This window comes from Apium graveolens, chromosome 1 (assembly GCF_009905375.1).
Source record: "Apium graveolens cultivar Ventura chromosome 1, ASM990537v1, whole genome shotgun sequence".
Taxonomy (NCBI): domain Eukaryota; kingdom Viridiplantae; phylum Streptophyta; class Magnoliopsida; order Apiales; family Apiaceae; genus Apium; species Apium graveolens.
In genome coordinates this window covers 199,182,447-199,254,535 of record NC_133647.1, presented here as the reverse complement: position 1 = coordinate 199,254,535, position 72,089 = coordinate 199,182,447, and the positions used below count along the sequence as shown (strand labels likewise).

Genomic DNA, 72,089 nt, shown 5'->3' with positions numbered 1-72,089 from the left:
ATCTGAGATCATTAATTTTTGCTTTTCTCACCTCCTGATCTAGTCTGATGACATAAGCTTTGTCAGACTCTAGATTGAATCCAAGTCCCTTAATACCAAGATATGTTCTGATCTTTGCAGTGTTAGGCCTCAGATCAACAATGTCACCGTTGTGATCTCTGTACTTGGGACAGTATGTGCTGTCAAACTTTACAGAATAGAGCTTCTCCAGTCTCTGAATTTGAGTCTTCAAATAATTTGCAGCACTTTCTGTTAATCTGTCCTTCACTTGAAGTAAGAATAAAACATGATTTAGTTCTTCAAAATACTTCAGTGGTATAGCATTTTCCCTTATATGGTAAACCCTTCCATCTGTCATAAAATATAACAAGTTGTGTTCTTTCAAGAAGGTATGGTAAACCATTTGTACAGATTCAAGTTGATTCAATCTTTCAGGAGTTGCTCCAACACCTGGTTCACTTAAGAAAGTTGGATCATTGGTTGTGTTTTGCACTCTTCTTTCATCAGCACAACCCAATCTAGATTTATCTCTTGCTTCCTTTCCAGTAACCACTCTTGCTTCAAAACCACTTGTTGCAGTCTTCAAAGGTTGAGTCTGTTTGGCTTTAGTGAATCCTGGTAGGAGTAATTTTGAGGATTTAACATGAGCAATGTCAGAGGTTTCCTTTAACTTATCTTCTGATATCAAGCCAACTTGAGCTATGTCAGAGGTTGCTTGCTTCATAGTTATATCAGAACTAACTATATCTTGACTATGAACAACTTGAGCCATGTCAGAGGTTGTCTTAGAAATCTTCCTTGAAGTCAGAGTAAGATTAGCATCTTCATCAGAAATTTCTTCATCCATAAGAGGCACATAAACCTTTACAGGTTCACCAACTTTTTCTTTGCCCTTGGACCTTGGATCTATCTGCAATTGTGGTTTAGCCTTAGTTGCCTCAGGATTTACCCTTTCTTTATCACAATGCCTTTGGTCTTAGAAAGTTTCTTTTTAACAACAGAAGCTTCAGATTTGGAGTTGACTTTTTCTAACTTAAGTCTAGCTTCCTCTTCCTTTAGACTCTCAAAGTCCATTCCTGGATTTTCTTTCAGATATAACTGTCTTGAAATTTCTTCATCAAGTTCCAAAAGTTTATCAGAACTTATCCTTTTACCAGTATCAGAAGTTATTCTTCTCCCAGTATCAGAACTTGTTCTATGACTTGTAGTTCCAGCTTTACTTGATGAATAATCTTTAACTTGACCATGACCTCCACCCATTCCAGAGTTTCCAGGGTCATTACCATCCTTTCCCTTTAGTGTCTTATCAGGTTTACATTTGGACTTAATTACTTTATCCCCCTTTTTGGCATCAACAGGTAAAAGAAGAGAGAGAAGCAATTCCACTGAGGATTGGATCTCATTGAGTTGAGATTGCTGAGAAGCTTGATTTTTCAAAATTTCTTCAATCTGAGACTGTTGCTTCTCTCAGGTTTTCTCAATGTTGGTAATTTTGTCAAAGGAAGGTTTGAAAAACTTTTCTTGTCCAACTTGACAACTGTATCTTGCTGATTTAAGGTTTATTGAACCTTGTCCACCTTGGCCTGAGTTACAGAGTGTTGACCTTGAAGGTGCCTTGTACTAAGTGACTCTTAGCTGAGTTTTGAAATCATCATTAACTAACATCTCATCAGCTTTTTCCAAGTGATCAGCAAGAATCTTTTCAGAAGGAACAAAGGTAACTGTGTTCCACTCCTTTGTCCACTCCTATTCTCTAGGAGTTTCACTCCAAGGTACTGGTGCTTCCCCTGTAACAAACTTTTTGACTATCTCAGCTTTTGAAGAAGCTTGTAGAGGTGCATGCCCAGAAGGACCAGCTGCATCAACATCTATATTTGTAGCAGCATTACCAGTATCATCAACATTTGCAGCATCAAAACTTACAGAGTCAACATCTTCAGCATCCTCTGATAAAAGAAAATTATGAGAGGCTATGAAGGCTTCATCATCATCCTCTAAGTGCTGATCTCCAACTATGTTCTGATCAACAGCCATATTCTGATCCTCACCTAAAATCTCATCTTCAGTATCTAGATGCAGAGAAGGTGTTGTAGGCAATTCTGGATTAAAATCAGCATCAAGAATTGGTGTTGTTGGTGGAGTGACTTGAGTTTGTGGAGCTTCTAGATACAAAACCTGAGGCACTTCGAAGTTATGGATGTCAATTTCATCACTTGGCCCCTGGTTATCAGCATGTACTAGAGACACTGGAGGTGTGGGAATGTGAGTAGTTTATGACTCATGTAGTGGAGAGTGATGAGTTGCATGAGGGTCTGGATCAGCACTAGGAGAATTGTGAGCTTCAACAGGGTCTTGTGAGATCAGAGATTCCTGACCCCCTTCCTTAGCTGCTGCTTCCATTCCTTTAACATAATCTTCAGGCATTTTTGCCAATGTTTTGAATCTTTTAGCTTTTAAGGATGCTGTAGGAGCTGTATCATCAGAATTACGCTTTCTAAGCCTTTTTAGGGGCCTAGAACTCCCAATATCAACATCCTTCTGAGAAGAGACCTTCTCAGCTTCTCTTGCAACAGATTCTGATACAGGAACCTGTTCCTCAGCATCTGATTCATCTCGCAGAAAGAATCTCCTTCTCTTCTGTTGTTTCTGAGCTACTTTCTTAGTCCTCTTAGGTTTGGAAGATGAAGGCTGCACTGTAGGATCTGAAGGTTGAGGTTGAGAAGTTTGAGGTGGTTGAGTAGAGGTGGTAGGTGCTGATGGATGAGATTCAGATGGTTGGACATCAGGATATAGTGCAGTGTACTTAACGGGATCATAGGTTATTAAGGCTTGTTTGACAGATAAAGGAATTAAGAGGGGTCTTAACCCATCCTTCTTATTATCAGTAGATAATAAGTCAGTAAAAGCTCTTTTAGCAATTCTGAATGATGAAATTAATTCACTAGCATTTCGGGGCTTATTATCACAACAGAAACAATAAATAAGCTGACATAATCTAGCAAAATAAATAGTAGATCTATCTTCATTCATTCTGACCCCAATAAAACCTAAGACAACACTTGCATAGTCAAAATCAGTTCGATTTATGAGAGCATACCCGATTTGTTGGCTGAATATGGGAATTGCATCAAAATTAGAACATTTGTTTGTAAAAGCCTTGGTTATGCAATCAAAGAAGAAACTCCATTCCCTCCTTATGAAAGATCTCTTCAACTGGCCCAGCTTTGCCAATGTTCTCTCATATCCCAGACTGGCCATCATGTTTTGAAGAACTGGATCTTCAACAGTATAATAAACACAGTTCCCAGGTAGCTGCAGTGCTTGTCGAACCGTAGACAAAGTCACAACATACTCATCCTCCCCTGATGAAAAAATAATACTTGGGGACCCTTGAGCACCACCATCATCATATACACCGCTTCTCCAGAACTCCAGTACTTGAGTACCAGAGACTGCTTCAGGTTCGGTCAGAACATACCCAATATCAGAACTAGCAAGAAAGTCCTAAATGAAGTGAAGTTCAGACGGGGCTTCTGACTTGCTAAGAATAGCAAAGAAGTTATTAAGAACAAACGTAGCTCCATAAAAAATTATGTCCTTGGGTGCCATGAGAAATTCGTGAGAAAGAAAATTGCCTGTTAAGTGTTTGATAAAACGGCTGTATGAAAAATCGTCAGTAGATGAGAGAGAATAAAAGTAAAAAGAGAGAGATAAAATATGAAAGTAAATAAAAGATTTTACAATCTTTTCTCTCTTTTACTTATTCACGGTAAGAAAATAACCGTTGAGACACCTGTCAGACATGCAGCAGTAAAAGATAATTAATGGGCACGTGAAATCAGTAATCATTACTTATCACATGCAGCTTCTCAAGGAAAAACCGTTCCACTTACCAAGTAATCCCATTAATCAAGGACGTTCAGTTTTATTTTAAATTTTAAAACTGTTCCCACTTAATAAATTTTTATTACTGCTCTACCAATATTCTGTAAAATTATGACCAATGAGAGAATGACCATTAATAAACCAAGTAAACAATTACTGCCACGTCAGAATCAGAACTTGATTTGTATAAGAGCTAAAAAGGTCATCAGAATATGGTTAGTATCAGGATTTAAAATGTTATCAGAATATCAAATGACTCAGAGACAAAATCTTGCATAAATATAAAATTTCATTAATATATTGAGCAAATACATTTCATGAAATTTAAATTACATGCTTAAAATTACAAGATTGTCCTTAGCTACAAATCCTAACATCAACAGCTTTAGTCCTAAGCTAAGAAGCCAGACAAAGCTGACGGTGAAGAGAAACAGATAGCTGTATTTATTTCTTCTTCCTACTTTCAACAAAGAGAACAGCAAGACGAATGATTCGCTCATGCTGTCGGAGAGCTTCTCTCCTATCTTCTTCCAGACGCTCAAGATGGCGATGATAGTCCATATAGAAGAACAAGAGGTCTGTGAGAACCTCTTGGGGAACTGAGTCCCAGATTTCATCAGGAATGGCAGTGACATGCCACTCCTGCTGCCACTCAGTACAACTCAACTCTATTTTAAAAGTGTCATAGTTCAGAACTAAGTTGAAACGAACCATATTTTTGATGAGAGAAAAAAAATGAGTTTGAGAGAAAATGAGAGATGTGTTGGCTGGAATGAGGTGTTGGTTTATATAACCAATAGAATACCAAGAGACACAAGGAAAATTGAATGGTTACAGGTAGATTAATTCTACCTCGTCTCCCTAGACTGACGAGAATAATAACAGCCATTGGAAGCTTAAAACAGGATTTAATGCGCACATGAAACAAGTAAAAATTACCGTGCATAGACGAGTACCACTAACCCAAATTATGTTGACTGTTAATATCTCACCAAAACATATTCTGATTTAAAATAAGGCTATTTCAGATTTTAACCACAAATAAGTCAAGTAAAGAATCAGAATTTAATATCAGAACTTAGACTTATATCAGAACTTAACAGTCATCAAAACATGATTCCTTAACTCGAAAAGTGAATGCCTATTTCTGTAATTCTTCACACAAATTCTGATTTCGTTTCTTCAGAACTTAATCATCAGAACTTCCATCATTACTTGTCCTCATAATTTATGCAATCTGACACATAAATTGTTCATCTAAAACAACATTTATGACCACAGTAATTTTCATCATTCATATGGAGTGTATGTGTGTGCAGTCAGCTAAATATCAGATAAAGATTAAAGTCTGATTCACTTCAGTATATCTTAGAAATAAGGCATAACTAAGAACTTTGCTCAAAATCTGTCATGATTCTGAAGTCTACTTTAGAATGAGTTCATGCATGAGTCCACCTCAACTATTTTGTGCTCATTTTATGCTTATCAGAATGTATGCTATTATCAGTGTATTTCTCCAGTAATCATAGAGTGTGAAAAGTCACCAAGAAAATATTTATTTGCTTTTCTGATGCATATAACTTAATACCAGCAATGGACTTGGGTCTTCCCTTCCACATTTTTTACTCTAGATCTCAAAAGAGTACCTGATTTTTTTTTTGATAAGTGAGGTTTATCAGCACTTAGTACATCCATCAGTTTTACTAACATCAGAACTTAACAGATAAGAAGCACTATTCCAGTTTGTGACTTAGTAATGAGATACACAAAGTAAACTTCAACTAAGCTCAGTATCAGAATTTGCTTGTGTTAAGAGATTTCCACATAAACAATTACTTCAAACATGGGACTTTAGTATATTAAAGACTACTAGGTCAGCATCTAGCACAGTTATCCTCATTGGATTGAATAGTCACAGAAACATTCATATCACTATCAGAGTTTAGAAATTCATATCAGACAACAATCAGTACTTAAGCAATTTTCAATTAAGCACAGGATACACAAAGATAGTAATATCTGTAAATACTGAACATAAAGTCTGATGAAACAGAATCATAAACTAAGCAGACTTAGAGAAAGAACCTGAAACCATTCCAAGTTCATTTACCAATCTTGTAAAAGTAGCTTTACACAGTGGTTTTGTGAAGATATTTGCTAGTTGTTGATCTGTTGGAACAAAGTGCAATTCCACTGTACCTTCATCCACATGTTCCATTATGAAGTGGTACCTAATGATGATGTGCTTTGTCATTGAATGTTGAACTGGATTACCTGTCATAGCAATAGCACTTTGATTATCACAGTAAATAGGGATTTTAAAGTATGTTAACCCATAATCCAGTAAGTGATTCTTCATCCAAAGAATCTGTGCACAACAGCTTCCTGCAGCAATGTACTCTGCTTCTGCAATTGATATGGAAATTGACTTTTGTTTCTTGCTAAACCAAGAAACCAATCTGCCTCCAAGAAATTGATAGCTTCCACTTGTGCTTTTCCTGTCAATTTTGCATCCTGCAAAATCTGCATCTGAGTAACCTATTAGTTTAAAGTCTGATTCTCTAGGATACCACAATCCCAAATCAGCTGTTCCCTTAAGATACTTGAAAATTCTTTTCACAGCTGTTAAGTGAGGTTCTCTTGGATCTGCTTGAAATCTTGCACAAAGACAGGTAGCATACATGATATCAGGTCTACTAGCAATTAGATAGAGTAGAGAGCCAATCATACCTCTGTAATCAGTAATATCTACTGATTTACCAGTATCCTTATCCAATTTTGTTGCAGTGGCCATGGGAGTGGATGTACTCGAACAATCTTGCATTCCAAATTTCTTCAGCATATTTCTGGTGTACTTGGATTGACAAATAAAAGTGCCTTCTTCATTCTGCTTGACTTGAAGGCCCAGAAAATAGCTAAGTTCCCCCATCATACTCATTTGATATCTTGACTGCATCAGTTTGGCAAACTTCTTGCAAAGTCTGTCATTTGTAGAACCAAAAATGATATCATCAACATATATCTACACCAAAAGTAAGTCCTTTCCATGGTTGAGGTAGAACAGTGTTTTGTCAATAGTTCCTCTGTTAAATCCACTTTCCAGAAGAAACTGAGCTAAAGTCTCATACCATGCTCTTGGAGCTTGCTTAAGGCCATAAAGTGCTTTATCTATCCTGTAGACATGATTTGGAAATTTGGAATCTACAAAGCCTGGAGGTTGTTCAACATATACTTCCTCTTCCAATTTTCCATTGAGAAAAGCACTTTTCATATCCATTTGAAAGACAGTAGACTTTTTGTGAGCAGCATAAGCCAAAAATATCCTTATGGCTTCCAATCTAGCAACTGGTGTAAATGTTTCATCATAATCGATTCCCTCCTGTTGAGAATATCCTTTTGCAACCAGCCTTCCTTTATTTCTTGTAATTATGCCATCACTATCAGTTTTGTTTCTGAACACCCACTTTGTACCAACAACAGATCTGTTCATTGGTCTTGGCACTAGGGTCCAGACTTTGTTTCTTTTAAATTCATTTAACTCTTCCTGCATTGCTTGCACCTGATCAGCATCTTGAAGAGTTTCTTCCACTTTCTTTGGTTTAGTCTGAGAAAGAAAAGAATTATAGAGACATTTATTTAAAGTAGTTGTTCTAGTTCTGACACCCGCATCAGGATTTCCAATAATTAAGTCAGGTGTATGTGATTTAGTCCATTTCCTTGCAGATGGAAGGTTTTCTCTAGAACTGGATGCTCCCCCATGATCCATGATATCTTCATCAACATTTTCTGATGCTCCCCCTGAAATTATGTTCTCTGAGTTGGCTCCTTCAGAATTTGAGTTTCCAGACTTATCAGAACTTAGCTCATCAGAACTTGATGAATCAGAACTTGAAGAGCCAGTTGTAGGTTCTGATGCTTCTTGAGATGTGGTTGTATCTTCAGTATGCTCCCCCTGCACAGGTGCATCCTCCTTTGGCATAGTCACCACAGTTTCAGTAACATCAGAGTTTAATCCATCAGAGTTTGCAGTATCAGGATTTAGACTGTCAGGATTTACAGTATCAGAATTTAAGTCTTCATTTTCAAATCTCAGCTGATCATGATCATTGAAATCTTCAAGTCCAGTAATCTTCTTATCATTAAAGGAGACATTGATAGATTCCATGACAACCCTTGTTCTTAAATTGTAGACTCTGAAGCCTTTTGTGGAAAGTGGATATCCAACAAAAATTTCTTCATCAGCTTTTAAATTAAATTTGGATAGTTGTTCAGGATGAGTCTTAAGAACAACACACTTGCATCTAAATACATGAAAATACTTCAGATTTGGCTTTTTTTTCTTCACCATTTCATATGGTGTCTTTCCATGCTTGTTAATGAGTGTTGTATTCTGAGTAAAACAAGCAGTCTGCACAGCTTCAGCCCAAAAATATGTTGGTAGCTTTGCTTCATCAAGCATTGTTCGTGCAGCTTCAATAAGAGTTCTATTCTTTCTTTCAACAACTCCATTTTGCTGTGGAGTTCCAGGAGCATAAAATTCCTGCTTGATTCGATGGTCTTTGCAAAACTCTTCCATGATCAAATTCTTGAATTCAGTGCCATTATCACTTCTTATGATCTTCACAGAATCTTTGACCAATTTATCCAGTTGCTTGACATGATCAATCAAGATAGATGCAGTTTCACTTTTTGTGTGCAAGAAATACACCCATGTGTATCTGGTGAACTCATCCACTATGACCATAACATATTTCTTCTTTACAATAGACATGACATTCACTGGACCAAATAGACCTACATGTAGTAGGTGATAAGGCTCAAGAATTGATGATTCAGTCTTGCTCTTGAATGAAGATTTTCTTTGTTTTTCCTTCTTACATGAATCACAAAGGCCATCAAGAGCAAATATTGATTTTGGCAGTCCTCTCATAAGATCTTTCTTGACTAGTTCATTTATATTGTTGAAATTTAAATGAGAGAGTTTCTTGTGCCAATCCCAGCTTTCTTCAATTGATTCTCTACTCAATAGACAGATTGCAGAACCATCAATACTTGTTGAAAGCTTGGCTTCATACTGTTACCATGCCTGTATCCTTTCAGAACAACTTTGCCTGTAGATTTGCTTACAACTTCACAGTGTTCTTTAAAGAAATTCACATGATAACCTCTGTCACAGATTTGACTAACACTCAGCAGATTGTGTTTAAGTCCTGAGACCAGAGCTACTTCTTTAATGATGACATTCCCAAGATTGATATTTCCATATCCCAGTATTTTTCCAATGTTGCCATCTCCATAAGAAACACTTGGGCCAGCTTTCTCCACAAAGTCTGATAGCAAGGCTTTATTTCCAGTCATATATCCTGAGCATCCACTGTCCAGAACTAGGATGTTTTTCCTGTTGCCCTGCAATCACAAAGACCACTAATGATTAGTTTTAAGGACCCAGACTTGCTTGGATCCTTTGGCCTTATTAAGTTTGTTAACATTTGTAGGAGATTTAGCATCATAGTTTATGTTAACATTTTTCTTATCAGCATTTACACTATCAGACTTTGTATCAGAACTTACACTAGAAGGAACAATGCTAACTTTCTTTAAAGAAGGTTTTATTTGATAATAATCATAGTACAAACTATGATATTCCTTACAAGTATAAATGGAATGCCATAAACTGTCACAATGAAAACAAGGATTTTGTGGCCTATATCTAACAGACTGACTCTTAACTCCTGACTTTGAAGGTAAGGAGTTTATGTTCTTATTCTTCCTGCAAAAAGAAGCCAGATGGTTAGAACTTCCACAGTTATGACATGTTTTCCTAGGAGCATTAAGAACAGGCTTATAATCATTGCTTTTATTCACACCTTCCTTTCCATTCCTATTTTTTCTAGGTGACTTTGCCTTGTTTACATTTTTAACATCTTTCAGCTTATGCTTAAGCTGCTTCTTTGTCATTAAGCCTACATTAACTTCAGTTGGCTTTTCCTGTTTTAGTTTGTGAGAAGTTAATTCCTCTTTAACTTCTGATTTCTCACTATTAGACTTTACAGCTACAAACTTAACAGGTTTTACCTTTGGCTTTTGTTTAACAACTATAGGCTTAATTTCTACAGTTCCTTTATCATTCTTATCATCTCCATACCCTAAGCCCTCTTTCCAGTTTCCACTACTTAACAAATTCTGAGTTGTTCCGACAGAGTTAGTCCAAGTCCTGATAATCTCTCTTTCCTTTTCTAACTCAGTTTTTAGAGATTCATTCATTTTAAGTACTTCATCCCTAACATAGAAAGCATCATCTCTATCTTTCTGAGTTTGATGGAACATGACTAACTCTTTTTCTAAATAATCATTCCTCTTTTTACAAGCATGATTTTCAGAAGTTAATCTTTCATATGTTAAAGTTTGATCTCTATAACTAATGAACATGGTTTTAAGATATCTTCTCAACTCATTAATATCATCAGTATGAAAAGCATAAGTAGTTTGAGGTACCTTTAACTCAGCAGCTTCAGAACTACTATCAACATTTGCCATATCAGCATTTTCCATCAAGGCATAGTTCTCCTCACTTTCAAAATCTGAAGTGTCTGTCCAGCTTTTCTTCTTTGTGACAAGAGCCTTGCCTTTGTCACTCTTCACTTTCTTGCAATCAGGAGATATGTGGCCTTTCTCACCACAGTTGTAGCATTTGACATTTGTGTAATCTCCTCTGTCAGACTTCCCTCCTTTGCCTTCAGATTTTCTGAAACTCTTCTTATCAGAACTTGCACCTCTCCTAGAAAACTTCTTTCCCTTCCTGAATTTTCTGTATGCAATCCTTGTGATTCCTTTCACCATAAGAGCACAGAGCTTCATCATCTCTTCATCAGCATCCATCTCAGGCAAGCTTTCAGTTTCTGAGTCATCATCACTATCAGAACTTGATGACTCAGTATCAGACTTTGTGATGAGCGCTTTTCCCTTGCCTTTCCTTGAGGTAGCTGCTTTGGGGGATTCTTCCTCAACCTTAAGAGCAACTGTCCTTGACTTTCCTCCTTTCCTCTTGCTTCTTTTTCCATCTCAAGTTCACGAGTCTTGAGCATCCCATAAATTTCATCAAGAGTTGTTTCTTCAAGATTATAGTTGTCTCTTATAATTGTGGCCTTCAAATCCTAACTTTCAGGAAGAGCTAACAGGAATTTAAGGTTTGAATCTTCAAGATCATACTCCTTATCAACTAGTGACAAATCATTCAAGAGTTTGACAAATCTGTCATATAAATCAGTCAATGACTCATTAGGCTTTGAGTCAAAGTGTTCATACTCTTGAGTGAGTATAGTCTTCCTGTTCTTCTTAATCGAATACGTTCCCTGGCATCTTGTCTCCATGGCATCCCATATCTCCTTTGCAGTCTTGCAGTTAATTACCCTGTTTGACATTACATTATCAATGACACTATACAGCAAGTGTCGTACCTTAGCATCCTTAGCAATTGATGCGATATCTTCAGCAGTGTAATCACTCTTCTCCTTTGGTACAGACTTTGCTGCTTCACCTGCAACTACAACAGCGAGTTTGGTTGGCTTGTGAGGTCCTTCATTGATTCTGTCAAGATATTCTGGATCTGTAGCTTCCAGAAACATAGTCATCATCACCTTTTATATGGGGTATTCAGATAGTTTCAGTATGGGAACTATGATAGCCTCATATCGACTATGGATTTGAGTCTTTGGAGGTTCTTCGGTTTTGGTGGGCTTGGTTGGAGTTTCTGCTTCAGACATGATTGTTTTTGGATCTTAAGTTGTTTATGTGTTAACAGAAGAAGGGGGGTTGAATACAGTGTATAGCACAATCAAATCGAATTCAAAGAACACAAGTAACAGAAAACAAACTTTATTAAACTCTGTTACAATGTAGAACTGTCCTCTCTCAGTGATGAACAAAATATCACGAGAGCTGCTAGGGTTACAATGAATATTATTCTCAATAATGATAACACTTATAGTATAAACCCTATGTCTGTGTTTATATACTACACAGTTACAAGATAATCACTAATTGATATGGAATATAATTCTGCTTCCTAAAATATATCAATCAGTTATCTTTTCTTCCAAGTATTCTATTCTTCATAGAATTCCTTCTTCATGCATATCTCTTTTTGCGTTTGTCTTGATCTTCTTTCCTTTCAATCAGCCGCCTTCCTTATCTGAAAGTTTCCTTAAGTCCTGATATTATCTCCTGATAAATATCTCCTGAACCTTAAGTACTGATAACTTAAGTTCTGTCTTCAGTATAAGTACTGATTTCCAGTTAAGTACTGATTTATCCTGTTTAAGTAAGATCTGAAAACTAAACACAAATCATATTAGACATGACATTATCAAATATATCTAACAATTACTGTGGTGCAGACTACGCGTGTCATAGTAGACGAGTTGGAACGAGTAACCTATGGGGTCATTTGAAAAAATGCAAGAAGAATCCTTATAGAGTAGCTAATAAAAGACAGAAGGTGTTGAGCTTTCATAAAACAGCTGATGGTGGGTCGAACTTGTTGGAAATGACATTTAATAAAATTCGATGTCGCAACGCCTTGGAAAAGTTTGTGGTGAAAGATGAACAGGCGTTCAGAGTTGTCGAGGGTGAAGGTTTCAAGGAACTCATTAATGAGTTACAACCTAAGTTTGTTGTCCCAAGTCGAATTACTGTTGCGCGGGATGTTTGCCACTTATTTTCTAAGGAGAGAGCTAAACTAAAGGCGTAGTTGACATCTCCTGGTCAGAAAATCTGCTTAACAACTGATTGTTGGACAACCCGAACTCAGATTTCTTATACGTGTATTACCGCACATTACATTGATGCCAACTGGAGTTTACAGAAAAGGATTATCAACTTATGTCAAGTTGCAAATCATAAAGGTGATACGATTGGTAAATTGATCGAGTCTTGTTTGCTTGAGTGGGGGATAAAAAAGGTATTTACAGTTACCATGGACAATGCATCAGCCAATGATGTTGCTGCTGGTTTTGTAAGAAGGAGGGTAAATGTGTGGCAAGGGTCCGTCCTTGGTGGCGATATTGCTTTGAATCTGTGTATGATTCTGAAATGGTTGCAAGGATTGTTGCCAAGGTTGAGTCAATTCTGCAACGCTTGTACACCTGCTACAACGTCGGATCTGATGATCTTAACAGTAAGGTTAGTAATCTACCGCACTTCTTTTTTACTCTGTTAGTAATGTGTTAAAAACTGATATTTTGTGCTTGCTTATAACATGTGTTGTTCTGCCTTATTTCTGTAATTTTCTAATTATTGAGATTTAATCAGATCAGTTGTTACATTCTGGTATAAATAAGAATTATCGGACAGAACTGGTACAAATTCATAATTCTGTAGGATTAAGGTATGTTGTTTATTTATTTTTCATTTGTGATGAAGTATTTGTCTCTGTGTGTTGCTGTATATGTCTATATTTTTGGGTGTTTTTTTTATTTTCTTGAAGGGTATTTAGGGTTTAATGTGCAAAATTCTCTGTTTGCTTTACATGATGCAAGTAGTATTGCTGAATTAGACATGATTTCACATTTTAATATCCAGCAGGATGCTGGAACTGATTCTCTGCCAAAGTCTGGTGCACCGAAAGAAACTCGTATGAGGCGATTGTTGGAAAATTATATGCAGCAACAGCAGCTGGATACGGCTGAGAGTAAAACTGATGTAGATAAATATTTAAATGAAGAACCTATCAATCCAATGACGTCCTCGTTTGATATATTACTTTGGTGGAAAGATAATGCGATCAGGTATAAAATTTTATCTTTGATTGCTAGGGACGTTCTTGCTGTTCCGGTATCAACTGTGGCATCTGAATCTGCCTTTAGTACAAGTGGTCGAATATTGGACCCTTTTCGAAGTTCTTTGAGTCCAAAGATGTTGGAAGTGCTAGTGTGCACGCAGAGTTGGTTGAAGGGGCATCATGATGGGATAAAATCTAAAGATTTTTTAGATGATATTCATTCTTACGCATTTCTGGAAGAAGGTAAACACATTTAATAAATCTGATTTAACATGATCTTTTTTCCTTTGCTTATGTATTTTATTTTTTCAATTTAAAGGTAACATGGACAAGGGAAAATACCCTGCTACATCAAATGACACAATCAAGGCAGCCATTAACATTATTGATGAATGAAACTATGTTATAATGTTGCTTAGAACTATGAAACTGTTGTTGCCTGTTAATGCTATTAGAAATTTGAACTAATTTTTGTTGTAAGAACTTATTGATGTAATATTCTGCCATGGCATAGAACATGGATGATGGATTTGTGGATTGGCACTGTTTTATTTAATATTATGTTGAACTTATGTTATATTGACTTTGATAAAATTTATTCTACTTCTGTTTTGAATTTAAATTTTGATAGGATAATAAACCCAACCAACCCGACTCTACCCGACCCAATCCGACATATAAATAATAGGGTTGGGTTTGACAAATATTTTCGAGATAATGGGTTGATTTTTTTACAAACCGACTATATTGGGTTGGGTCATTTTTTATCTAAAACCCGACCGACCCAACCCGTGTTCACCCCTAATTATGACAAAAGGATATTAGAAGTATTATGAAAAATTAAGATATATGTAAGTTTTTTTTATAGTTTTAATCGAGCTGAATAATTTCAAATTAATTTTGAGCCAAATTTGAGGCGTAAATGTTAAAACTCGACTCAAATTCTCATAACACACATATATTTATGATCAAATTTAAACTCGAATTTTTAATAACAAAATCGACTTCGAGTCGAGTGAAAGTTTGTTCACGAAATCATTTTATATATTTATTCGGGCTGTCGGCAGAGGCGGATCCTCTAAGGGGCAAGGGGGGTCAGCCGACCCCCTTAAATTTCTAGTTTAGTTAAATTTGTATATTCAAATTATATAAAAATTAAAAATGACCTCCCTTAATTTTTACAAGAAAAATTTTGCCCCCTACTTAAAATCTTTTAATGTCAAAAGTCATTTGATTGGGGCAACATTTATATGCGAAAATTATACATTTTTTAAGGAATAGACGACAAAAAAATGATAGGAATAGATATTGGACGAGCATTTATAGTTAAACCTCTTTAACATTATTAATTTTGATTTTGATAGAACTATAATGAAGTTAATATGAAGTTGATTTCTTGCCTATCATGCCTTAATATATAAGCCTAAACCTCTGTCTGAACCCGACTCGTTAATTTTCACGAGTCGAGCCGAGACGACTCGTTTAGCTAAACGATCGTATTTTTGATTTTCTGGATTTTCAGCTGAAAATATTCTCAATAATCTAATATATAAGATCGTTTTTTTGATTTTTATAGACGAGCTCGAGTTTATTTCGAGTACTCGAGCAGAACATGCCAAATGCTCGGCTTGAGCTCGCCAAATTTTTTTTCCAACCCCCTTGTATTCGAAGCTGGATCCGCCACCGGCTGTCGGGCACCAATACTTATGACTTAAAAGTTTTGATGAACTTACGGGAGGTATTTGCAACTCAACTTACGAGCTTAAGTCATACTTATATGTTTAAACGTAGAAAATTAGGGAAAACATACTTTTACTCTAATTATTCATTTGTTATTTTATATTATACTTATTTATTGTAAGATACATGTTACATTTTTAATATTTCTCAAATACCCGGTATATTATTTTATATGCGATTACATCTTATAATATGTGTTTAATTTTGTAAAAAAGATAATTGTCACTATTCGACGAGGTGATCTTATAATGACTTAAACGGTATTAGTAATTAAATATACTAAGATTATTAAATACTATTATTTTTAATAACCATTCTACATTAGTTTTATGAGAATTTTCTAATAATTAATCGGATTTTACAAATTGAACGGTAAAGCACCTCATAACGATTAATTAATGGGGAAATTAATCAATTAAGCCGGAATTTTTAGAACCCTCCTTATAGATTAGTGATATTTGATTTATATTGACAGAATTTTTTAACATATTTCTGTCCCCATGCAGACTGCTGCATGTTTACTCCTGTCCACATTGTTCCGCTATACATAGAAGACGAAGTCTATACATAATTAACCAACTTGCAATACCTAAAAATGTAGAAAAACTGCAATAGAGTTTCCCTCACGTAAAGCCTGGTTGACTACTTGACACAATTAAAGTCGTCTTGGGCAAAAAATTATTAAAAATACAACTAGTCTTGTGTCTACTGTCTAGTGTCTGCTGAGGGATGAACCGAAAGGCTCAGTGCATAGAACTCTTGCATTCAATGATTTCAAAAAATTTTAACTCCTCTAAATAAAAAAAATATATAAGTAATTTATACATAAATTAGGTTCAATAAACTAATTTTGACTAGAATCTTCGAAATTTGAAAGCCAGTGTCTAATGTCTACTCTGTCTTGTTCAAAAAATCCGAAACCCGAAATCCGATCCGATCCGGAAAAAAGCCCGAAAACCCTGATTCGGAGCCCGGCCCGGCCCGCGGGTCTTAAATGGGCCTCCTTTTTTCTCGAAAATTCGGCCCGACCCGAAACCCGAAAAGCCCAGATAAAAATCCGGATTAAAAAAAGCCCGGATCGGAAAAAGTCCGGATAAAAACCCGATTAAAAAACCAATTTTTTATATAAAATTTGAAAATATACAATATTTTTTATGATTCTTAAAATAATATATCATAATATTAGAAACAATTAAAGTATATATGATTATTTATATATTATATTAAAAATAATTATTTATTTCGGTGTCTAAACCACTCTATCTGATATATCAAAATATTATTTTCTCTGGTATTTAAAATACTCATAATTTGAGTTATAAAATATTAAAATATTTTTTTAATATATAAATAAAAAGCTCGGATAAAACCCGGTTTAACCCGATCCGGCCCGGCCCGCGAGCCTAAAACGAGCCTTATATTTTTTGGGAAGCCCGGTCCGACCCGATTTTTAAAAAAACCCAGTCCGATCCGTTTTAAAAAATTTTGGGTTTTTAAAGTCCGGATAAAGCCCTGTCCGATAGGCTTTTTGTGCATCTCTAGCTCTGTCCATGAAATTTGTTTGTCCAAAATATTCATTGTGGACTATCAAAAGTTCAAAACAAAGCGATGGGCTTTATTTGGATTTTCCAAAAAGTCCAATTATCTATAGACTATAAATCTATAATATCATATTATCGTCATCTATATCCATTCACCTCAACTAGTTGAATTCCCGTGAAGGTACATCGGGTCTCTATAACATTGTTGGTATTCCTTATAAGAACACGAATTCTAGCCCACTTTCTGACTCACACTCGGATTGATGAGGAATAAGGGCAAACCTAGGCCGAAGTCTTGATTAATTATAAAGTTTTTTGTTAGAATATTTTTCAAACTCTTTCTTTTAGAAATTTATGATCAAGTCCTGCCTACTATTAAAATATTAATCATATTTTATTTTAGTATTGATTATTGCGAAATTTTGGTTCCGCCAAGGATCGTTAGAAATTAAACTAGAAATTTTGAAATATTATCTTGTAATCAATTTTTAAACATGATCTTGTAATCGGGACGACAACAAATTTTCATAATATATAGATCCTTAGTTCGACCAATATATTGCATTCTATTTTAACTTGACGAGGTTAATAATGGTTCGAATCTTGTATGTGCTTGCATGCACGAGAGTCGGGAATGATCTAGTAAGAGACATCAGAAGAGAATTGAATTTAGTAAACGGTAACGGAGGACACATATTCCTCATAGATTAAATTTTACTCCTTTCTATCCCATTTTAATAGTTCATTTTCTAAAATAAAAATTTCCCGAAATATTTGTCATATTTTTTAATCCACACAAATTTTATAGTTTCAATATTAACTAAAAGACCCAGTCATAAATGTCCTTGTATAGAAATTTAAAATACACATTATTTTATAATTTTTGTGTGTGTATATATGCACTTGTACATTTTTTTGGGTAGGAGTATGTGTAATTAGTGTAATGTGTAAAAACTAAGTTGTATTATTGTGTATAAATGAGAAAATGAACATTGCATTTTTTATTTTTTAATATGCGTAAAATTTATAAAGTGGACTATTAAAATGGGGTGGAGATAGTACGTTTTTTTACTATTATTTTTTTTAAAAAAATATATGAAATCAGCCACTCAAAATTCAAAAATATAAAAACGTCAGCTAAACAAAAATTACTGAATCCGTCCGAGGGTAATAATACAGCTAGTTATCATCAAAATCATGTATACATTGTCTCCAAAAAAGACCATAGGGGCATATACTGAATGTCATGCAATGCAATTATCCGTGACAAAAATACTCAAAAATAAAGATAGATCAAACATATGGTAATTCCTTAATTCTCCCGTGATAATTCTCGTAAACCTTGTGTTCCGTTGCATTTCTCTCGTGACATTTTTTTATATCTCCATCAATTTACACGGACGTCAGTAAAAACTGTCACGGGGACTTTGTTCTAGGACCAGTTGCTTTTAAATATTAAGACGAGAGAGTGGGGAAATTAAATACGGTAGATGAAAGAGTTGGAAATCATGTGCCCAAGAATCATTCTTGTTCTCTTGCAAATAATACTAATACACTTTAAGGCCTCTATTTATACGCCTCCTTTATTTGTGTTGGTGCACTTGCCCAGTTGGAGTACATATCTTGATTGAACCCCCCAGTCAAGTTTGAGTCCTCTTTTGTATACCTCAAAACATAAAGTTCTGCATATACTAGTACTCTAGTAGTACTTAAATCTATATCTTAGCATGTCAAACAATCCAGTGTTCCCGGTGACGGATACCCAACATTTCAGTGATTACGGCTTCCACCCACATTTCGACTATTTTCAGGTTATTTCTTTCTGTAACTATCAGACTGGTCGACATATGTGTAAGAGTACTGGTATATATGTATACCAGGGATATAAAAGGTTTTATACTTGCGCATGTTTTACTCACTTCCGAGTCCGTGAGAAGTTTTTTTCGTAGTTAAACACACTTATGCACCCACCTTATTTTTGACAAAATTCAAACTCTCTACGTTCCATAAAATTAGCGAAACAGATACCACTGTACCTAGAGACTAAAGAGCATTATTCTCTTGTGACGAATATAGATATAAAATTTGGTTAAAATGACCATTTTTCTTATTTTGCGAGTAATATAGATAGTTTTTTTTATGTCCAAATTAAACATACTTATCATCTGTGCTGTTTTCTACGAGCCTCGTGATACGACCAAATTTTTGTCATAGTTGGTTTGTGAAATGAAGACTAACATTGCGCTGTTTTGTTGATGATAAACCTAAATAGGTACTAGAAGCAGCAAGAAAGCACAAGAGAGAAAATAAAGGGGTAGGAAAAACCATAGACGGACTACATTTCAAGCTTCAAAAGCCCACCATTTCCCATGAGCTCGACCACTCCAAAACCATCAAGAAAAACAAGCACAATCACAAGAACCTCATCAGGAAACGCTGGTGGAAAAATGCTCTCAACTTTCTTAAACGAAAATGGACTCGAAGAAACTCACAAGATCATCGTCAACAAGGCGGGGTCCACGTCCACCCTATCGGCTCCTATCAGCAACCGGTTTACATAACTGAGAGCAGAAGTGGGTCCTCTACCCCTTATCGAACAACTAGCCGGCCAGTCTCTGGTTCACTTTCACCGGCCATGAGCTGTGAAATGGAGAACTTACCATACATCAGTCTTAGGGATGTTAGCAATGAGTTGCAACACAGGACCACTGCAGCCAGCCCTACCATGCCCATTTATTTGGTCACGTAACTACACATTTATATCAACCTAGCTACATCAATTAAAACAATGTGCAACGATTTATCTTAGCTGATACTCCTATTCTCATGGTAAGAAAGAGTTTTCAAATTTAGATCAATACGTGTGAGTTAGTTAAACAGACACCGGACAAAGTTCGAACTCTCTACATCCAAACCCAGAGTACTGTTATATCAAGAGGTGTTGAATGTGTTCAAGTTTCTGTGTATTGTTAAATTTATCGGGTGTCACTTGTTAATTAATTTAAGTTAGTTCGATAAAATGTCATTAATCTTTCATTAGCAAAGCCTAGCTTCTGGATAATAGGGAATGTTCTGTACCATGTAATGGAATTGCGCGGGGTGCCTGTTATAAAAGTAAAATAGTTTGAAAGTTTTAATCTTTTGAATGTTGAATGTCTTGTTGTTATACCATGAATTCTTCACTTTTTTCTCTTTCTGCAAAGTTCAATACATTGATTGGTTAACTAGGAGTCTAGTACTTTAACAGTTTGACTAACATGCTTTTTTTCTTATGATTGATTTTTAATCTTATCGTCCATACTCCCGCGCTCAAGAAAGTTGTGCTTTGTGAATGGTGATAATTTGTACTTGCTGAAAAAACATGTCTCATGCAATGCCAAAAAAAAAAATACTATTTTTATAATATGTCATCAATTATAAAACACATTTTTCCAATATAATTTTAGACTTGATTTTTAAAAAATATTGTTATACTTGATTTTAATTATAGAACTGATTATAAATATGACTACATTCTGTTCGTACACAAAGTGACCGATAAAATGAAAAGAAGTGGATAAATAAAACTACATGGTTGAAATATATTAATTTTAAATTGTTTTGTATCATCTTAAAATTATCTGTCATATTACAAAAACAATTAAGATAAAAATTATTTTTATTGATAATATAATAATTATTATAATATTCACATTAACACGAGTATTGTTCTTGGGCATTAAAATGGGGGGAGGATGTAGGACCCATCCCAAAACAAAGGGGCACCTTATGGGTAGGAGAATAGTGAGCGGAGGGATAAAATATAACGAGGCTCGACTAATTAACTCATTCAAGTTTCTGGGGAAATATTTTATTCGTAATTACTATTTTACCCTCTATATTTTATTAAATGTTAAAAATTGTTGTGTTGGATGGGAATCGAAACCAAGTCAACAATTTGTAAATTTAGCATATCAACCATTTGAGCTAGAGACACATTTGTGAAACTCTTGATAACATTAAGTGTTGAGGTAAAAGTTATTTATTTACACTGTGTCTTACTCAATATTTATTTTGATATATCTATAAAATATAACGATTTGAGCCTTGATTAATTAACTCATTTACGAAATGAATAGTTACCACCAGTACGTATTTCATAATAGTACTGCATGACATTTTTATAATCTACTATTGACCATATACACTATGACATTGATTAAAACAAAAAATTGGCCAATGATACAAGAAGCTGCAGGCAATCAAATGAATACTACTATTCAAGATACTTATATACTTTTGCTCTCTAGGATAATGTATCAGAGTCCAATACATTATGACATCTAATATTTTTTTGATTTACTAATGTCATTGTGTCTGCACAAATAAATAAGTAATTTTTTCATAAAAATTAAAAAATATATATTCAATACAATTGAAATCATGAAAAAGAGCCAATGTCACTTCCATCTTGGAAAAACGGATCAAAGTTATCACCTCCAACTGATGCAGACCACATCCACCGCATCAAAAATAGCCGCCTCAAATGCAACCAATATATCCGCATCAAACCACTTATCTTCGCCCTTATAGAGCCATCAGACCTTGTAAGCCACCACCCGTGCTTTGGGAGAGCCGCCTCGATGGACATCTATTGTAACAAATACAGATTAATATGGCCAAGAAAAAAGAATATGAAAAAACTATTACCTTTAAATTAAACTGTTTGTAAAAAGTGTTATAATTCTTGTTGGTATCTATAAAAATACCTCGCCTCGTAACACCGATCTCTTCAAGCTCTGGAACGATGACATAAACACTTTTCTGGACATCTCTTAGTGTGATTTTTACCTTAATTTTGGTAAATTTGGCAAACCTCTGTCTGCATATAAATCACACAGAATAACAACATAAGTTAATATTGGACATATTTTAGATTTGAAAGAATTTAAAAACCTATTATTACACAATAGAAACAAGAAATAGGTGTCCAAGTATGCTGGTGTCAGATGCCAGTGAGACGTTAAAACTAATATTTTTTTTGCTTCCTGTGAGATTTTGGATATTTTAAGTTTTGCTATATAGTGTATAAACTAACCGTAACTTAAGGAGTTCATACCCTATATATAGGTTATGTGTAAATAGTGTATAATAAACGTTAATACATTGAGAGTGAGTTAATTTTTTCTAAACCAGATGCCAGAGCGTCATCAATCACTACCTTAGGCTAAATAGTTTCTTCAAGCATAACATACTTATTAAATTTTTAAATTTTATTTCATGTAAATAGGGTCAATAAAGTTAGTTAGAGTGTTAGTTTAAGTATTCTGTTCCTACAATCATGTGGGCATGTGCCTTTACTTTTCTCTGGATGTGCAATGGGTCTTGCTAGAGCCTAGATATATAGGATTAGGGCATATATACTTAGTCACAATGAATCCTTGTAGCACAGTTCCCACTCGATCATCCTGGTGTACGAAGTTTGCATCTTCTGATTAATCTTTATTTGGTTCATCTCGTTACAGAAAAAGTATAATTTAAAGGTTACAACTTGAACCATCGTTCAAAACTTGCAACTTGGAGATGCTTTTTTAAATGTAATTTATTTTGAAAGTTTGTTATGAGTAAGAGAGGATATAAAAATATCCTATTAGACACCTTCCTTTGTGTGCTCTCTGCCCCTGTAGATATTTATCATATTTGTAAACTGGATGTTCCACTTTAGGATGTGCTTAATCCTCTAAGCGCAAATAACACAAATTTAATACAATTCATGCTACAGAGAAAGAAAAAAATTGAAAAAAGTACAATATAAAGAATGTTCAAACAAAACATCTACCTGCTGCGAGTTTTCAGGAATGGATATTTTAGGAACATTCTAGGCTGGTAATAGTAGGTACTAACCGTTTCATATTCACTCTAAGGAGGTTTCCTATTGATCATTTCAGGAATCATACAATCAAGACTCCAGATATCAACAAATGGAGTCTGGAGCAAGGTTAGGGCAACATCATTTCCCAATTCAGGTTGTAAGAACTACATATAACAATACATCATCAGTATAAAGAGGATGTATAGAGACCGCCGAAAAGATGGGTTCCCATAGGCATAAGCTACATACCTCAGAAGCTATCGAGTATGGACTTGCCTTAGTATCAATTATCTACTTGTCTATTAAGCTATATACCAATTTATCTGGACAATAATTGCTAATTTGCTTATATGTGTAAGTTTGTGCGGGCCATATAACAATTGAGATTATAAGGGTAAATGCTTCATAGAGTATAGTATAGAAAACCTGTATAATCTAATCAAAAACTGATGAAAATAACTTGTAGTTGTACGTTAGGTTTTTGGTTAGGAAAGTCACCATAGTCAACAGGCTTCTGTTGTTGCATCTGCCACATGATTTTGTGGAACTCTTCATATGAAAGTAAATCACATGTTGGTGTCAAGAAACAAATAGTTATATAATTAAGCGACAACTTGTGACAACTTAGGCCTTATCTAGTAACTACTTTTTCAATTCACATACCAGGCCTACCGGAAACAATGTTAATAAAATATATTGAGAAATGTGGTTTGATATAATTACCTTTGGTCTATGAAATGCAAAAACACAGTCCAGAAGGTTTGACGCAAGTCTCGCATGATAAGTTGCAGCTTTTTCCTTTCTCAAATACAAATATCAAATTATAAATTGCAAGTACTTGTATTTTCATCTTTTGCAAATTTGAAGGATCAAATTAAAAAGTCGAGTGGCACTCCTCTCCTCTGGTTTTTGAGAAACTAAAATTTTAAACACCTGTTTTTATTAAAATTTTAAGCATCTATTTTTCCTTACAATTTAAACAATACATTTTCATATCTGCAATCAGGTAATGGATGGCCATAAAAAGCTGAAGTCCTCACCGAAGAACATCAGGATCTTGCTCATCTGTTGGTGTTCCTGATAACTGTAAAATCCATATTTATTCCTGTCCTGATAGTTGAAGTCCTCACCGAAGAACATCAGGATCTTGCTCATCTGTTGTTATTTTCAGTTGCCTTGCCACCAATCTTTACAACTGTGAAATCCATTATTTTTTTCAAAACAAACATGTTCTTTTGATGCTGATAAATCAAAGCAGAAGCAACTGCCGAGAAATTAAAGCAGAAGCAACTGACCGATCATTGTTAAAATATTGACATCAGAATTGATTATCAAGCAACCAATTGATACAATGAAGCCTAATTAGAGCTCATAACATGTTTCAATAAGAAAATGTGACTGTATTTTTCCTCATATAAAATATAAGAAATAATACTGGAAAATTTTGACATGTACGAAAACAAAATATATGTTAATGTAAAACTCCTGAAATTTGATAATATTTTCCGAAGAACCGGGTTCCAATGAAGATAAATAGTTGTTTGTAAGATACACAAAAAATAATCACAAATAAAAATGGATAGAATTATAAGGAACATATTAAAGATCGAGAATGAAATAATTAGTTTCAGTAACCTTCAAGGTGTTGGTACAACAGTTGATCGAGATATATGACCAAGTGACTTCACGGACTGGCCCAAAATTTTAATTATTAACAATGAAAACTAGAATTCTTCAATTATTGCAATTCAAAGTGTAATTATTGTATCCAGGGCACTCATCAAACCTTATCAGATTAATATCCATCAAGTTAGAAATCAATATCAAAATTAATAGTTGATGATCGAGAAAGAAAAACTACAACATGTTCCATCCATGGAGCAGATATTAAACATTATAGAAAAATAAAATTCAAATTATTACATTATAGAACTTCGGATGCGCTCGAGCCATCGATAAAATAAAAGAGAAAATAATGAATTAAGAAGTTACACTACGCCATAAATGCACATAGTCAACCCCCACTATGCAGTTGCGTATGACCTAAATAGTGTTGCATAAGGTAATAGGCAACACCAGGAAGGGGTTGCCAATGTGGGCGTGGCCGTAGAGCCCTAAGGCAACGTATTATACAACACCAGAAAGCGTTGCATTGTGCTTCTTTTGCAACAGTAAATGCATGCGGTGGAAGCAATACTTAGTGTTGCATAAAAATGAAGCCACATCACCACAGTGTCCTACGTAGCAAGTGACACATCATTTTGTCACGTCAGTAGTGGTCTCTACTTTGGCAAGTCAGCAGGGGGTCCCACATTTGCCACATCAGCAGTGGGCTCCACTTTTTCCACGTCAGAAGTGGGTCCCATAATATGTAATTCAACAATGATTTTAGTCATTTGCAACACCATTTTTATTCATATATAACATCATGTTTAGTCTTATGCAACACCATATAGAGTCAAATGCAACACTTCAAAAATAAAAAAAAAATTGACATAATTGTTCTGCTTTTACATTATTCCTGCCAAACAAGGCATCCAACAATCAATACAACAAGCATCCAACTAAATTTAAAACTTATTAAACCGGTTCTAAAGTTTTATCAACAAGTATAGATTAAATCAGATACATACTTTGGTTCTAACTATCAAAGTACCAAATTCTAACTTCAAAAGAACAAATGAGCAATTTCTTTTCTTTTCTAAAATAATGTCACCTACTCATTTCAACTCTTGCCTCTGCAGAAAACTCATCTTTATTTATCCTCAATGCTGTTGTTCACATCCTATGCTCAATATTTCCATTTTTTAAAGTAGCTCCACAGATTCCAAGATACTGGCATGATATAAAATGTTGTCACATACTTGTAAACAGGCAGCAACCATCCAGGGATCTTTTGTAAAATATCATTTTATATTCAATGGCTCGAAGCATTTCTCTCTAATATACCTGTCCAACAAATAAGCAAGTCACCCACAGAAAATCATAAAAATAGGAAGCTGTGTTGCAAATAACAAAATTGTCAAGATTTGTATGAAAACATACTCAAACTCCTTTTTGTCACTACCAAGTAAATCATTTCAAATTGCATGTGTTGCGACTTCCTTCACTTCAACCTCATCATCTTTAATAAATCGAACAAAATATAATATAAACCGGAAGTTAATCGCCTTCTGATAAAACCAATTACAGATATTGTTGCAGTTAATAAAGCATATGAAATGCATTATGTATGTAGTGTGTGTACCTGAGGATTCAAATCTGTGTCAAAAATGATGGCAGTATCAGCAACTTGAAGCTTAACCCCAACACCTATAGCACGATTAAGAAAATATGTGTAAAAATAGAAAAATTATGCAAAGTCTCGAAAAGAAGCACAAGTAAATGACAAAATTGCAGATATTAATAAGAAGTAATTACATCCTAAAAGGACAAATAAATCAAAAAAAAAATAAGTATAACTCAGATTTTTTACCTCAACTTTTATTGTCTTTTTTTATTTGTCCAACAAAAATATTAGGAATTGAACAGTTCTAAAGCAATTCACTTAATGTGAATTTCTACAAGAATTTGTTTATGAATCTCAAAACACTGCCCAGAGGCAGACTGATAAACAGAGTCCGCTACAGTTCCTCATAGTAGCGACTAACAAAAGCTGAAATTAAGCACTTTATCTAATACATGCAATACAAGCAGCCTATTGCTTGTGAATTTTGTTTAGGTAAATAAAATGCATTTGTAACAATTAACTCTAAATATTAATATTCATTATAGCAGAGGAATGATATTCATGACCAGAGAAGAAGCTTTTTGTGAGATGATAAAGAATTTTTGGTATTACTGTAAGTACTTATGTATAAATACTCTTGGTGTGGTAATTCATAACCAAAATCATTTTAAAAATGTAAAACAAAAGTTTCAAGAACCTCTGCCACTAGTGTTTTTTTGAGGAACTGGGAAAACTTGAGTACTGTTGATGATTAGCATGTTTCTGATCAGGGTAAACACCAAAACAAACTACACATACAGTAATACACAATATATACTTCCTGAAACTATGATATGTACGCAAACTTTATGTTATTCCCAGATAATACAACAAGAATTACAGAAGGAGGGGGGGGGGTTGAATGTAATTCTGGCTCCTTTTTGAAATTTTAAATATGTTTTAACTTAATATATATAACAATGTTTGGTTTGCAGTAATGCAGAATGAAAGAATAATATAAATCAAAACACTAAGTAATAAAATTCTAAGCTTTAAAACTTTCTGGTGGATTTGAATGTATCCACTATATATATATATATATCAGATTGAGAACTCAGTGATGCTTTGAATAGCACACAGCTGCTTACAAGTGAACTAATAAACTTACAGAGAAATTCTTAACAGATACAGCCTTATCTATTTCTCTGGAAAAATAACCTTCTTAGTTACCAAGTTCTACTTGCTACTCTTGGTTTATATATCATCAAGTCACACGATAATAAGACAAGACAATAAAACAAAATAAATTAAGTCTAATATCATGCTTCTACATTACTCTATCCAGCATCTTTGAATATCTCCACATTTGCATGGAAATGGTAATGCTTCTTTGTTCTCAAAATCCTGCTTAACAGACTGCCACATTCCTTTTGCAAACACCTGACGCATGTGACTGCGTTGTCACTATCAACAACCATTTTAAGTATGATCATCTATCGGGACTATGTTGGTTATCCGTCGGGGGCCTTGTTGATTATCCGTTGGGAGCTTTGGTGATCATCCCTCGGGAGTCTTTATAGATTATCCGTTGGAAGTCTTTCTGCCACTTGACTCTATTTCACTTGTACAAAATTACAAGAGATCTTATATTTGCAATTAGCCAACCTATTATGTACATCAATCTAGTAGTCATCATGACTTATAGAATCCTACAACATCTACTCAACTAAAACATGTTGTTTGCAGAAATGTGCTACAATACTTATTATTACATAAGCTGCACTCTCGATGGATGTTCAGATGTCATCCGTCGGGACTATGTTAGAACATCCGTCGAGAGCTACAAATTCACTAAATTAAATCTACTAAGGTGTTTTGTTTAACTTATCATCAAGTTCACAACATATTCCTAACAATCTCCCGCAAATTATGTCTACTGGAATTGTAGCCATAAATTAAGAGAAACTTGATGATAACAAAACACCCTAAATGTACAGTTTGAATTATAGTAGATAAAACTGATTAGTGCTACAAATTTATTGAAATTGAACAAAGTAAAGTGTACAAAAAGTTCTCACAATCATTATCAAGGTGCTCCTCTAGTCTGAGCAAATGATTTCTATTTTCTTGATTGTCTGCATTTCTTCCCAAGCTTCCTATTATTTTCTTCTATTTGATTTTGGAGTTGTTTGTGGAATTCAAGTTCATCAGCTTCTGATAGATCCAACTTCTCTTGCATTTCCAATAAAGTCTCATTGCTAGAGATACTCAATTGGTCATCCAGTCTGAAGAATCTTCTAACACCCTTGTCATCCATGAATTCCATCAACCAATAAGGCGTCAAATGCCTCTATTTCCTGTGAAGGGAATTGTTAGAGTTCTTGGAAGTGCATTCTTGGCTTTATTACTCCTTAGATCTTCTATCTTCTTTAGGACCAATTTTCTTGCAGTTACATTGAAACCAAAGTTTTTCTTGAAGTATGAGAAGATCTTTATCAGTACAGAGCAGCTTTCCTGAAGAATCTTGTGAAGTGGCCATATGATTTCTTTCCCTCCCTTGTACTTGAACACCAGTCTTTCAGGGAGATTTCTGTAAGCTTCAATTGCTTTCACTTCTTCTAGTTCATCCATGTAGAGATTAATCTCAGAAAATTCTTTAATGTCACAGATGTATAGAAGATCTCCCTTGTTGACTGTTGGTTGAGCTTTGGTTAGGGTCTTGGTTTTGAGAGTCATAGGCTTGACCTTCTTGATTGCTATAATCTTTTTTTTGCTTTGTTAAAAATTGGTAAATCAAGATCAGGAATTGGCAAACTCTCCCACTCTACTGGCTCATCCTTGGGAACTATAGGCTCATCATGAAAGTTCTTTGTAGGATATATCTTGAATTCTTCCTGCACCACTGAGGGCTTGGATGATTGAGTTGTAGTTATAGACTGGTTGGGAATGTAATCCTCCATCTTATCATCATTAAAATCCAATTTTATTTTGGCCTTGACTTTGTATCTAGGCTTCTTTGTCTGTTGAGGTTCATCTTGCACTTTCTTCTCCTGAGTTTCAGTTATCACAGGTGGTTTATTAGAGATCTCAGTTGTAGTTTTCACATCTTGAAGTTTGGCCAAGATAGCAGCTTGTTCTTCTTTTATTTAAGCTTTTTAGCATCTAAAGCAGCCTGCTTCTTTTCTTGCTTGATCCTTTCTTTTTCCTCCTTTTTAGCTACTGCAAACTGAGGGTGTCCAGCCACCACATAAATCTCTTTTCCATTCCTGTAAATTTTGGCAATTCTCTTCTTTTGTACTGAATCAGATGGATCTTTAAAAAATGCTATGGACCTTGCCAACAGCTTCTTTTCATCTGGTTTTGGAGTCTCAAACATGAGATCCAAGGGATTTTTGTCAAATGACTTTGGATAGTTCTTTTTAGGCTTTAAAATCAGATTGGCTTTTGGAGACTTGATGCATGAAGTTTGGCCTTTTTCCAGGCTACCTAGACTCATTTCATTCACTGAGATTTGCTTGACTTGAGAGTAGTGATGAAAGATCTTGTCTGGTTTCTTTATCTGACCAAATTTCTTCTGAATGTCTTCATCAATCTTCTTCCATTTATCATCTAATTCCTTCTGAATTGCTACAACATCAAGCTTCTTGTAATTGGACTTTGAATCCAGCTTAGCATCTGCTCTTTGGATCAGATCAATGTTGTCCAATACTGGTGGCTTTGGTAAAGTAAATTTTGGAACTATTACTTGACTGATTTGAACATTGAGCACACTCTCCCCTCACTTGTTGGCTCTCCTTGACTAACCGGGACTATTGAATCTTTCTCCCCCTTTTTGTTATCATCAAGTAGAGTGGAGGTAGAAGTCTGTACAGCCACCAGCTTTTAAAGCAACCGAGTTTGCTGAGCTTGATGTAGATGAATAGCAGTGATTGAGGTTTCTAAAGATTTGAGTCTTTTGTCCATGGAGTACACCTTGCTGGCTAGATCAGAATTCTTCCTGAGTTGTCTATTAATGTCAAGCAAGGTTGTGTTTGGAAATTTAGCATCCATCCTTTCAGAAACATCCTTCTTGACTTGGTCAATATCTGTCTTTAGCTCAATGACATCCATAGACTATTTGAGAGATTGGATTTTATGTAGTTGGAGAGAGTTGAGATGTGCTTGAAGAAGTTGCTTGGTGCTGGCATTTATTGTGGCTTGAAGAGCTGTCTGAGTTTGTTAAATCAAATGAGATAGAGTAGACTTGAAGTGATGCTCATCACATGCCTTGGAGAAAAACCAAGATGGCATGCCTGATCTTGAACTAGGGCCTACTTCTCCCCCTATGTCCATTGGCTCTTCTTCATCATCATTTCATCTCCAAAGAACTCTTCAGAATCACCAGTTCCATCATCAACATCATCACCAACTGTGAGAGACATGGTTGAGATGATATCTTTGGTTCTTTGCATGGATGTTGTTGTATGCACCAGATGTAGCATTCTTTCTGCAGCCACATTGTCCTGCTCAGCTATAATTTGATAAGATGAGACAGGGTGAGTAAATGCCTCAGTTTCAAAAGAAACATAGTCTAAAACAACTTGATATTCTTGCTAAATTAGCTGTTTCTTGTCAGCCTCATTGACATCCATTAACTTACTTACAATGGGCTCTTTCCATTCATCTTTACCCGCTTTTCACTCATTTTCTCTCTTTTGTTGCATCAAGATCTCCTCTTAGCTCACCACCCTCACACCCTCACCTTCACCTACTAAGGTGAAACTTCTCTCACTCTCTTTTTCCAGGCTGGAAGAAATAGCTTGCATGATTTCACTCCTTTCCTCTCCTTTTGCCTGAGAGCAACTCAGCCTCTCAATCAATACACTCCCTTCCCTCAGTCCTAAGAGTGATTGTAAAACTACTAACTCATCTACACTTGTAACAATTGTTGAAATTTCAGTGTGTGCAGTGAGTACCGACGGATGAGGAACATCCATCGGGTAGTAGTTGGGATAGCCGACATATGACTGCTGTTAGGCACATCCGTCGGGATACAATTACTAACCGACGAATGAACAATATCCACCGGGATAGAAGAAGTGATAGAGTTTGGAGTGGAAACTATTGTAGACTCTGTGCAGATTGATGATAATTTGGGCACAGATGTCTCAACATTTCCTGAAAGAATTGGCAAGTGAGCCAACAAATCATCTAAAAGATGATGCTCACTTGCACTAGATTTTGGCTTCTCCAACAGAGTTAAAGAAGGAGAATCAGGGATTGATATGTTGATCATATTTATCCAGAGAATTTGTGGGAGAGTTTGGTGTTTGTGGTGCTTCTATTATTAAATATTTTGGCTGTGACTCCACATTTATTGGAGCCACATCAAACTGAATTTGAGATGGTGTAGTGATTGAGTCTTTAGCTGCAGTTTGCACTGTGTGTGCTGTGCATCCTCAATGGTTTTATATCTCTTATTTCTAGCATAAGTTTGGGGTGAGCTTGTGTCCCTTACCCTCTTGGCCCGTGCTCCTGGTTGGGAGCTTGATTCAATAGTAGCATCCTTTTGGGAGGATGAAACTAGAGTTGTGCTTATTTCCTTATTAATCACCACAGTTTGTTGGGAAACTGTGGTGTGGTTAGGCTTGGGTACACTCACTTCTCCATCCTTATTCTTGCGGTTTCTTTGATGTTCACCCTGTCCCTCACCTACCTTACCACCCTTCACACTCCCCTCTTTAGTTTTGGTAGGTTTTGTAACTGGTTTCTTTTGAGAGAAACCAGAGGGGGTTTTCTTTGTTTTGGATTTGGAAATTTTTGTTTTGGTGGCTTGGGTAGGCATCTGTTGGGTCATTGACACAGATGCAATAGCCACACTCAAAGGGAAAGAAATTTGGGAGGTAGAAATAGCAGAGACAGTAGTGCTTACCTCACTTACCTGAGGGCCTTCCATGATTGGAAAATAGAAAAGGGGAACCTCTTTTTGATGATTTGTTCTGTTAAGATCTGCAATCACTCTCCTTTCTTGAACCCAACACTCCAGTTTGTTGGTTGGGTTCTCAATAACAATATCCTCAACAAGATGGTTAGCAAGAATCATAAAGAATCTAATATAATAGACATTTTTAGTTCTCTTTTTAATTTCCCCTAACTTATAACCTAACTCAAACATAATCATGTCACTGAAATTATTATAATTATCAGTAACCAACATATAAAGCATGTTAAGCATGGAAGTGTTGACAGAATCAAAATTACTTACCATACTAGAAAACACCTTGGTAACTACATCACAAAAATAACTCCACTCTTTTCTAAGACCTAGCCTTCTAATCTCACTTAACTTAGTGGTAGGAAGAACATAGCCAATAGAATTAAGCATGGTAACTAAATTAGCATCTGTGTGTGGTACAGTAGTAGTGTTCTTAGGAATCTTAAAGCATGCTTGAATTGTGTCACTGTTAGTGCAGAATTGCTTACCTTTAAGAGTAAAAGTTATGGTTTTGTCAGTAGACTAGTACGCAGCAGTAATCCACATTTCTTCCACAACTTCACAGTAGATTGTGGGTGATTCCAGCATAGCATAACTGAGTTTGCATCCCTTCACAAAGTCCATCATTTTGTGAAAATCTTCATATGCCGGAATTTCCTTGTTTACAAGAGCTACGAAATTGTTCTTCTCATAGATGAATCCTAACTGGGACATGATTTTGACTACTGGTGCCATTGTTAAAGTGAGGAAGTTTGTAGAGAGAGAGAGTATTTGCTTTGGAGAAGAAGAGAGTTAGAGAAATTGCTTTGAGAATGATAAAAGAAAAGGATGAAAATGAATTTTGCTTTTATACCATCTCAGAAATAAACTGTCAAAAGTAATAAAGTAAAATAAATTAACCAATCAAAATAGCCCAAAATAGCTGTTTAAAATTAAAATAAACTATCAAAATTCTATCAATTATCCGTCGTGATATACTTACAGACTGTAAGTATATCCGATGGATAATATTCAGAACTCCAACGGCTAAGATGTAGACAATTCGGCGGGTAAGAATAAAGCAATTATCCGTCGGGTATAAAATAATCCAGAAAAGTAATTGATTTTTACCAGGCTAATCTATTTCGACGGATGATCAAACTCGATGGATAATGAACATCCGTCGAGATGTAAATTTTGACTTAGCTAAAATTTCATCTAAAACAGAAAAATCAATTAAATTTCTGGCTGCATTACAACTTGCAAAATTATCAGAAATAATTTAAGATTAATTAAGCATACCTAACTCACTTACCAACCTAGTAAAGGTGGATTCATCAAGTGACTTGGTAAAGATATCTGCAAGCTGCTTTTCACTTGAAACAAAATGAAGTTCCACATTACCATTCATCACATGTTCCCTAATGAAGTGGTACTGATGTCTATGTGATTTGTTCTTGAATGCTGTACTGGATTCTCAGTGATGGCAATTGCACTTGTGTTATCATAGAAAATAGGAATTATGTCCACTTGTAGACCATAGTCTAACAGTTGGTTTTTCATCCATAAAATCTGTGCACAGCAACTACCAGCAGCAATATATTCAGCTTCAGCTGTAGAAGTAGAAACTGAATTTTGCTTTTTACTGAACCAGGATACAAACTTGTTTCCTAGAAATTGACAGGTTCCTGTTATACTTTTTCTATCTATTTTACAACCTGCATAATCTGCATAAGAATAGCCAGTTAGATCAAAACCAGAATCTTTAGGGTACCAAATGCCAAGTTTTGGTATTCCCTTGAGATATCTGAAAATTCTCTTTATAGCTACTAAGTGAGATTCTCTAGGATCAGTCTGAAATCTAGCACAAAGACAAGTAGCAAAAATTATATCTGGCTGAACTAGCTGTTAAGTACAAAAGTGAGCCAACCATGCCTCTATAGCTTGAAATATCTACAGACTTTTCAATAGTGTTTAATTCAAGTTTAGTTGCAGTGGTCATGAGAGTTTTTGCAGATGTGCAATGCAATCTATTAGATCAAACTTCTTTAAAAGATCATGAATATATATTTGGTTTGACTAATGAATATTCCATCACTAACTTGCTTAACTTGTAAACCAAGAAAGTAAGTTAGTTCTCCCATCATGCTCATTTCATACTTACTTTGCATCAATTTGGCAAACTTTTTGCAAAAATTTTCATCTGTAGATCCAAATAAAATATCATCTACATAAATTTGAACAAGTATACTGGAGCCATTAACATTTCTAAAAAATAAGGTTTTGTCAACAGTACCTCTTGTGAAGTGATTTTCTAAGAGAAACTTTGACAAAGTATCATAACAAGCTCTAGGTGCTTGCTTCAATCCATAAAGTGCTTTCAAAAGATAGTAGACATATTCTGGAAAATTTGGATCTTCAAAACCAGGAGGCTGACTGACATAGACTTCTTCCTCCAAATCTCCATTCAGAAAGGCACTTTTGACATCCATTTAATAGAATTTGAAATTGGCATGGGCTGCATAGGCTAAGAAAATTTTGATGGCTTCAAGTCTTGTAACAGAAGCAAAAGTTTCATCAAAATCTATTACTTCTTGTTGACAATAGCCATTAGCAACCAATCTATCTTTGTTCCTGACAACTATGCCATTTTCATCCATCTTGTTTCTGAATACCCACTTGGTGTCAATTGGATTCTTTCCTTTGGGCTTGGGTACCAGCTTCCATACCTTGTTCCTTTCAAATTAGTTTAGCTCTTCCTGCATAGTTAAAACCCAATCAGGATCCAACAGATCTTCTTCTACCTTCTTTGGTTCTTCCTTTGAAAGAAAGCTACTATACAGACATTCTTATTGAGTTGCTTTCCTTGTTTGAACTCTAGAAGTTGCATCACTAATAATAAGCTCAAATGGGTGATCTCTAGTCCATTTTCTCTGTTGTGGTAGATTAGCTCTTGATGAAGAGGCCTCATTGTAGTCTTGATGTGTGAATGGGTTTTGATTATAAGAAACTCCCCCTGAGTTTATGGATCTTTGACTTAAAGATGGGGTTCTTTCTTTAAGTGATCTGTTTTGACTCTCAGCTTCTCTCATTGTTCCGACGGATGATACACTTTGTATTTCGATGGATGAAGCTGATTGTCTACCGATGGATGAAGCATATTATCTACCGACGGATTAAGCATTATGTAACTCAATGGATGTTGAATTATGTGTTTCATTAGTTGTAGATCTTTCTGCATTATCCTTAGTCACTATTTCTTGATCACTTTCATCATCACTGTCATCACTAACCATCTCAACATTATCAAATTTGAGGCTTTCATGGAAATCTCCATCCTGCAGTCCTTCAATCTTTTTATCATCAAATACAACATGTATTGATTCCATAACAATGTTGGTTCTTAGATTGTAGACTCTATATTCTTTCCCAATAGCATATCCAACAAAAATTCCTTCATCTGCTTTGACATCAAACTTCCCATGTTGTTCAGTTTGATTCCTTAGAATGTAACATTTGCATCCAAAGACATGAAGAAAATTTAGAGTTGGATTCCTATTCTTGAACAATTGGTAGGGTGTCATGCACTTTGCTTGATTGATCAAAGAAATATTCTGAGTATAGCATGCAGTCTTCACAGCTTCAGCCCAAAAATTTATTGGTAACTTTGATTCTTCTAGCTTTGTTCTTGCAGCTTCAATAAGAGATCTATTTTTCCTTTCCACTATTCCATTTTTTTGTGGAGTTCTAGCTGTAAAAAACTCATGCATAATCCCATTATCTTCACAAAATAGTTTCATCAGAGAATTCTTGAACTCGGTTTCATTGTCACTCCTGATTCTTCTTATTTTGAAGTCAGGATGATTGTTGACTTGCCTTATGTAAGATGATGATTTCACTAGCTTCGTCTCTGGATTTCAGAAAATATGTCCAAGAGAACTTTGAGAAATCATCTACAATTACTAGGCAATATCTTTTCCTTGAGATGGACAACACATTGATTGGTACAAACAAATCCATGTGCAATAGTTGCAAGGGTTCTTTAATTGTTGACTCAAGCTTCTTTCTGAATGATGCTTTAATCTGCTTTCCTTTCTGGAAGGCGTCACATAATTCATCCTTAGTAAACTCCACTTGAGGAATACCTCTAACCAATTCTTTCTTGACTAGCTCATTCATGGTCTTGAAGTTTAGATGGGACAGCTTCTTGTGCCGTAGCCAACTTTCATCTTGACTTGCTTTATTGAGAAGATAAGTTACCGATTCTGCATTTGATGAGTTGAAATCAGCTAGGTACACATTTCCTTTTCTCACTCCAGTGAGAACCACTTTGTTGCTCTTCTTGTTGGTCACAACACAGGCTTCAGAATTGAAAGTGACTGAGTTGCTCTTATCACAAAGTCGGCTGATACTCAATAAATTATGCTTGAGTCCATCTAATAGGGCAACCTCCTTAATGATGACATTATCTTTTGAAATCAAGCCATATCCCACAGTATAACCCTTGTTGTCATCTCCAAAAGTAATACTTAGGCCAACTCTTTCCTTGAACTCAGTGAGCAGGATAGAATCTCCAGTCATGTGCCTTGCCACTGTCTAGATACCAAAGATTCTTTCTGTTTCCCTGCACACATCAAAATCAAATCAAGTTGATTTTGGTACCCAAGTTTCCTTGGGTCCTGCCTTGTTAGCCTTTTTCTTTGGTTTCTTAGGTTTGACCTCATTTGACTTGGGTATTTCAGATTCATCCTTAGTCATTTGAGTTGGACCTTTGAAACCAGTCATCAAAACAAAATTATCATGCATATTTTGGTTTACATGAAAAGGCATGCTGTTTGCAAACATGTTATTCCAGTAAGGCATGCTAAATGGCATTTGTGGCATACTAAATGCATCATTATAAGGATTAGGTGCAAATGGCATATTAGCAAATTGTGCATTCATATTCTGAGCAGGCATAGCATTCATAGGCATGGCAGGCATGACAGTCATGTTGGGAAAAGAGGGAGGTGCAGACATAGGAGTAAGCATGACAAATTTGCAATTAACAGACAAATGATTAACACTACCACACTTTACATAAATTTTTCTTGGTGCATATTTATCAGGTGTGTAATTGTTATGTTTGTCAATCCCTATATTCTCATTTCTATTGTTTTTCTTTTTAGCTTCTGTTTTAACCTCAATCTTTTCCAATATGTCATTCAATTGCTTGATAGACATATGACCAACATTAGATCTCTTTTCTTTTCTCACTTGACTTGATTCTCCTGGAACAAAGTTTTTAGAAACTGATCCATATTTCTCATTCAACTTAGCTAGCTTGACTTTGCTAACTGGCTTTTTCTCAGTCGACAAATGTGGTTCCTTCTCTTTCGACGATAGTCCAATTGGTCTTTCGACGGATAACATTCACCATCCGTCGACTCCACATCCTTTGACAGTCCTTCAATCAAATTGGACTCAAGCTTCTCTTTACTCTTCTTCCAGGCTGCATCACAAAATGACTCTATCCCTTGAACTTTAGTGATTTGTGCATGGACATCTCGAGAAGATTTCCATACTTTAATCACTTCTTGCTCTCGTTCAAGCTGCTTCTTTAAAATTCCTTCTTTCTTTAAAGATTCAGGTAATTCATCCTTAGTAGTTTTACACTCAATTCTCAATTTTTCAAATTCAATGAATTGAGACTCTAGCACATTATTCCTCTTACTTAAAAACAAATTGCTATATTTAATTTTAACATTTTTCTTAATGAGGGTCTTAAGAGTTACACACAAATGATATAGCTCAGTTGACATATCATTGATAACATCATTGCACTCAGATTTAGTTAAATGTGCTAGGTTAGTGGTGATTACCTGATTACTGGATGAACTAACTTCTGCTTCATCTGACTTGGCCATCAGGACTAGGTTGACATAGCTTGTTTCTTCATCTTCATCCAATCCATCTGCTGCCCAGTCATTCTCTTATGTGATGAAAGCCATTTTCTTTTGTTTGAGCAGCTCAAAATATTTTTTCTTGTAATCAACATGCTCAAACTTCTTCTTACTGGAATCATACTTTCTACACTCACTAGCAAAATGACCTGCAAAGCCACATTTGAAACACTTGAATTTAGACTTATCAACCATGTTTCTGTTTGCTTAGTTGCCCCAAAATTCTTTTTGAATTTGAGATTGGGAAATCTCCTGGATAAGGATGCTAGATGCTCATCTATATCATCCATGTCATCTTGGCTCAAATGTTCTTCATTTTAAGCTACCATCCCTTTACCCTTGCTTTCACAGACCTTTGATGTAGATTCAACAGGTTCCACCTTCATCTCTTTTTCCTTCTTTAACTCAACAACTAGTACAATGGATCCTCCATTATTTCTTCCCTTCTCCATCATTTCATCTTGCTCTATTTCAAGCTCATAGGTTTTCAGGATGCCATACAGTCTTTCCAAGGTAAACTCCTTGTAATCTTGTGAATTTCTCAATGAGACTGTCTTTGGCTTCCACTCCTTTGGATGAGATCTAAAGAACTTGAGGTTAAAGTCTTTTGTTTGATAGACCCTTCCATATAGTTTTAAAGCATTCAGTAGTTTTTGAAACCTACTGAAAATATCAGTGAGTGACTCACTTTCTTCTTAGTGAAAATGCTTATATTGTTGAATCAAGAGTTGCATCTTATTCTCCCTTACTTGCTCAGTACCATCACAAATAATCTGTATTGTGTCCAAAACCTCTGTGGCTGTTTTACAGTTAATGATTTTGTCAAACATATCACCATCAACACCATTAAAAGTATGTTCACGACCTTCATATCTTTTCTGACTTGTTCAATGTCTGGATCAGACCATTCATGCCTAGGTTTTGGAACTGATGGTTCATTCCCTGTGGCAGCTCTCATAGGGACATGAGGACCTCTTTCTATGCAATCCACATAGGCTTCATCTTGAGAAAGAAGATGTAGGTGCATCTTCACCTTCCAGTGGTGATAGTTCTCTTTGTCCATAAATGGAATTTTCACTCCAACATCCTTTTTGTTCATCTTGTTGATTGTTGATCTTTACACTCTTTGTACCTCAAGAGCTTTCTCTGATACCAATTGTTATTCCCAAATAATACAACAAGAATTACAGAAGGGGGGTTGAATGTAATTCTGGCTCCTTTTTGAAATTTTAAATATGTTCTAACTTAATATATATAACAGTGTTTGATTTGCAGTAATGCAGAATGAAAGAATAATATAAATCAAAACACTAAGTAATAAAACTCTAAGCTTTAAAACTTTCTGGTGGATTTGAATGTATACACCATATATATATATATATCAGATTGAGAACTCTGTGATGCTTTGAATAGCACACAGCTGCTTACAAGTGAACTAATAAACTTACAGAGAAATTCTTAACAGATACAGCCTTATCTATTTCTATGGAAAAATAACCTTTTTAGTTACTAAGTTCTAATTGCTACTCTTAGTTTATATATCACCAAGTCACATGATAATAAGACAAGATAATAAAACAAAATGAATTAAGTCTAATATCATGCTTCTACATTACTCTATCCAGCATATTTGAATATCTCCACATTTGCATGGAAATGGTAATGCTTCTTTGTTCTCAAAATCCTGCTTAACAGGCTGCCACATTCCTTTTCCAAACACCCGACGCATGTGACTGTGTTGTCACTATCAACAGCTATTTTGAGTATGATCATCTGTCGGGACTATGTTGGTTATCCGTTGGGAGCCTTATTGATTATCCGATGGGAGCTTTGGTGATCATCCGTCGGGAGTCTTTATAGATTATCCGTTGGAAGTCTTTTTTCAACTTGACTCTATTTCACTTGTACAGAATTACAAGACATCTTATATTTATAATTAGACAACCTATTATGTACATCAATCTAGTAGTCATCATGACTTACAGAATCCTACAGCATCTACTCAAGTAAAACATGTTGTTTGCAGAAATGTGCTACAATACTTATTGTTACATAAGCTACATTCTCGATGGATGTTCAGATGTCATCCGTCGAGACTATAAAGTTCATCCGTCGGGACTGTGTTAGAACATCCGTCGAGAGCTACAAAATTCACTAAGTTAAATCTACTAAGGTGTTTTGTTTAACTTATCATCAAGTTCACAACATATTCCTAACAATCTCCCCCAATATATGTCTACTGGAATTGTAGCCATAAATTAAGAGAAACTTGATGATAACAAAACACCTTAAATGTACATTTTGAATTATAGTTGATAAAACTGATAAGTGCTACAAATTTATTGAAATTGAACAAAGTAAGTGTACAAAAAGTTCTCACAATCATTATCAAGGTGCTCCTCTAGTCTGAGCAGATGATTTCTATTTTCTTGATTGTCTGGATTTCTTCCCAAGCTTCCTGTTATTTTCTTCTATTTAATTTTGGAATTGTCTGTGGAATTCAAGTTCATCAGCTTCTGATAGACCTAGATTCTCTTGCATTTCCAATAAAGTCTCATTGCTAGAGATACTCAATTGGTCATCCAGTCTGAAGAATCTTCTAACACCCTTGTCATCCATGAATTTCATCAGCCAATAAGGCCTCAAATGCACTCTATTTCCTCTGAAGGGAATTGTTAGAGTTCTTGGAAGTGCATTCTTGGCTTTATTACTACTTAGAACTTCTATCTTCTTTAGGACCAATTTCCTTGCAGTTACATTGAAACCAAAGTTTTTCTTGAAGGATGAAAAGATCTTTATCAGTACAGAGCAGCTTTCCTGAAGAATCTTGTGAAGTGGCCATATAATTTCTTTCCCTCCCTTGTACTTGAGCACCAGTCTTTCAGGGAGATTTCTGTAAGCATCAATTGCTCTCCCTTCTTCTAGTTCATCCATCTAGAGATTAATCTCAGAAAATTCTTTGATGTCACAGATGTATAGAAGATCTCCCTTGTTGACTGTTGGTTGAGCTTTGGTTAGGGTCTTGGTTCTGAGAGTCACAGGCTTGACCTTCTTGATTGCTCTAATCTTTGTCTTTTTTGCTTTGTTGAGTAGTCATCATGACCTAAAGAATCCTACAGCATCTACTTTACTAAAACATGTTGTTTGCAGAAATGTGCTACAATATTTATTGTTACATAAGCTACACTCTCGATGAATGTTCAGATGTCTTCCGTCGGGACTATAAAGTTCATCCGTCGGGACTATGTTAGAACATCCGTCAAGAGCTACAAAATTCACTAAGTTAAATCTACTAAGGTGTTTTGTTTAACTTATCATCAAGTTCATAACATATTCCTAACACTTTACATCTATTCTAGTTGGTCATTCCGTGACCAATTACATATTTTTTTAAGGTGTACGAGGCACCTACATGTTATATCATAGCATCATACCTTCATACATACTTGAATATGTAACAGTATGTCATTTGATGCACAATTTAGTAAGTCACCTATAATGTCAAATGTAATATTTTAGAGAATTAATATATACTTAAAAATTAACAGTAAATAACTTCTAAATATATTATATTATAGCAATGTTTTACAATTATACTACATATGTGGAACTTGGAGCTTGCTTATAGCTGCATTTAACTGTGAGGACATTGACAACCACTTAATAAAGCAGGAAAGGAAGATTTAGACAACCAACACATTTTGATTATAAAGATCAAATGAACATGACAGATCACTTAACAAAAAAAACATGACAGATTCATTTGATCAGGTAAAAAGACAGATTAAGTGATCTATAACTATGCAAACAATGAATGCTTTTGACCCTGCACGCAAAAACCAAACTAAGCATAACACACACTTTATCCGATATGTACGTAGATCTTACCCCTTAAAGACTCTCACATCCCCTTTAAATCGGCTAAAATTACTTATATCATAGTCTATGGTGGCCATATTATATATAAGATCACAGAAAAATATAGATATTTAATTCTGAAAGCAACTTCTGTTCCAATTGCAATTTAAATACATTTAAAACCAATTCCATTTAGTATATTGATATCGTGAAGAAATCACTGAATGGAAATCAACAAGCCACACCATCTGCTCCTCACCTGGTTCCACACTCTTTATAGGTTTCTATATACAGTAAACCAAGTACTTAATTTTTCCTTCATTTGACGTGGGATTTTTTCATTTTTTTTATTAAAAAATAGGTAAAGAAGAAAAGCAAGCAGGAAAAACTTGATACATTACATATGAAAATTATATATAGTATAATTGACAGTTTTATCTACCTCATAACCTGGTCTCATGACAACGTACCTCCCATGCTTGTCAAAGTAGTCAGCTCTGTAAATTTTTCCCGTCTCAGCTTCATGAGCAATGTCTTCCTGCATAGTAGTAAAAGATATTAAAAAGCATACTAAACTATCTACCAAGCATACAACTAACAAAACAAAACTTCCAATTTGATCTTGAGTTCACAAACAACTCAAGAGAATATTACTATCAAACTGATATAAACAAATTTACTTCCCTAAACACAAAATTAAGAATTTACTGCTTCAAGAGAATAATACTAATAGTAAAGTGAAGACTCCCAAAGTAATCAGAAGAAGGTAAGTGTCAACAACTATTGAAATTAAAAATATTCAGATCACAGAATTGCCTGTTCAGCTTAAAAACATAAAATTGTATACATACCCATCGAAACTTCTCTTTCCAAAACTCGGTCCATCACTTAACCCGGCCGCTTCTTTCTCCTTCAACTTCAAAGACTCCAACGTTTCATCAACCTCCTTCCAATCCTGACCCTTTTCCTTCAAAACCTCCTCCCTAGGCCTCGCATTGCCAAATAGATTCGACCCCTTAGGTTTAACAGCACCCACAACACCCCCATTGCACCTCCTCAACAATCGGCACCTTTCTCGTCCCTCTTCTTCCCCCAAATTAAGCTTAGGCCTCATAACATCCTCCCTCTTCTTCCCCCAACTCTCGTCCCTCTCGAACCCTCCCCCTCTCCTCCTATCGAAACTATCGAAAGCCCCAAACTTTCTCCACTCCTCTACTCGCTGGGTATTAGCCATGATTGGATTTCACGAAGGATTAAAAGAAATGATTTTTTTTCAGAATTGTTTTGTTAGCGGAACAGTTGGAAGATTCATAGGAAAAGGGGAAGAACTGATGAGTGTAGGAAAAAGAACTATAAAAGAGAGTTGCACACTGCTATAGGTTTTGGGGTTTATATGAGCCAACGATCAGGATTTATCCAAATTGTGTTTGTTTAAATTGATGAGACAGTCTTGATTAAAACTGAAGCTGCTGATCCACGTGATGCATTCACCATCCAATACTCTTCTGCCACGTAGCGATCAAGTGGCTGATTTTCTATTTTCTATTTACTGAATTAAAGTCTAATTAAAAATCAATATTAAATAGCTAGAAAATTTTAAAAATTCTAAAAAAATTACTATACACTCAAACAATTGTCTAGATAATTATAAAAATAAAACATCATATTTTTATTATATTTCCCCATTTTTTTAATATCTATAAAAAATAATAAAAAATTAAAATATTTAGAGAATAATATATATTAATTATAAATAATTAGAGATAAATCATGGACTTATTACGAAATAGAGATAGGGCTTAACAATTTTATGGGGGGGGGGATATGGCGCCTATATTTTCATTTGGGGGAAATATGCCACCTATATTTTTAGACAAAATTTTCTTCTTTTAATATATTTATTACATCATTTTTTGTAACGATACGACACAAACCGGGCATTATATATTTTGATTATTTACACATCTCTAAAATTAGTAGGTAACATCATCCTTACGGTTGGATCAGTGAACAAGAATTTTAAAAAAATAGAATCACCACTCAGGACTAGACTAGATAACAGAAACTCGTGTTGACCGTAATTTGATTAGTATAGAAACACACGATATAAATCTATTTTTTTTTAAAAAAAATTACACATCTCTAAAATTAGTAGGTAACATCATCCCTACGGTTGGATCAGTGAACAAGAATTGTTTTAAAAAAAGAATCACCACTCAGGACAAGACTAGGTAACAGGAACTCATGTTGATCGTAATTTGACTATTATAAAAACACACGATATAAAATCTAATTTTTTTTTTTAAAAATTTATACATCTCTAAAATTAGTAGGTAACATCATACGTACGGTTGGATCATTGAACAAGAATTAAAAAAAATAGAATCATCACCCGGTACAAGACTTGGTAATAGGAACCCGTGTTGACCGTAATTTGACTATTATAAAAACACACGATATAAAATCTAATTTTTTTAAAAAAATTTGTACATCTCTAAAATTAATAGGTAACATCATCCGTACGGTTGGATCATCGAACAAGAATTTAAAAAAAAAGAATCACCACCCGGTATAAGACTTTGTAAAAGGAACCCGTGTTGGCCGTAATTTGACTATTATAAAAACACACGATATAAAATCTAAATTTTTTTTAAAAAATTTATACACCTCTGAAATTAGTAGGTAACATCATCCGTACGGTTGGATCATTTGAAAATAATTTTTAAAAAAATAGAACCTGAATATAACTAATAAATTTTAAAAATAGTACAATAGTTAAGGCAACACTAAATAACCTATTGCAACACAAGAAAACAAATGCAACGCTTTAAAGTGCCATGTCAGCTGTCACGTCAGCATGTGGGTCCCACTTGTGCCACGGCGCCACGTCAGCATGTGGGCCCCACTTGGGCCACATCAGCATATGGGCCCCACATTTGGGTCCCATTAATGCCACGTCAGCATGCTGACGTCAGCATGCCATGTCAGCATTTATTAAATAAAAAATGTCTAATACAACGATAAGACTTCTACTGTTGCATGCTGCGCAACATTAACACATATTAGCAATGGTAGCTTCAATGTAATGTAACGCTTTCTCCACTGTGTTGCAATAAACTGAAAATTTTGTAGATAATGCAACGCTTTTCGTGGAGCGCTAGCTAAAAACCGTTTCCTATGTGCACTTATGGGGCAGTGTTATATACATCAGATAAGTAATTAAGTACTTACTTGAGGCATAAGATTGATATATGTGTCAAAATCATCCAGCATTGAGCCTATGTATAATTAGTTACCTGAGGCATAAGACTTCATAGTGGAGAAAATTTACTACAATGTAGCCTCAATACACTATTTATTTATCAGATCCAACATATACTTGATTATATTGTATATGTCTCACCTGACGCGGGGACACAGAAAATGATCCCGATCTAGGCCCGTAATGATTAAAATACAGACAATATTGGTAGTAAGAATTGGCACCGAAATGAATATGATGAAAGGCTTAATAATTTCTACGTACACTCTCTCCACAAAAAATTTAATGGACATATTACCTCATCAAATAGAGCCGAAATATCTTATCCACTTGCTCATCTTTAATATTAATCCCATCCTGCAAGAAAATAACACCAAAATCAAAATAAAATTATTAGTTTTAATATCAAACATCTAGAGTACAAAATCGTAAGTTCTAACAAAATCAAAAAAATAATTGAATCATGATAAGACTAAAAAAATTACCTGATTATGTATCAAAATATTTTAAAATATTTATAAAATCGAGGTGCATCAGAATACAGTAAAATAGTATATCCAAAAAAGAATAGTTAAATACATGCATAATTTTGAATCATTTAAAATAATAAAGTAATTACCGGTTGAACAAAAGCAAACATTGATAGTTATCCACAAACGAAAGCGACCATTGATAATCATCTGCAAAAATGTGATTCAAAATTGTGAGTATTCATATAAAAAACAAATAAAGTAACCAAGAAACTCATGCATCATGCATAACAATCCCCTACTACTTGCTTCCAGAAGTAATAATCCTCCTTACCTAGGCCTATTTATTTCAGGTATTATCGGCATCGCACCATTTCAAGTAAGCCAATTTGTTTCAGGTATTCATCGACACTAAAACATTTCAAATGACTTGGAATATGATGCTTTTTTATTATATATAGTATTATATGCAATATACAGTAACTATGTTAACTTAAGATTTATGTAAGTCTTAAGTATAAATTCAAGTAAAGCACATCAACAAACTTGTCAAGAATTAAGCAAGTACGAATATAAGCAAAGGAAAAATTATCACACCTCTAGAACTTGGTGGTGAAAAATCACTTAATAGAGCAGTCCATCCACCATAAATGTTAACAAAGCATGAAGAAGGTATAATATGTAGGAGTAAGAATGAATGATACCTCTTTTTCATTATAGATTAGTATGTGAACTAAAATCATGTGATAAACTGAACTTCACATCTCAATATCATTCTAAAAAGAATGATTAAATACCTGTATATTTTGAGTCATTTAAAAGAATAAAGTGGTTACCGGTTATACGGAAGCAAAAATTGATAGTCATCTACAGACAGAAGCAACCATCGACAATAATCTGCAAAAATACAATTCTAAATTGAGAGTATTCATATAAAAAATAAATCAAATACGTGAATAAGCAACCAAATCGCACACAAATATAAACATAAACATGTATGTACAGATTTACCGAGATAATAAAGAAGATATTATTGATTTACAGAGGTAAATCGTTCATGGACAGAGAAAGGAGATAATAAAGAAGAAAAAATTTCTACAAATATGAATTTTTTAGTTCAATATTTTATGAAGAATGAAGAAGAAGAAGAATGATTCAAGATGATGATGAAGAAGAATGATTCAAGATGACTACCCGTATAAAAATGAAGAAGATATAATCTCAAATTTTTGAATTTTTCTTTTACATGAAAAGTGGATCTATGATTGTTTTGATATTGATTTGTTATAATGATGAAAATATTTTAATTGTAGTATTCATGATGTATATAGATGGATATGACCTCTAACAAATAAAGAAGAAGAAGATAATGAGTATCAAGGAAAGTAACAATGATTTTTAAATTTTAATTACTATAATCATGAATTGTGGATCTATAATTGATTTGGTATTATAACAAATCTATTTTAATAATATGTTTGATCTTTTTAATATTAATAATTGATATTTTAATAATTTTAAATAACATTTAAGATGTAGATAGTCCATAAATATATGCAAATTTGAATAGAAATTAGTATGTTTAGGAATATGGGTCGACCACGGGTCAAATTTCAAAAATATGGGTCAAAATATTTACAAAAATGTCATTCTTGGTACACATTTTTGGGTCTATTCACTAGTGCTTATTAAGATATAATAGATCTTAAAACTTTATCTAGATCAGTTCACAAATCATAACAGCTCTAATGATTCGATATTTGTCTTACTCTAATTCGATCGACGTTGTTTGTATGGTAAAATTAGCCGAAAATTTTACATATTTGTTAATAAAAGTATTTCTAATTTATTCTAAAATGTAAGTTTCAATTTTTTCAAATAATTAAAATTTTCGTTGTGATGAAGAATTGATCGATCAATTTTAATAGGAATCACTCACTCTCAACGATACTCACGTGAAACATGTGTGTGTGCTGTATGAAAGTCTAAATTTTACTATTGCACGTTAGTCTGCATGATTTAATTTAACACCCATGACGGTCCCTAGATATTATAAAGTTTATAATTTGTAAAATGATCATTTTAACGTAAACACAAAAAGCAAACGATTAACTAGTGAACTGTACACACACAAGGGAATTGTTAAATTCAACAAGAGTGTACGTAGAAAGCATAGTTGGCTCCGCAAGACCGCAACATAGTGCAGTCGAACATTATCCTGCGAATCTGTGATTTAAAATATTAAATTAGTATCTACGGAGATTTGAACTCAAATTTAACTTGAAATTAATCCTTATTTGATAACCCCTGCGAATATGAGATTAAGAATATTAAATTAGGGAACAATCCGTGTTTGCAGGGAATCGAACCCTAGTCTATATTGAAATTAAAAAAAATGGATACCAAAATTTGATAATTTGATACTTCCCCTAAAAGATATTTAAATACATTATATATTATTCTATACTAGTATAAAATATAACCATGCACGGTCACTAGGGGAGAGCATGGGTCGGTTCGACTCGGTTTTCGGCTAAAACCGGAACCGCTAAAACCGGAACCGCAACTTATTCGGTTTCTAAAATTCAAAACCGCAACCGCCGGTTCGGATTCGGTTTAAAAAATATCGGTTCGATTATAATCGGTTCGATTCCGGTTACAAAACCGATTAAATATGAAATTAAATAATATTACATTGTTATGAAATTTTGCAGAGTAATATATGTAAAAAGTGTAGCCCAGGCATGCAGAATTAGAAATTTGGTAATGTTCTGCTGTTTCAGTTTAAATAGTAAAGCTTGTAAACATTGATGCTAGCAGAACATGGAAACACAGTAGGAATTTAAATATCACCAGTGCTAATAATTTGAGCAGAACTGCGAGCAGAGTGATCATCAAGATCAGTGAATTAAGATGGAAGGTATAGAGCACAGGATGATAAGTGCAAATGGCCTAAACATCCACATAGCTGAGAAAGGCCAAGGGCCACTAGTCCTTTTTCTTCACGGCTTCCCTAAGTTATGGTACTCATGGCGCCACCAGATCCATTTCATGGCTTCTAAGGGCTACCATGCTGTAGCCCCTGATCTTCGCGGCTACGGCGACACTACTGGTGCACCTCTAGATGATCCAAGCAAGTTCTCGGTTCTCCATATTGTTGGAGATATCGTAGCACTGCTGGATGTGATTGCACCGAACGAGAAGGTGTTCGTGGTGGCGCATGACTGGGGTGCGTATGTAACTTGGCATTTGAATTTGTTTAGGCCTGATAAGGTCAAAGCTTTTGTCGCTTTGAGCGTCCAGTATTTGCCCAGAAATCCTGCAGGTAGTGTCGTTGATTTAATGACGGCTTTTTACGGTGAGGACCTTTACATGGCCAGATTTCAGGTCAGTTTATTTAGTCACTTTTGTTATTTGTCAACTCTTTAGAGCAGCTTGTTTCTTATATATTTTTGTTCATAACTTTTATTTCGAATCCCAAGGGGCCGTTGATGTTGTAAATTTGCATTTCATGTAATGTTGCAGAAACCAGGAGACATGGAAGCCGAAATTGCAAACAATATTGGTACTAAAACATTTCTCAAGAAGTTTTTATCGCACCGTGAAACTACTCCGTTCTTCTTCCCTAAAGGTACGGGGTTTAATGGAGACTCGTCAGATTCTCCGTTGCCTTCGTGGTTGACAGAAGAAGATCTCGACTATTATGCTGCTAAATATAAGAAAACTGGCTTTACTGGTCCAATTAACTACTATCGAGCTTGGGGTTTGTAAGTTGACTCGATCTATTTCATGCCTATTTCTTTAACTTCATAACTTACTGCAATTGATTGTTGGAACCAACTATTTGCTGAAATTTTCCGCACGAGAGCAAAAAGCCCTAGAAGTGGTGTAGTAAGCGCGGACATATGACGTTGCCCTCCTGCATTCACAATTTTTTTAGTGTTAAATCTCTGTGCGGAAAATTATAACAGATAGATGGTTGCAACAATCGATTGTAAGGACCAGGACTCTTGTTTTTTTTTATGGTCAATTGATTCATTTATTTAAATGCATCAGGACATGGGAACTTACGGCACCTTGGGCAGGAGCTCAGGTAATGGTACCAACAAAATTTATTATTGGAGATCTTGACTTGGTTTATCACATGCCAGGCTCCCAGGAATTTATACACAGCGGAGAGTTCCAGAGACGCGTGCCATTGTTGCAGGAAGTTGTTGTGATGAAAGGTGTAGCTCACTTCATCAACGAAGAAAAACCCGATGACATTAACACCCACATTTTCGATTTCCTTCAGCAGTTCTAAGATTTTCAAGTTGCATTTGGTAGAGATGTTGGACATTTTTGTTAACCTGTTTGTCGAAAATAAGATTTACTGCCCAGTATTGTTGTTTTGTTGATTTCTTGAAGTTTTGAGATGGAATCTTTACAGGGCACAACAGTCACCTTATCCTACCATTACATTTACAGGATAAAATTTAAGTGAATTGTGCCACTGAGCTTATCCACTCTCTGACTTCACTGCCAACTGCTGCATTAGCTTTATTTAGCAGCTATTGTGTTGATTTTGACCTTATCCTTTCCTTCCAGGATCATTAGTGAGATCCGTTAATAAATAACGGTTTGTGTGTACTCATGGGCATATGGTAAGAAAGTGTGATTGATAAGTTGTAAAAATTTTATTGGTGGAGATTTTTGTGCATGCATGCTGCATGATTTCATCTTTATTAATGAGTTTTTCACCAATATTTTGTGGGCATCTCATCAAACACTAACTCTTTTTATTACGTGTTCATGGACATACTCTTCTTGTCTACGTATTTAAACACAAAAAGCAAACGAAATGTGAATGCAAGACTAGCTAAAAAATGCAAGTGGAGCAAATAGCACACAAGGAAATTGTTGATACATATCTAAGCAATGAGTTGGCTCCACGCCAATAATTTCAAAAGACGCCATAAATTTTAAATTATGTGGACGAGATGGTCCGTACATATCCAATAAAAATGTATGTATTTCGGACTTCCAAGTTACTTACGAGTAACATACCGACCTTAAATATCCTTCTATAGAATTGAATCTTGAGTAGAAGTGCGAGCAGAAGTGATCATCAAATTTAAGATGGAAGGTATAGAGCACAGGATGATAAGTGCAAATGGCCTAAACATCCACATAGCTGAGAAAGGCCAAGGGCCACTAGTCCTTTTTCTTCACGGCTTCCCTAAGCTATGGTACTCGTGGCGCCACCAGATCCATTTCATGGCTTCTAAGGGCTACCATGCTGTAGCTCCTGATCTTCGCGGCTACGGTGACACTACAGGTGCACCTCTAGATGATCCAAGCAAGTTCTCGGTTCTCCATATTGTTGGAGATATCATAGCACTCCTGGATGTGATTGCACCGAACGAGAAGGTGTTCGTGGTGGCGCATGACTGGGGTGCGTATGTAGCTTGGCATTTGAATTTGTTTAGGCCTGATAAAGTTAAAGCGTTTGTCGCTTTGAGCGTCCATTATTTAGCGAGGAATCCTTTGGCTAATATAGTTGATTCTATGAAGGCTTTTTATGGTGAGGACTATTACATGGTCAGATTTCAGGTCAGTCTGTTTCATCACTTTTGTAACTTCCAACAACTTAGAGCTGCAGCTTATTTCCTAAATACAATTTGTTTTCGGATAAATGTTCATATATCATTTGCAAACATTCTCACCCACCCAGCTTCAACTTATTTTGACAAGGTTCGAACTCTCGACAATCCGTAAAGGGAGCGAGAGAGATAACATTATTTGACATCTCAATTGTCTTCCTCTATTTAAATCCAATAAATTTAAACAAGAGCTTCCACGCATCTATCTGTTTCATCTCTTCCTAATTTTATGCTCGAATCTTATAAAAAAATTCATAAAACATTTTGTTTTGCGTCCAATTTATACTTGATACCTGAACCCTGGTAACATGTTGTTGGGCTTGCTAGACTTGTTAAGGAGGCCTAACTCTACATTAATACGATATTGTCGGCTCTGTGGGACGAACTCGTACCGATTTGTTTTTTTTTCACTCCCAAAAGAGCTCGTGCTAGTGGAGTTTACTTGCTACTTATATATTACCATTCTGCCCCTGCCACAGAAGTTGTGAGACAAGTCCTAACACATGTATGGAATCTACCAGTTGGTTTAGGAAGCTGAGATACGAGTAATAGCAGCTAACATTCTCGGACACTTCTGTGTACTTAATATCATTTCTAGTCACTTTCGGTTGTGAAATCAGAATCTTAACACTTCATGTAATGTTGCAGGAACCAGGAGACATGGAAGCCGAAATTGCTAATAACATTGGTACTAAAACATTTCTCAAGAAGTTTCTCTCGCATCGCGAACCTGGTCCGTTTTTCTTCCCTAAAGGTACAGGGTTTAATGGAGACTCAACAGAATCTCCCTTGCCTTCTTGGTTGTCTGAAGAAGATCTCGAGTATTACACCACTCAATATGAGAAAACTGGCTTTACTGGTCCCATTAATTACTATCGAGCTCTTGGTTTGTAAGTTAACTCGATCTCTCCCTTAGCTTTTTGATTTTTTTAACTTCATAAATTTGTTCAAGCAACTTCATGTAGTACTAAATTTGTCTGTGATATGTTAGTTGATTGTTTTAAAGGTCAATTGATTTATTTTTTATAATGTATGCAGAACATGGGAACTTACGGCACCTTGGACAGGAGCTCGGGTAATGGTACCAACAAAATTTATCGTCGGAGATCTTGACTTGGTTTATCACATGCCAGGCTCTCAGGAATTTATACACAGCGGAGAGTTCCAGAAACTCGTGCCATTGTTGCAGGAAGTTGTTGTGATGAAAGGTGTAGCTCACTTCATCAATGAAGAAAAACCCGATGATGTTAACAAGCACATATTCGACTTCCTTCAGCAGTTCTAAGATTTTCAAGTTTCATTGTTGCTTAATGTTGTTACTACTAACTCATGAATTTGTGTTTTCTATATGAACCTTTATCTGCCTTTCTCTTCAGCTCAAAGGAAGACATTTGGCAATGCTATCACTGAGTTTAAAATAACGGATTAGATTTTATCAGGACTTATTGTTAAATGTGTTACATTACGGACAAAGTATCTAATCGGTGAATTATTCAACTAAAATACTTTTGAATTGATGCATATGTCTTCTTTCAAAAGCACAAGTACATGTCTTATTTTAAACATTTGAAAGAACTTGGACGGCTTTTTTAGGCTAAGCATTTGCAAAAGGCTAACAAATGGTTTGTAATCTGAATTTTATATATAACCCTCCTTACTATTAAGAAGACGTTCATCACCACTTAAAAAGATGGAAGGAGTAGAGCACAAGATGATCAGTGCAAATGGCCTAAACATTCACATAGCAGAGAAAGGCAAAGGGCCACTAGTACTTTTCCTTCACGGCTTCCCAAAGCTATGGTACTCATGGCGCCACCAGATTCATTTCATGGCTTCTCACGGCTACCATGCAGTGGCTCCTGATCTTCGTGGCTACGGAGACACTACAGGTGCACCTGTTGATGATCCCAGCAAGTTTTCTGTTGTCCATATTGTCGGAGATATTGTGGCACTGCTTGATGTGATTGCACCTAAGGAGAAGGTGTTTGTGGTGGCGCATGATTGGGGTGCGTTTGTAGCATGGCATCTGAGTTTGTTTAGGCCCGATAAGGTCAAAGCTCTGGTCTCTTTGAGCATCCATTATATAGCCAGGAATCCAACGGAAGATGTTGCTAAGTTAATGGAGGCTGCTTATGGAGAGGATCACTACATGGTCAGGTTTCAGGTTAGTCAAGTTTCATTACTTTCATTATAAGTTGCAAATTTTACTGGCAATCTGGATTAAACAATTGAGATACGGTCAAAACTGTTAAGAATTGAAGGGGACGGAGGGAGTACTTGGTCAATCATTTCATGTAACATTCACTGAAGGAACCAAGATTTTAACACTTGATGTAATGTTGTAGAAACCAGGAGACATGGAAGCTGAAATTGCTAATAACATTGGTACTAAAACATTTCTCAAGAAGATTCTGTCGCATCGTGAACCCAGTCCGTTCTACTTTCCAAAAGGTACAGGGTTTAATGGAGACTCAACAGATTCTCCCCTGCCTTCCTGGTTATCGGAGGAAGATCTCAACTATTACTCCAACAAATATGAGAAAACCGGCTTTACTGGTCCCATCAATTACTATCGAGCTCTTCATTCGTAAGTTAACTCTAAAATGCGCGAACTGTTAGAATACTAATATAAGATCCTGGAAAGGACCTTGCTCTAACACCACACCTTGAGGTTTTAGAGTGACTGGTTAGAGTGACTGGTTCCTTAACACGCACACATAATGAATTTGTTATTTTTGTTAAGTAGGCAACTAATTGTCTCTTTCAAATGCCTGCAGAACATGGGAGCTTACAGCACCTTGGACAAGCGCTCAGGTAACCGTACCAACAAAATTTGTCGTCGGTGATCTTGACTTAGTCTATAACATGCCAGGCGCCAAGGATTTTATACACAGCGGAGAGTTCCAGAAATTTGTGCCATTACTGCAAGAAGTTGTTGTGATGGAAGGTGTAGGCCACTTCATCAATGAAGAAAAACCTGATGACATAAACAAACACATCTTGAGCTTCCTTCAGCAGTTCTGAGATTTTCAAGTTGAGTCTGTTTGTGAAGAACAGATTGTAAGATTTTAATCAGGGGTGTCTCATTCGAGTTTGTTTTGTCTTGTTATTTGTCTATCAGCTAGCATTCAGATTTAAGAATAAAAGAAGCAATTTATAAAATATATCTTCACTCAGATATATTGCGAGTTCCATTCTCGGCACTTAGCCGAATCATGTCCTGATGGCTATTGTCTCAGAATATTTCAAACTTTTTTTAGTTGAAAACAAATGCTAACAATTCTAATTTCTTACCCCCTCTCTACATTAAGATACCGAGAGCATCTGGAACAGATTTTTTGTTGCTCGTAAATATAATATAAATAATTTGTTATTCATGATTTAGTTTAGTGTGGATCGATCTCCAATACTGTAATATTTTTCATATCCACTTAACTCTGCAAAGTGAAGCTGAAAAAGAGAACATTTGCGATAGCTATTATAAAGGAAAATGCTAGAGATCCCAAATTTTTATATAAAAAAATTCCCTAAATCTGAAGTGTCATATGAATAATCGCCGATTAATCGGTCCGATTAATCCCCGATTTACTGATTAATCGCTAATCGGTGCATCAACCGATTAGATTCGATTACCGATTTTTACAACACTGCTTAAACTAATAAGTTGAATGTTAGTTGTTGGACCTAGGACCGAAGGCCCAGAATAAAGGAGAAAGGCCTAAGGAGACTTAGGGAGATAATTATGTAACATTCGTTTATAGGCCCATCTTGTAACAAACAGCCCAGTTGGGACTTCCTATAAATATAAAGGGCCAACATCATTTGAAGGGGTTAGCTAATTGAGTAAAGAAAACACCTCCTTAAAGATTAGTATTAGATATTAATAATACTAAAGGCATATCATTTGGCGCTAGAAGGAGCTTTACTCTGTAGATCCAACCAAGATATGATCGTGGAAGAAATTGATCTGGGAACAGCCAGACCAATTCAGGTAAGGAGTTGACGGCAGAAATCGCCACCGACCCCACGAGCCACGGTGGGCAAGAACCACCCAAACAATCGACGCTGAAGCCGAAATGTTTATTTCCCCCACCGGAAGAAGCTTCTCATGATCATCCGGTGAACTTAACAAATGCAGATCAGCGAGACAAGAACAGAAAGTTCAAATCAGATCCGCGTTTAAGGATCCAGACATCCAAAGGCAAAAATGTGCTTTTAAGTGATATGCGACTCCACCTCGAAAAGATGGAAAGGTTAAAGGCTCAAAATAAGGAGGACCTGGAAGATCTACCTTACTCAGATGAAGAGCTTGAGCTCTTAGAACGTGAGACTCGAATGCTCCAAGTCAGGCTTGAGTGGCAGCGTGAAATTCATCGTCTTCGCCGAGAGCTCCAACAAGCGTCAATTCAAAACCAGGGGCAAGACGACGAACTTTACGATGAAGATGAGGATGCCGAATATGAATATGAACCATCAGCAGAGTCAGCATACTCACAACCGCGTGAGCATCGACAGCGCATAGTATCGTCTGCCGACGTCTCTCAGCAAATCGAGTCCACAGAATCCATCTCCCATGAGGAATTTGCCAAAATGCAAGAGGAAATAGCACATGTGCGTACCATAATGCGCAATCAGTCGGTATTCGAAACTTTTAGCGAGAGTCCTATATCGCTGGTTCTCGAGAAAGCACGCATCGACAGGACGTTGAAAACTCCTGCCCTCGATCATTTCGACGGATCATCTGACCCATTAGCATTTCTCAACACTTTTGACGACCGCATGGCCTTCTTTAGCCACTCAGAGATCGCTCGATGTCAGTTTTTCTCCACTTGCCTCCAAGGCACAGCTCTTCGATGGTACAACAATCTACCCCCTCAGTCCATCGACTCATGGACAACGCTAAAGAGCAAATTCCAAGCTCGATTCTCTAGTAATTATAAAGGAATCAAAGTCACAGCGTCCTTGATGACAATGCACCAACGTTCCGGTGAGAGCCTCCGAAGTTTCTTAACTCGTTTCAGAGAGGAGATAGCGAAAATTCCAAATTTGATAGAGTAGATGGCCGTCAACTTCCTAACAACGGGCATTGATAAATCTCGACACAGGCTACTCCTAGAAGAATTTTTTTAGAAAAGGCCAAAAACCCTTCAAGCCACATTTCAGATTATAGAACATCGCATGATGCTCCAAGAAGCAGTAAGTTGCATCCAATCTCCTCGGCGTTCGTCAAGATATGAACGGCGTCGTAGCTATAGTCCACGATCTCCCACACGCGAAAGGCGCCCAGAAGTCGCCGGTCACCATCACCGCGTGCAGTTGATCACCCCCAAGAGATAGAAGAGAAAGGGACTGGCAGCCCCGTAACCGACCTGAGAAAAAATTTACTAAACTCAACGCCGAGAAGGCGACAATTTTAGCGATACTAAAAATGGAGCCAGGTTACCGTCCTCCGAGACCCATGAAACCCGGTAGACCCCCAAGCTCTAGATACTATGATTACTGGCCATACAACAGAGCAATGCTTTCAACTCAGTAACCTTATCGAAGGAAAGATTCGTCGAGGACAACTTGTCCACTATGTACAACAAGATAATGCGCCCAGACGCCACCATCGAGATGAGGAAGACCGTGTCATCGACGTCATCTTTGTTGGTATAGCCGCTGGGGGTCTTTCTCGCAACTCTCGCAAGCCTTATGCCCGAGAGGTTTTTAATGTCAATCCCTCGGCAGCTAAGCGCCCTCGAGCGAATCCCTCCCCGATCATCTTTTCTCCGACGATGACTACCGTCCCGGCCTCATCGAAGGCCATCAAGACGCCCTTGTCACTACCATGCGGGTGGGAAATAACACAGTTAAGAAAATGCTAGTTGACAATGGCAGCTCCGTCGACGTCTTATATCATCATGCTTTCTCCCGAATGGACGTCGGGGATCGAAGACTTGAAAACTCGCGAACACCTTTGTATGGTTTCACGGGAAATGAAGTTCATGTGGTAGGAACTATCGACATGCCGATACTTTTTGGCTCTCCATCGTGTTAGATTTGGAAGATGGTCGAATTTCATGTGATCAGTGTCTCCTCTAGTTTCAACGCCATATTGGGGCAAACAACGATCACCGCACTCCGAGCTATAACTTCCATCTCCCATTTGAAAATGAAATTCCCCACAGACTTTTGTGTAGGAGAAATTGTTGGGAACCACGGACTTAGGGTGTTACTACGTTTTACGATAAAGATTACGAAAAGAGGATTACCTTGTTAATGGTTGATTCCACGCTCTTCTATTGTATTCCCGAATTCCCTTGAGCGAAGTGTGGCCTCCGTCTTCTCAAGTTATCCTCTCTTCTTGCTCCTTGGTGGCTACAATATATTTTCACACAATTCCAAGCAAGAAGAGAATAAGAATATATATAGGCTACAATAGGGACCATGGATAATTAGGTTGGGCCTTCTAATTACATCTTGAGCCTAGCCCAATGTAATTAAATATTAATTCAATCCACTAAAGAATTAATATTTGCACTACCTTTCCAAATACCGTAATTTAATTAATTCGGTTCCAATATTATTTGCTTATTAAATTCCCCATGTTTAAAATATCATATGTCCATTAATTAAATAAATTACTGATAATTTATTTAATTAATATCTTTTATCCTTGATCATCCACTCAACCTTTATTTAATTATGCCAGAATAAATTCCACCTGCAGGGTTTCACATAATTAAATCTTTTTGAGCTTTCAAGGGGACATCATTAACCCGAATATTATCAGGACATGGATTCCTTCAATAAATAATATCCACCATGTATATAATTCCATCACCCAAAATATAATGATATAATTCAAAAGAATTATTTCATATATAAATCAAAGACTGGTAGTAGACGGGCCTTTAAGCTCATTGGCAGTGGAGCCATTTCCAGTTTGTGAATCCTGCTTGGAAGGTAAAATGACTAATAGGCCTTTCAAGGCAAAAGGGAATAGAGCCAAATAACTGTTAGAATTGGTTCACTCTGATTTATGTGGACCCATGAATATCCAAGCAAGAGGTGGTTATGAATATTTTGTCACTTTCATTGATGATTATTCTAGATATGGGTACGTTTATTTGTTGCACCATAAGTCTGAGTGCTTTGATAAGTTCAAAGAGTACAAAGCTAAAACGAAGAAGCGACTTAATAAAAGTATCAAGTCACTACGATCAGATCATGGTGGCGAATACTTGCTTGGAGAATTTAGGGAATATTTATCAGAAAATGGGATAGAATCCCAGTTAACTGCACCAGGCACACCCCAGCAGAACGGTGTAGTAGAGAGAAGGAACCGGACTCTTTTAGAGAGTGTTAGATCGATGATGAGTTATTCGGATTTACCCAAGTCGTTTTGGGACATGCCTTAGAGACAGCAGCTTATCTTCTAAACTTAGTACCTTCTAAGTCGGTTCCTAAAACCCCCTTAGAATTGTGGACCGGGGATACACCGAGTCTAAGACATATTCGAATATGGGGTTGTCCAGCACATGTGCTGAACAAGAACGCGACTAAGTTAGAATCTCGTACAGAAGTAAGGTTGTTTGTAGGCTACCCCATGGGAACGAAAGGATATTTATTTTATAGTCCGAAGAATCGGGATGTCATTGTTAGCACCAATGCAAGATTCTTAGAGGAGAAATATATAATGAATCACAAACCCATGAGTAGTGTCGTTTTAGAGGAACTGATGGGATGGACAAATAATACCCATGAAGCTGTAGTACAAGTAGAACAACCACAACATAATGTACAACCTGTCACTAATACCGCACAAGTGCCTCGTCGTAGTGGGAGGGTTGTTCAACAGCCTGATAGATTCATGTTTTTGGGTGAGTCTTCAGACTTGGTCTCTGGTGAACATGATGATGATCCCCGTACATACGAAGAGGCAGCACAAGACAAAGATGCAGATCTTTGGCAAAAGGCGATGGAATCTGAGATAGAATCAATGTATTCTAATCAGGTCTGGGAGCTCGTGGAACCACCCAAAGGTATAAAACCTATTGGATGTAAGTGGATCTACAAGAAAAAGAGGGGATTAGATAAAAAGGTGAAAGCCTGGAAAGCAAGACTTGTTGCGAAAGGGTATACTCAGAAAGAAGGTATCGATTATGAGGAAACCTTTTCACCGGTAGTCATGCTTAAGTCAATCCGTATTCTTTTATCTATAGCAGCTCATCTCGATTATGAGATTTAGCAAATGGATGTCAAGACAGCTTTTCTTAATGGAAGTCTTGAAGAAACCATCTATATGCAGCAACCAAAATGATTCATTAAGGAAGGCCAAGAGCATCTGGTATGTAAGCTTAAGAGGTCTATTTATGGACTTAAACAAGCTTCTAGAGACTGGAATATTCGTTTTGATCAGGCAGTCCAGTCATATGGATTTGATCAAAGTCCAAGCGAATCGTGCGTGTATAAGAGAAGTGAAGGTAATGCAGTGGTTTTTCTAGTACTATATGTAGACGATATTTTACTCATTAGAAACAATGTTGAGATGTTGTCATCAGTAAATGCATGGTTGTTCAAACAATTTGACATGAAGGACTTAGGTGAAGCGGCATACATCCTTGGGATCAAAGTTATAAGGGATCGCAAGAAAAGGATGTTGGCTTTATCTCAAGAGCCCTACATTGATGAAGTATTAGCTCATTTTAACATGCAGAACTCCAAGAAAGGTTTTCTACCTTTTAAGCATGGAGTTGCTCTATCTAAGAAGCAGTGTCCTTCGACACCTAAGGATATAGAGAGCATGAAAGCAGTTCCTTATGCTTCAGCATGTGGAAGCTTAATGTATGCTATGTTATGTACGAGGCCTGACATCTGCTTTGTTGTAGGCATGGTTAGTAGATATCAGTCGAACCCAGGTCAGGAACATTGGAGTGCAGTAAAAACTATACTCAAGTACCTGAGAAGGACTAAGGAGTATATGTTAATTTACAAGGCCTCAGATCTATTTCCTTTGGGATATACTGATTCAGATTTCCAATCAGATAGGGATAAGAGGAAATCAACCTCGGGATATGTTTTTACTTTGGGAGGTGGAGCCGTTATATGGAGGAGTGTAAAGCAGAAATGCATTGCAGACTCCACCATGGAGGCCGAGTACGTGGCGGCCTCTGAGGCTGCCAAGGAGGCTGTATGGTTCAGGAACTTCCTTTTGGACTTAGATGTGGTACCTAATTTGCCTAGGAGCTTGACGGTGTATTGTGATAACACTGGTGCTGTGGCAAATTCAAAGGAACCGCGAGACCACAAAGCAGCTAAACATATTGAACGTAAGTATCATCTCATACGAGGAATCGTAAAGCGAGGGGATATAGTTGTGGCTCACATATCATCAGAAGACAACCAAGCAGATCCTTTCACAAAGAGCTTGCCAACCAAGGTTTTTGACAAGCATGTGGAAGCGATAGGAGTCAGATGGATGGACACATAGATTTTTATGTAATAGTGGATTAAATAAACACTGATGTACACATAGAATATTTTGAGTATAAGTGGGAGATTGTTAGTGTATACTGAAAATATTTATTTGAAGTATGTACATTTATTTCTGGCCAGTTTATTTGAGAATCATTTGAATGTTTACATGTTGTCTAATATTATATATTGTGAACAATCTAGTATCAAATGGGATACAGAATATTAGATTGTTAAATACGGTTATATAATATAATAAGGTTCACAGCACAGGTGGTGTTGGACAATCCACTGGTATGGCTGTAGTATTATTTAGATTAGTTTATATTGACTAATAAATAATACTAGTATACTTTGTGTATATTGAACATGATCAAATTTAGAATTGTTCCCTTAATACTGATTAAGAAGGAGAACTAAGATTCTATGTTATTATTAATGTTTAGGTTCTTAATCCGGAAATAGTAATTGACACGTGTATATTATTTACATGCTTTGATTTATATATGAAATAATTCTTTTGAATTATATCATTATATTTTGGGTGATGGAATTATATACACGTGTCAATTACTATTTCCGGATTAAGAACCTAAGCATTAATAATAACATAGAATCTTAGTTCGCCTTCTTAATCAGTATTAAGGGAACAATTCTAAATTTGATCATGTTCAATATACACAAAGTATACTAGTATTATTTATTAGTCAATATAAACTAATCTAAATAATACTACAGCCATACCAGTGGATTGTCCAACACCACCTGTGTTGTGAACCTTATTATATTATATAACCGTATTTAACAATCTAATATTCTGTATCCCATTTGATACTAGATTGTTCACAATATATAATATTAGACAACATGTAAACATTCAAATGATTCTCAAATAAACTGGCCAGAAATAAATGTACATACTTCAAATAAATATTTTCAGTATACACTAACAGAAATGACCGGCGACCAGGCAACAGCAAGACAGTGCTACTTAACCACAATATCTCCAAGAAAAAAGGTAGATGAGGAGTTTAAGGTCAACCAAGTGCTTGACATCGACCCCAAAGCGCTCGTCAACCCACCCACCAACAACTCTTGCTCTCCTATCGAAGAAACTGAAGATGTTAAAGTATTTGAAGGAAACCTAGAGAAAACTATAAGAATTGGCAAAAATCTCCCTAAACTATTAAAGAAAGATATCACGAATCTTATCTGTGAGTTCTCTGACATCTTCTCCTGGGATCCCAAGGACATTCCTGGGATCCCGGAGGTCGTCGCTCGACACTCACTACACATCAGCAAAAGCATCAGGCCTGTAAGGCAGAAACACCGAACATTCTCCTCCGAGAAAAGAGTAGCCATCGACCAAGAGATTGGCAGACTACTTGAGGCCGGTTTCATTGAACTAGTACAATTCCTCACATAGATTTCAAATGTGGTCCTGGTCAAGAAAATAAATGGAAAGTGGAGAATGTGCATCGATTACTCGGATGTGAATATGGCTTGCCCCAAAGACTTTTACCCACTGCCAAATATCGACCAACTCATTGATGCGACAACGAGAAATGAACTTCTCTCTTTTATGGATGCCTTTTCAGGGTATAATCAGATTAAAATGGACTCCCAAGATTGGCAGCAGACTGTATTCATCACGCACCGAGGAGCCTTCGGCTATCGGTGACGCCTTTCAGTTTAATTAATACGGGGGCCACTTTTCAACAGATGATGGATAAGATATTCGCCTCACAGATCGGGAGAAATATGTTGATATATGTCAATGACATGATTAAAAAATAGAGGTTTTCCTCTGACCATGTGTCCGACCTTCGCGAAACATTTGAAAATGCGAGAAAAACAATATGCGGCTAAATCCTGCCAAGTGCTCGTTCGGTCTTACCGCGGGAAATTCCTTGATTTCTTAGTTACCCAAAGAGGTATCGAAGCGTATCCATCCCATACAAAAGCAATCTTGGAAATGGAGAAACCAAGATCCGATAAGGATTTACAAAAACTAAATGGTTGTATCGCCATACTCCGAAGGTTTATTCCCCAATCGTCAAAAAGATGCCTCCCTTTTTTCTCAGCAATGAAGAAAGCTTCTAAATCCTCGCACTTCAAATGGAATGATGACTGTTAAAAGAATTTCTCTGAGTTAAAAGCATTCCTAACAAATCCACCCATTCTCACTCGGCCCTTACTAGGCGAGCCGTTGCGGGTATATCTCCCAGCCTCCGATGAAACCGTTACGGCAGTCCTAGTTCGGGTTGATGAAGTAAAAGAAATCCCGGTGTACTATATTAGTCACTCACTTCAGGATGTGGAGGTTAGATATCCACAGGTCGAGAAGCTAGTCTATGTTCTAGTGGTTGCCAGCCGAAAATTAAGACACTATTTCCAAGCAAGGGAAATTCAGGTGATCACGAATCAACCTCTGAAGAGAATCCTACACAAACCCGACACGACCGGCAGACTCGCTGCATGGACCATCGAGCTAAGTCAATTTTACCTCGAACCATAATCAAAGCTTAGGTCCTTTCAGATTTTGTTGCCGAATGTCAATTCAAAGCCAAAGCTCAGAATTCTGACGAAAATCATTTAAGGCCATGGCTATTGTTTGTCGATGGATCCTCGACCGCCGACTCAGGAGGAGCGAGAGTCATCTTAATCAGCCCAGAGGGATTCAAGATCCAACAATCTCTAAAATCGAATTCGCAGCTACAAACAACGTAGCCGAATATGAGGCCCTTATCGCAGGTTTAAAGCTGGCAGTATACCTCGAGGCCGAGATTATCGACATATTTGGAGATTCACAACTAGTCTCTAAACAAAAAAGCGGGGAGTTCAAAGCGCACAATGAAAGAATGACTCAATACCTGGAACAAACACAAGAGCTACTTAAGAAATTCCTTTCATAGAGACTCTCGAATATTGATAGAGAAGAAAACCAGTGGGCAGATTCCCTGGCCAAGTTAACATCCTCCAATTTGCCTGTCAATCTCGATCCAATATATGTCGACGTCTTAACGGCCCCCACCATCGATGAATTATTTGTTAATCAGATTCAGAATAGCCCCGACCGGCGAAAGCCATTCCTCGATTATATCATCGATAACAAACTCCCCGAGGGAAAGAGTGAGGCTCGTTCACTCATGTTTAAGGCAAGAAACTTTTGTGTTATCGGCTCATCGTTTTATCGACGCGCTTTATCTGAACCGCTGCTCCGTTGTTTGACCTCGGAGGAAGCCCATCAAGCGATGGTCGAGGTACACACTGGCATCTGCGGTGAACACCTCGGAGGAAAGAACCTGACCCTTAAGATCATCAGACAGGGACTGTATTGGCCCATAATCCGTAAAGATTGCGAGAAATATGTTAGAAAATGCCAAGCATGTTAACTACATAGGAACGTAAGCCATCGACCCACGACCGAGCTCAACTCGATAATCGCTCCATGCCCCTTTTTCCAGTGGGGAATAGATATTATAGGGCCCTTTCCAAAGTCCAAGAACCATTGCCAATATATCGTGGTCGCAGTGGATTACGCAACAAAGTGGGTCGATGCAAAGCCCATTTCCAAGATCAGAGAGAAAGAAATGATTGAGTTTTTCATTGAGTATGTGGTATTTCGCTTTGGAATCCAAAGGATTTTAGTTTTCGATAATGGCACGCAATTTATAGGAGCGCTGTTTGAGAAAGCCCTAGAGGAGTTAAAAATCTAGCACATCAAGGCCTCAGTTGCATACCCACAGGCCAATGGACTCGCAGAAGTAACGAATAGAACCATCCAACAAGGACTAAAGAAAGGAATTAAGAAAATTCCCCGTTGCTAGGTTGATGAACTCCCGAATGTGCTATGGTCCTACAGGACGACACCCCGGAGCGTAATAGGTGAAACTCCATTCCGTCTCGCGTATGGCGTCGATGTCGTCCTACCCTTCTAAATAAGCCTAATTTCCCAATGAGTCGAAGTATTCAACCCTTCTCTCACACTCGAGGGCTTGCGCTTTCAAAACGACTTGCTCGAAGAAACAAGAGAGGAGTCTCGACTCCGCATGATCGCGCAGCTAGAAAAGACTGCGAAATACTTCAACAAGAAAGTCAAAACCAAGAGCTTCAGGATTGATGACCTCGTCCTTCGAGATTCTGCTGCATCACAGCCCACTATTTCAAGAAAGCTTAAGCCGACGTGGGAAGGCCCGTACCGAGTGTCAAAGGTTGTCAGCGCGAGGACTTATGAGCTCTCGCACCTCGATGGTCAGCCAATCAAGAACGCCTGGAACGATATTCATCTCAAGAAATTCTATCAGTAATCTGCTTTTATTTGTAATGTTTGAAATCCTAAGGCTACAACTGTCAGACAAAAAACCAACCCTCGATGCAATGAGGGTAGACACCTCGGCCTTCAACCGAGAATGCTCTTCACTCCCTGCATCAGCCTTATATTCCTCCAACACATGCATAAAGTCAGCTAAAAAATGCGAAACATACATAAAACAAGTAGAAAGATTAATACACAAAAAAGAGAGAAAAGAGAGAAAGAAAGAGAAAATTGATATGTAAAATAACAAACTCATACCCGACTAACTCTTCCTTTACATCTGTCAGCAAGCTCATCACGACTTCGTCCAGTGTAAGCAACGAAATCTTGTGGGAGATGAAACAACTTAAAAGTTCATAAAGGCACAGTGGATCCCCCCGTCTAACGTTCGTAAGGTTAGATCTCCACCCTAACAGCTTCCCTCCTCGCTCGAGGATCGACGGTATTGGTCATCAGAACTCTATTTCCCACCAAGGTTATAGTCTTATTCACCCCGCCACTCGTTGCGACTGGCTCCGCGGGATCACAACCATCGGCGTTACACTCTTCCATTTCCCGACAGCCCCTCTTGCGAGGATTCAAGTCAGCCATCTCCACATCCGACACAACCTTCCTCGGATCTTCCACAACCTTATTCCCTTGCTCATCTAACAGCTCAATGGACACAGAGTAGCCTGCTCCCGACGCCTCAGCCCTCGAAGAACTAGCATGCGAGGCATCAGCATTCTTCATCGAGTCCCGCTACACAAGCATCAGCATTGCCTTATCCATCTCCTCTCGTATCCCGCTATTTAAAATTTTCTTCAAAGAGGCCCCGGCCACTGAAGCAAAACAAAGAACAAAGAAGGGTTAGTTCAAGTCACATGAGCAATAAAAGACAAACAACATCGACATATAATAATAAACAAAAGACAGACGAAGCAAAGGGAATATAAAAATTAGAGAAAAGACTAATCATTAAAAGGTCCCACTTACAATCATGCATTTCCAAAAAACTAAGTTCTTTTAACTGAAGATGGGTGTATACCGACACCAACCCATGAAACTCGTTCAAGTGACTCGTGTCATATTTTTCGAGGTTATTCAGATAATCAATAGTAAGCTGGCTAACTTTCCCACACGGTTTCACAAACTCCAAATCTGGGCCCCCGATGTATAACCACTTAAAATGGTACCCAGAGTTGGAAGACCGAACGCTGACAATCTTGACTCTTTTATAAGGACAATCAAAATAAACTTGTTCGTCGTGATACCGGACCGCGTATATCAAAAAGAATAGTTTAAAAGAAGGAACCCGATTCTTATCACAGCAAAGGGCAACAAACCCGCTAAGTTGAGCAATAGAGTTGGGCATCAACTGACTAACCCCACACCCAATAGCCTCGAACATAGCCAGGAAGAAGGGATGCATAGGCAATCGAAGCCCAATATGGAACAAGATCATTGGTATCTCATGCATCCCGAACTCCGGCATCATCCACACACGCTCATCAGTCGTCGGTACCCGATAACGATACCTGTTGGACAAATCTACATACAATTTCAACTTACTCAGTGGTGGGTCCTTTGTGATATAATAACTTAAGTAGTTCAGATTCGACTTATCCCCAAACTCCTGCCTTCCCAAGCGAAAGCTCTTCTCCACAATACGGTTCCTAGTCTCTAAAGTCCGAGGGCTCAAGGGAGACGAAGGACGAGGACCCATGGGAATACCCTTCATAAAATCGTCCTCATTTAAGAAATCAAATGATCTATACTGTGCCAAATCAAGGATCTCTAAGTGATTCAAGTTCAGTGAGGACTCTTGGTCACCCTCCTCAAGGGGCCTCTTGCCTGGATCGCGGCCAGACACCATACGAAGAGAAGATGAACTTGATTGATCCATGGAGAAAGAAGGAGGCGAACAGACAACAGGATAGTAAAATATGACAGCAAATGCAAAGGTGGAATAGCTAAAAGAAAGACATATAAAAGAGAAGAGAAACTTACAGGAATGTTTGAAACCAAAATAAAAGGTTGAAGTAGAGCCTCTCCGGGAACCGCTACGGTTTTGTTAAGGGAGGAAGAAGCTGAACAACCGGTCTCCAATCAATGCCTTCAAGAAAACAAAATACAAACACAAAAAAATAAGTACTTATACATTTCAAAAAAAAAAAGAAAAAGAGAAAAACCAGCATCCACTTCTTTTTGTTCTCATTTTTATTACTATCATTTATTTTCAGGGAAAATGGATTTTTTCGTCACCCAACTTATCGTGTTTTTAGGAATTTACCATTCAACTATTTTTTTTTTCTTTTACTCACTAATGTTAGGTTCGTATTTGTTTTTAGTCACTAACGTTAGGTTCGGATTTGATTATTAGCATTATGCCAATTTTTGGTAGCATTATTAAAATATAGTGGTAGTCTGTAATATTTTAATGATTTGATATATGTCTATATCTTTATATATAGTACTTCATATGTCTCCAAGACGTTTACCTTGGTGATGAGAGTTTGACAAGCATTTTAAGCCTCCTAAAAGATATAGTTTCATGAATTATTTTTAATTTTTTTTCTTCTAAATAATAATTTAACGTTTAAATTTTTATATACAAAAAAAAATCTTAAAAATAAGTTATAAAACTATGTTTGTAAGATAAATATCTTGTGAAAGTTGTTTGATTTAATACCAAATTCACATTATTACAAAATTATTATATTTTTGTGTTTATATATATACTTGTTTCACAATTCTATTAGAATGAATGAGTTTATAGTTTTGATTTTGGGTCGGTAAGAGTTGCATAAAGGAGTTGTGATTGGTGATTTCATTAAGTTTTTGAAAGTGTCGTTTGGTAAAATATTGATATGTAATTTTTTTAATTTTTTTGGAAGTACTTTATGATTAGTTTGTTAATTTGATTATATTGATTTTTTTATTTTTTTATTTCCCAATAATTTTAGTACAGATTGCGATGCCTCTTCATAATAATTTTGGTTTTGAGCTTAGTACCCCACCTAAAAAGTAATAGATGTATATGAACTGATTTTATGCGTCTATTTACAATGTATATACATCTGTTCTGACCAGATGTTTAAAAAAATATGTGTTCTTCCTATAACATACGTATATAATTCATATATTATACGACTTCTCCATATGCATCTAGTAAACTCAAACACATTTAAGTTTTCTTATAAGACACATATGACACTTTTTGTACTAATTATCACTATATTTTAATAATGCTATAGAAAATTGACAAAATACTAATAATCAAATCCGAACCTAACGTTAGTGACTAAAAAAAATCCGAACCTAACATTAGTGAGTAAAACAAAAAAAATTATAGTTGAGTGGTAAGTTTCTAAACACACAATAAGTTGGGTGACGAAAAAATTCATTTTCCCTTATTTTTATGTTTATCTAACTTTATTATCTTCTCCACTTTATCCCTCTTTTTATATTTATTCCCGCATTACCCCTAACATCTTAATTTCGGGGCTTGAAATAACTAAAAACGCAAATCTCAAGATATTACTCGAACTAGGAGGGGGACAAATGTTGGACTTAGGACTGAAGGCCCAGAATGAAGGAGAAAGACCTAAGGAGACTTAGGGAGATAATTATGTAACATTCGTTTATAGGGCCAAAATGCCCATCTTGTCACAAACAGCCTATTTCAGACTTCCTATAAATATAAATGACCAAACTCATTTGAAGGGGTTGGCTAATTGAGTAAAGAAAACACCTCGTCTTAGATATAAGGCATATTATTAATAATGACATTCTTTTTTTAAACTTATTTTGATTTTTCATTTTTTTATCAACTTTAGTTTTGAAACTATATGTTTCTAAATATTAATCTATTTTAAAATTCACGAATTAAAATAATTATATTTAAAAATTATTTATTATAGTTCATTTAAGTAAAAAAAATTCTGACTTCTATATAAAAGTATCCAAACGCTTAAATAACTTATAAGCATTATCTACTTATCACTTATAAGCCACTTATTCATTTTAAGTTATAAATTACTTATTTTAAGATTTCTCAAACGAGCATAATATCTACAAAAAACATTTTTAAAATTTAAATTCAAGAATACTGATAAAAAAATCTGTAAAAATTCAAGTATATATACTTCAAATACCTTTGATACTTGAAGAGTTGAGAAAATGTTGCAATGCAGAGTTATCCAATTGATGTTAGATATATTATTACAAACTCGTCACGGGCTCAGTATGGAGGCAATTCAACAACACAGAAAATCAGTACTCCTTATTTGGCTCATATTTTGTTTTTTCAGGCTTCAAGTTAGGGTTAAAAAATCAAGATGGTCAAGTGGAACAGGCTTGTGAACAGCTGTGTGCAGCAGCATATAATAAAAGCTAGCAACCAAAACCTAGAGTAACCTGTAACCAGGGGTCATTTCAACTTATTGAACCTGTATTTGCTAGTCCTGGTCATTGGACGCGTGGCGCAATTTCATACAGAAGTGTACAAAAGTGCATGCAAATGAAGGTGCTGAAGTCGATAATTTTTATTGCTAGGTTAATTAATAGATTTTTGTCAAAAAATGATAGATAAAACTAAAATATTATTATAAAATTCCAGATTAGGCATGTTTGCGAGTTATGCATGAACTCCCTCCGCCTGTCCCAGGCTTGGCACCCGTTGTAGTTCCTTAATTTTTTTTAAATTTATTTTCTTTCAAATAAAAAATAATTAATTAAATGTTATTCAATATATATCATTTTTTAATTTAAAATTAAAATACAGATACTTTATAAACCTACTAATGATTATTTTGAATTTTTATATACCATGTATTTTAAATTATCCGAGAGATCATGGTTGAGCCACGTCATTCTATCAGGTCATTCTATGGTTAAGTCAGGTCATTCTATAATTTAAAGTTAATTTTTTTTCATTTTATCCGGCTTATAAGTGATTGTAGTGAATAAATTTTTTGTTATCTTACTTTATTTTTTTAATTTGTATGCTCATGACTCATTTGTAAATTAAAAAGTGTAATGTTTTATTAATTTTTTTTTCAAGTGGAACTATAAAATTCATGTAACATTGCCTAAATATGTAATATAAAAATAATCTTTTCATAACTATAACTCACATACAAGTATATTACTATCTCCCATCCCATTTGTGAATATAAAATATACTTGTTTAAATTTTTTTTTTTATTTTTTTATTAAGCTTTAAACATTAAGTTTTGAGCATTGGTTGCCTAACTCCCCATTCCCAACAACAGAGAACCCCATGAGAGAGAGCGCACTATAATAAAACATATAATTATAATTAAATCTTTTTATTTAATATTTTAATTATAATATTTGTGAAAGGTTATGTAGAAACATATGACACATAAAATGGTCAGGTCGTAACTATAACTAACATATATATGTAAGTTCACATTTATCATTCTCTTCTTTAATTAGTAATATTATTTTCACTAAATTGTTTTACATTTTTTTATATCTTTCACTAATTTTATATCCTCCCCATCTTTTATGTTTCTAATATTTACTCAGTATTATTTTAGTTACATAAATTTTTTATCTATAATTTTGGCTTATAAATATATAATGATCCGGACTATTCAATATTTTTTATATAAATTTTTCATTTTTCTAGAAATTATGTAAAAAAAATACATTATTGATATATTTTAAGTCATTTCCACTAACAAAATTTTAGTAAAATAAATATTATGTATTTGGGACTGATATATAAGGATGAACATGATAGTTTATAACTTTTTTAAATTTTCTTTCTTTCCTTTTACAAATCTAATATCAAAAGCAAAATCTCAAATGATTATAAAATGTAATTATATTTACTAATAGTCCCAAAATCATACTCTATTTCCATTTATCTGCTTTCTAAATTAAATGTATTGCCTAACATAATAAATGTAGCTAATAGGAACAGAAAGCAGATATTTGAGTGTGATGCACTTAATACCAATGATCTATTTTTGTTATCAATATCTCAGGATCACATAAATAAATTTATCTTATTAATAAACATTTTCATATTCAAATAGAACTAAGTAAAATATGAAAATTAAAACTCAAATTAAAAATATAAACCTAAAAATTGTGAAAAAAACTAATTTTTTAAATACTGTTTATCATTTTTCTTAGAAATATATGTTTATAAATTTTATAATTTCAAAGCTAATACTAAATTTAATGTTTCTTTTTCTAATTGATCAAGGACAAATTATAACTTTTAATCTGTCAGTATTTCTGTTTTTTGCTGACAGTTATGGAATAAAATAATTTTGACAGTAACAGAACAAAATAATTTTGTCTGTCTATCAGTTTTAGAATTCATTTAAATAATATAATCTTAGAACCTGCAAATCTCTGATTGATTACATAAAAAATGATATAGTCAGTTGATCCACCAATTGAATTTTATAGCTAATGTCATTTAATTTTAGTAAAAATAATTTATCTAGGGCAGTTAGCCTCCGTGTAACCCTAATAAATATTGTTTATTATTATAGTTAATCATTTGACTTCTATTACATTTTATCTATAAAAACAAAATGTAATTATTAAAAATATTTATTTATTTTTTATGTCATTGTTGTAATATGTTTTGTAATTAATGATTAAATTTAGAATAGTTATTAACATTTTGGTTGTGTATGTAACCCTATCATGTCAAGATTTGACTCTTAAGAAATGTCACAATAAAAATAAAAGATATTTATTAAAAGTATTTTATTACTTTTCATATCACCGGTGTAACGTATGTTTGTCATATATACATTCTAAGTTTTAGATTTTAATACAAATTTTATGCTAAATGACTTTTCATTATGGATCAAACAAGTTCCTCACATTCATGTTAAAAGAGCAAAATGAAACTTTTTGATTGAATTATATATTGTGAACTATTGAATAGAGGGCCAACTTAAATGCCCAACCACCTCCATTAGGAGGAATATATTATGAAATTTCTTGATTGACAGTAATGTAGTTCATAGTAAAATTGAAAGTTCATAGTAAAATTGAAATGTGGATAGGGAAAAATCTGGTCGACTTAGGAACACAACATAATAAACATTTATAAATTTGATTACGAATTAAAAAAGAGACCACCTAATGTATTAGAGAAATATAATTAAGTTACATTATAGTTAATTAAATTAAACCTCAAAGTGA

At 35.6% G+C, this 72,089-nt stretch overlaps 3 protein-coding genes and 1 long non-coding RNA gene across 4 annotated transcripts; all 4 read left to right on the top strand.

The window, feature by feature from the left end:
• Window positions 1-18,438: 18,438 nt before the first annotated feature.
• LOC141677923 (uncharacterized) lies at window positions 18,439-20,097 on the top strand. The gene is made up of 2 exons (XR_012557570.1): window positions 18,439-18,755; window positions 19,217-20,097. It is a non-coding gene; the product is annotated as an uncharacterized LOC141677923 (long non-coding RNA).
• Window positions 20,098-48,249: 28,152 nt separating this feature from the next.
• On the top strand, window positions 48,250-50,175 carry LOC141677907 (epoxide hydrolase 2-like). The gene is made up of 3 exons (XM_074484032.1): window positions 48,250-48,875; window positions 49,014-49,255; window positions 49,545-50,175. Exons 1-3 carry the CDS (start codon window positions 48,402-48,404, stop codon window positions 49,789-49,791), a joined length of 963 nt encoding a protein of 320 aa, XP_074340133.1. The 5' UTR covers window positions 48,250-48,401; the 3' UTR covers window positions 49,792-50,175.
• Window positions 50,176-50,423: 248 nt separating this feature from the next.
• Window positions 50,424-52,571, top strand: LOC141677901 (epoxide hydrolase 2-like). The gene is made up of 3 exons (XM_074484020.1): window positions 50,424-51,080; window positions 51,779-52,020; window positions 52,169-52,571. Exons 1-3 carry the CDS (start codon window positions 50,607-50,609, stop codon window positions 52,413-52,415), a joined length of 963 nt encoding a protein of 320 aa, XP_074340121.1. The 5' UTR covers window positions 50,424-50,606; the 3' UTR covers window positions 52,416-52,571.
• Window positions 52,572-52,710: 139 nt separating this feature from the next.
• On the top strand, window positions 52,711-54,308 carry LOC141677916 (epoxide hydrolase 2-like). The gene is made up of 3 exons (XM_074484044.1): window positions 52,711-53,294; window positions 53,476-53,717; window positions 53,908-54,308. Exons 1-3 carry the CDS (start codon window positions 52,821-52,823, stop codon window positions 54,152-54,154), a joined length of 963 nt encoding a protein of 320 aa, XP_074340145.1. The 5' UTR covers window positions 52,711-52,820; the 3' UTR covers window positions 54,155-54,308.
• The last annotated feature ends 17,781 nt before the right edge of the window (window positions 54,309-72,089 follow it).

Coding starts and splice junctions, on each gene's coding strand:
- LOC141677916 (XM_074484044.1), top strand. CDS start 52,821: ATGGAAGGAGTAGAGCACAAGATGATCAGTGCAAATGGCCTAAACATT. Junction 53,295..53,475: donor ACTACATGGTCAGGTTTCAG/GTTAGTCAAGTT, acceptor GTAATGTTGTAG/AAACCAGGAGACATGGAAGC. Junction 53,718..53,907: donor TACTATCGAGCTCTTCATTC/GTAAGTTAACTC, acceptor AAATGCCTGCAG/AACATGGGAGCTTACAGCAC.
- LOC141677907 (XM_074484032.1), top strand. CDS start 48,402: ATGGAAGGTATAGAGCACAGGATGATAAGTGCAAATGGCCTAAACATC. Junction 48,876..49,013: donor TTTACATGGCCAGATTTCAG/GTCAGTTTATTT, acceptor GTAATGTTGCAG/AAACCAGGAGACATGGAAGC. Junction 49,256..49,544: donor TACTATCGAGCTTGGGGTTT/GTAAGTTGACTC, acceptor TAAATGCATCAG/GACATGGGAACTTACGGCAC.
- LOC141677901 (XM_074484020.1), top strand. CDS start 50,607: ATGGAAGGTATAGAGCACAGGATGATAAGTGCAAATGGCCTAAACATC. Junction 51,081..51,778: donor ATTACATGGTCAGATTTCAG/GTCAGTCTGTTT, acceptor GTAATGTTGCAG/GAACCAGGAGACATGGAAGC. Junction 52,021..52,168: donor TACTATCGAGCTCTTGGTTT/GTAAGTTAACTC, acceptor TAATGTATGCAG/AACATGGGAACTTACGGCAC.